The sequence below is a fragment of the Amblyomma maculatum genome, chromosome 6 (assembly GCF_055883805.1).
Source record: "Amblyomma maculatum isolate TAMU_Amacu chromosome 6, ASM5588380v1, whole genome shotgun sequence".
Taxonomy (NCBI): Eukaryota; Metazoa; Arthropoda; class Arachnida; order Ixodida; family Ixodidae; genus Amblyomma; species Amblyomma maculatum.
Window position 1 is genome coordinate 76,883,417 of NC_139349.1, and position 72,089 is coordinate 76,955,505.

Below are 72,089 nucleotides of genomic sequence, written 5' to 3' on the forward strand. Positions count from 1 at the left end.
ATGTGTGTGCGTGCGTGCGTGTGCGCGTATGCATATGCACTCGGTATCTCGTAGTATTTCGGAAGTACTCAGTATTTCTTTGTTGAAGCGCGCGGGAAGAAAATATTAAAAATGGTGTTGACGGCAGCTTAATAATGTTAATTGAATTTGCTGTTACAATATATATGTTGTAAAAGCAGTATTATGCATATATCCATTGGCGCCAAAAATTTGCAGGACATGAGAATTTTTTTTTTTTTTTCTGTAAAGTGCCGCATATATGTCACAGCATATATGCGGGTCGAACTTTTATCTGTTTGACACCAGCTACATTGGTCTTCGATTCCATGACGCGTCCTGAAAAGTTTCGCTCCCGTTAGTACAACGAACAGAGCTTGATGCGAAGGCATCGACAACATTCCATGACCATAAAGACTCAACAGAAACCTCTGGGGCTGCAGTGTCTGAGCCAGCAGTTCCTCCAGGGCCTTCAGAAATGCATAGAAAAACTGTGGAAGGTTGGGAAAAGTGCACTTCAATTTTTTATCATTGTCATAACGAGGAAGTTCTCGCCGAAACGAATTATTTTTTTACTATGCTTTCAGAAGGCTGGCCAGTTCTGTGCCAGAGAGTTCTGGCTTGCATGTACAAAGTTCACCAGTAAAGGAATGTTAATCTCTGAAGCCTCTCCCTAAACGAAGGCAACTGCACGACAAATAACCCCATTACAATCATTGACTTAGAAAGGCACAGTTTTGCCCTATCTCTCATTTCCCCAAATAATTCAGCAGTTTTTTTTTTTTACTGAAGGGTATAGGATGATGCCTCAGTAACCTGTGATTCATTGATAATGGTGCCTTGCAAAGTAACTCAGGGGACGAATTTAGACAGGCAAGGTAGAGCAATAGGGCTAAAATTTTATATGGAGGAAATGAAAGTAACACTTAACAGGCTAGGATAGCAAATAGGAGTTTACAATAGGTAGCAAGGACCTGGAAGTGGTTAGGAAATATGTCTTATAAGTACAGGTATAGCAACCGCCTGTCTCTTCGATGGCAGTCAAATAATTAGAAAAATAAAATTGACTTGGAGTACATTTGGCAGGTACTAGCTCTCAGATCATGAATGGCAGCTGCCCACTAGTATACCTCAAGAAGTAAATAGTATATGTGACAGCTGTATCTTTTCGGTACTGCTTATTGGGCAGCGATGAGAAGGCTAAAAAAAAGGTTTCAACAGAACTTTTAGACAATTCAGACAGTTTTGATATAGAAAACGATAGGTTTAACACTAAGAGACAGTAAGTGAGCAGAGAGAGTGGTCAGGAATAAACGGGAGCTATTAACATTCTGGTTGAAACCAAGAAGAAATGGACATGGCAGGGCATTTCATATTCAGGCAAGCTAGCCGATGGTTGCTATAAGGTAAACTGCACTGCATTTCAAGAGAAGGCAAACGTCACAGAGGGAGGCAGAAAGGTGGGCGGATGGGATCAGGAAGTTTGCGAGGACTTGGCGGGTGCAGCTGGCACAAGAAACGGTTAATTAGCTGATGTATACGGCAGAGGTCTTTGCCCTGCACACCTGATGGCAATGGTGTGCATTGAAAAGCACTCCATAATACTTCCCCCCCAAAATAAGAGTGTTTACCATGTTATGCCATTATTGGTATGCATACACCTGAGTCACACGCGCTGTATGCCATGTGCGAATTATCCTTTCTTTAGCTGGTTTTTACAGACAGTGCAGACTATATATATCTGGAAATTAGAGTATGTTTCTGGCGCATTTTTTATTGCATGCATAGTTCATCTCTGTCTTTAATTCCTGCATATGGCTTCATTTTTTTGTTCTCTGTAATGAAATTGTGTTCATTTCAATGTAAATAATGTACATAATAAATAAATAAACTTGAATTTTTATTGACTTCGAAGTCTTCCCTGCATATCATGCCTTCTTCGAGAAAATGAATGCATCGATTGCTTTTACTTGCATAGAAAAGTTGATGCATGGTGTGAAAGCTACAGGTACTGTATGTTCTGCTAAATTTATGAAGGGCATGGGGTTATGCTTTCAGTTCTGAGATTTTGTTTTTAATTATATCAAGCAGAAATTTTCACCATTTAGGGTATAGTTTATGGGAAAATCCTCAGTTGGTTCCAGCTAGAGCCAGTTAGGTCCAGTATAGCCTCACGAGCTTAACTAGCTGGTCAAGATTTTTGTCCTATTAAAAAAAATTGTATTGTTTAAATTAGAACGGTATGATCGAATGAGAGCAGGCATAATAAAACTGCAGCTTTGATGAATGCTACTGTGAGAGACATGGTAAACATTACTGTTATAATTAGCTTATTTTCTTTATTTCTTTTTCTTAACAGTTTAATTAATATTGTTAATAAGTGGAAGCAAACCCTTTTTCTTGCCCCAGGATATGTTATTGAAGACTGCATGAAACACCTGAGCTGCAGCTAGAAGAAAATGTGATGAGGACAGCATAAGAACGGACAAGGGGTATTAGGTATAGGACCATATACATATGCATAAAATGAAATAAAGTAAGATCCCGAGAGTAAAATGGATATATATATAGGTGCCAGCTGGTGAATTCAATGACAACCTCATCATGAAGGTTCTGAGCATGATCGAAGTAAGTGCCGACAAAACGCCATGCCAGCTAAAAATGTGCCATTTTATTAGCTGCATAGAATTAAGTTGCGCAATATGCAGCTATAGATCGGTAAGCCTATAATTTTGATGATCGGCGTAGCGATCCGCAAATGCGCGGTTCGAATGATCACAATTAAAGGTATCATTCAAGAACTATATCTTAAAGCTCACATCGAGTGCACATAGTAAGTTTGTATAATCATCACTCACATTTCTATTGCAGCAGCTATATTATAGTGTGAAACTGAACGAGATTCGCGCGATCTTTCGGCGAAGATTTGCAAAAAAAAAAATGTGAATAAAAAGTGAGTCTGCTTATGCTAGCATAAGGAATTTTAAGTTCCCGCTGCTGGCTAGCTACAACGAGTGCAGGGTACACAAGCGGCTGTTATGGCTCTAAAGTTGAAGCAGGCGACTTACCTCGGCGACGCTTTCCGCGCAGCCGCCGCGCCAGAGCAAAGCTTTTTTTTTTATGTGTTTTTTGCCGATGCCATGACGTCAACGGTCACGTGAAAAGCGGAGGCTCCGCCCCTAGACCGATTTGGTGTGAATGTAGCATCACCCTCCGCGATCACACACACCCCGTTGATCACTCCGCGATTCAGCAGGCCGCTTCTACGGGAGATCGAGCGGTAGTGCAATAGCAACCGACCACTCCTGCCTGTCTACTCGTATAGTAAAAGTAGCTGGGGGTCATGAATCCTTTATTACTGCTATCGCAAAATATATAACCTTTTCAAAAGCTAATATTTTAATTGTTTGTTCCTACTACTTTCGGCGGTGCTTTCAGCCAGAGCCGCGGGAATGAAATCTATTTTGACAACAATGGCACGAGTTCTGCAGAAGCTTCAGACAATTGCACGTGTGACTATCTGTTTTCAAATTTAACTGTCCTTTGTTTTCAGAAATAATTTATAACAGAATTTTCTCTTCTCACCAATTTTGGTTTCGTTATTCGGGAGATGGCTGTGACGTCACAATCATGTCTTGGTGCACGGCATAAAAAACAGCTGTATAATCGCTCAATTGTCACTTGTAACTATTCCTGTTCTTAAGGCGGGCTGGCTTTATCAATGTAGTACATTCCAATAACACAGCAATGATTATATCGCTGTATTTTCATCCCTCGCGTGACTTACACTTGACTGTGACGTCAGACATCACTCGGTTGTTGAAACCGAAACCCAAACAGGTGAGAAACGAAATTCGATTATAAATTATTCAGTCGTCGTAGGCGAATGTGACGTGGTGATCCGTGTACTAGTGTCCACAAAATAAAGCGGAGGGGGGAAAAGCGGTATCCTTCGTCCGGGCTGCTGACGAGGCGAAAACCAAAAGACCAAAAGTGTCAAGCTGAACATCCGGGTGACCCACACGCATCCAAGCTATGCACGCGCGCATCCGCTTGCAGGGCACGCCGCGAAACAAAATTTTGTTCGCTCTTGTGCTTCATTTAATTTTGAGGGCATTAGTACAGTAATGTCTTAGGCACCATTACAAATGATAAAAACACGAACCCCAAAATCAGGTGTCTACAGTCCTTTAAGCTTTATCTAAATTGCTCCTCTCTGGGCAGTAACAAGCCGGTTTCACTGCAGCTTTCACACTGCTTGCGCGGGGTGCACACGACTGTCCTGTGAGCAGTATGGCAGTGCCCAGGGAGCCCAAAATGCAAAGGTCTATACCACATGAAAATGTAGTTATATAAATGATCTTCGCAATATTTAAACTCGTTAAGGCTTTATACAGATGACTGTTTTTAACGCGATAGCGCACAGGCACTTGTTTTGCAGGAAGTCTGGCATTGACAGTCTTCACTGTGAGCGAAAAAATTGCCGACGATTACTTTACTTTCTAATGCGAAATTTGAGGGCAGCACATTAGGTGTTTCAGCTTTCCGATACATTGATAAAAGAATTCGAACAAGACGTGTGTACAATCACAGAGAAGTTTTTATTTTTCACACATATTCCTTCAAGAAACACTCCACTAGCAGTTTTTGACTGTCATGAAGGAAGCTTTGTGGATCGGGAGCCCGCGGGAGGCGGCGCGTGGGCCTATAGGAATATTGCACGGCAAAGAGATAGGAGCGACTGACTTATGCCGCTAGCAAGTCAAGTCAACGTGGCTCTGCGTTTCGGCTTGGGACGCATGCACCGTGATCCGCTGAAACCGATCCGGCGCTTCGGCAACCGGAGAGCACCGTCGCCGCCAAACAGGGAGGAGGGGGGGGGGGGGGGGGTACACGCAGCAACGACCGGTGGCGGGAAGAGCGCGCGCAGCAACCGGTAAACACGAGGGAGGGGGTACACGTTGCGGCCAGCGGTGGCGGGAGGGCGCGCTGCCCCAGCTGCTGAGCTGGTTACAAGGGACAACGCCTGTGACGCCGACGACGACGCGAAACGCAGGAACGGGCGCCAAAAAGCTGCGCTCTAAAATAACCACCATGTGCCTCTAATATATGGTAGTTAGTCGATGACGTGGCCACGGGCACTTATTGGTCGGTGGGTTTTGACATGATGAGACCATATGACACTGTCAAGTAGGTTGGAGCTGCCAACTGATAAGTCCTTTGAAATGGGAGGGCGGGGTGGAAATAAACCCCCCCAGGCCCCTTGGATCCAAAGTGAGGCAAGGTAAACACTTAAGCTGTGCGAATGTTTATGTGGCTTCGTTAAGGCAAGGCTTTAGGTCAGGTGGTCTTCTACCTCATGTGGTAGCTTATACAAAAGCATATATCAATATGTATGAAATAATAGAGGCCCAAATTAGTCAAGGGATTAGTGATTACGCAAGTAGCAAGGTTTATGCACATGAACGAGGATTCACAGACTGGATCGAGGCATGAACACTATCACATCATATTCTTAAAGACCCTTCATAACGACACTATTGCTCAATGGCACAAAAACCGGCACGTGTATAAATCCTATTAGAAAAAAACAGCACCGCAGAACCTGCAGAAGAGAAATGCCAAAGCCTGACCGTTGCTGCTGCTGTTGCGATATGAGAAGCCTCATTTGTTTCTTTTCATTTTATTTATGCATTGTTTTTATTTCACTAAACTCCTTCCAGCACATTTATACCATAGAAGGCGAAGAGTAGTGGTTACTGCATTTGGTTGGGACACGAAAGGATGGTCGTTCGAGTCCTGACATGGACATTGAAGCGAAAGCTTTACTAGCCTCCTCGAGCTATAGTCATTAGTATGGGCAATTTGACCTTCAAGTGGAGGAGTCCCAGGTGAAAATCATAACTGGTCTAACTGGGTTATGGAACTATTCACAGTGGGAGACAGATCAACTGTAACTGGATGAAAACCAATTTGCACCAACTGAAAATTATTCCATAAACCAGTTATGATTTTACCTAAGACGTGCGAGCCATGTGACAGACCACCTGACCCGTCACCACAGCTACGAAGTGCAGAGCAGGCGGTGCTCACCTAAATAAAAACGCGAAGCACTTGCTTGATATTCGCAGGCAGCTAGAGCAGCCACATCTCGGAACCAGTGCTTTGATTGTGCATGCAGATGCCAGGCTCTATCTGATGATCCTTAGAATACATAATGCCATATATGAGTTTGCATACATTATGCCACCTCGCAGTCTCTTGGCATGGATGAAGCGAGTCGGCTGGGACCGTCTACGCCATCAGGACGGTCTGCTAGATGACGGACTGAGCCTGATCATACGGCCGACGTTGCCAATCCCACTAGGACTACATCATCCAAACGTACCACATATTTAGCTACTACATCAAATAGTATTTGATGCTGTAAAACCAAACTGGGAATAAACAGTGCAAAACATAGGATTGTCTATAAGCGTCTTAACCTCGGTCAGCAACACAGCATGTTTAAGCATAACAGCTTTCACTTGCATAACCAGACTTTGCCGAGCAAAATTACAGCCCTTTTATCTTAACGATAGACAACGAATAAGGACACTTCCTGTACACAGCTCGTGCGACCCCAGAGCGTCTCATGAGGCAAGAAAGGCTTGCATATTTAATACAAATCTGACATTTAACCCTAAGATCAATAATTCTAAATGCTCTACATGTAACACCTCCTTTTAAGCTGTCATAATTATTCAGAATTTAGGTAATACCAAATCTTGATTTTGTTGCCTCTCAGCAGTCTGTAACAAAGCGTTCAGGACGTTTCTCTGACGTTAGAAGAACTGCCTATCTCAATTCATAAAATAGTATATCTAACATCTGCTCACCTGCAGTTGGTATTCCCCATCAAAAATACCTTGTTGCAATCCTAGTCTCTTTAATTAAAGTCAGAGCTGCTTGTTACACTTCTAGCAATTAGTCCCCTTGTTACTATGGCCACTATCTCATTGGGAAAAGTAAGTTGAACAAGAACACCAACCAAAACAAAGTTTCAGAACCTATTGCAGGCAAGTCGAAACTTGCCTTTTTAAGCCCTCGTTTACCCATCTGCATCCCCGTTTACTCATCCCCTCGTATCTTCTGAATATGTCAAGGCTCATGCAAAAGCCTGCTGCATACATGCGGCACAGTGTCCAGTCCAATGGTCCCCTCGATGTCAATCGTGGTCACTTGTCGGCCATCACGCTTCAATCTCTATTTGTTTGACATCCGCTTTGTGCCAGTTATGTTTTCAAGAAGTTCGGCTTCACCAAGCACTTCAAGCAGGTGATCTTGTATACCATGCCTAGAGCCTTTTCTTTCCGTTGATGGTCTTCCGGGAGAAGGAGGAGGCATCCGATGGTAGAAGTTGTGCGTGGTTTGCACCCCTTCTTTTCAGAGAATATGGGCTAAGGTATCACTGATGCCTTTACATAAGGAAGTTTATGTAAAGGCACCACAGTGAAATCTTGGACTTATAATTACAGTGAAGGAAAGTTTTGAAGGCTACCTGTTAAGAGTTGACAACTGCATATAATTAATATGTGCTGTTGTATATAAATGCAAACAAAAATTTGAATAGAATCTATGTCAAACAAAACTTGAATATTGGACCCTACATATGTATCAGACCTCTAGTTATAGTATACAGCTACTCTGCTGTGCTGCTTGTTGTCCCAGCATTTGAATGTATAAAAGTAACAGGAGATCCTAGTACAGTTATTGACTCTGGGACCTCCTTCTGTATATTGTTGTTTGTAACGAAATTGTGTAATGAATGAAATTCAATTGAATCCAATAATACACTATAATGTTTATTTGCAGCTTAACTGTTTTGCAAAAGGCTGCAAATGTGAACAGTATACAACACTAAGAACAAACAGAAACAAAACGAGAGTTGGTGCCAAACTTGTTGTCAAAAAGATCACATGCTCAAAGTACTGGTCCTTCTATTCCCTATGTTATCTATCACACTTCCACTTATGTACCTGAAAAAAAAAAGTGCAAATATGAGCAATACTGCACATATTGCACTCACTGCTGTATCACAACTGGAAAGGTCACTTGAGGCTCTAGTACGCCAGCTCAACATTGCAGCGATGAAGATGGGAGCACATGAAGGAGAAAAAGAAGAAAGCCCGCTCTCTGGTAGACCACAAATAATGCAGACTTGGTTCTTCACACTTTCAGGCTATTTGCATTGGACACCAAATGAACTTAAAAAAAAAAAAAAAAAAAAAAAACAGGGCAGGTCTCACAAAAAAGAATGAAACTGTGCCCCAACTTGTGAGAGGAGTTTTTTGCATATCATCACCGGGAGCGATACTCGGGTTGCCAGCATCCGCCTCAAAAATGCATCATCATGCTTCCACAAGCACCATACAGGACACAAAAGCTTAGCATCAGTTTGGGAGCTTTGCGCAGGCTTTAGCCACCAACAGTGTTGCAAAAGATGAAGTGACGAAGATCCCTGCTGGAATGGATGACATAAGCCACCAGTGTTTGCCTGCAAGAAATAAGTTACACATTACACAGGATAACATTCTGTGTGCATGTGAACACACGTACTGTCAGCCGCAAAAGTTTGCAGAATCTCCGGCGCGTGGCAGAGCGACGAAAAACTGCATTACTGCGTCATCTGCCACAATTGAGCCCGATGACGAGGCTAAAGAAAATTGTGTCCGAAACAGGCTTTGCGCACGCCTGTCCTTTTTTCACCATCAAGCATGGCTCGTTGCTTGCTTCCCTGTAACGTGCTTATCAAGTTCGCGGAATCAGCTGAGGCGCTGTGTGACATTCGCAGCCGGTCTACCTTGGAAGGTGCGATGAAAGGAGTTCGTCCTGTGCAACGATAGTGACAGGGCGATTCAGCTGCAGCAACGAGTGTCGAAAGCGGATCCTTGGGAAGAAAGTGCCAAGACATGCTTTATAGCGAAGGAAGCACAGGCATGCGCATAGGATGGTTCAGGCGTAGTTTCCGTTAGCTTCGTCATTTGGCACAATTGAGGCAGATGGCTCAACAATGCAGTTTTTTGTTGCTCCGCCACACGCTGGAGATCCCACAATCTTTTGCTGGTGACAGTACGTAGGTGTGAAAGAAAAAAAAAAACTAAGAAACTAGCATTTCATAAAGCCCCCACAAGGAGCGCGAATTCCAACAGTAACAAATTCAGGTCTGTTTAAAGCAAACAACTTTGGACAAACATCCCTCTTTGAAGAACAACTAGCAAACTACAAAACAGTAAAAAGCAATGCAAGGTTTGGTTTGTTTTATGCTATAAGATTTAACATCCCAAAGCGACTCAGGCTATAAGAAGGCTGCAGTCAGACTCCAGAAATTTCGACCACCCGAGGTCCTTGAACATGCACTGACATATCGCACAGTATATGGGTGCTTCCAATAACAGTGGCCGCCACAGCCGGGATTTGAACCCACGCATTCGGTTCCAGCAGTTGAGTGCCCTAACCATTGACAATGGTAGAACAAAAGCCAATGTAATGTCAAGAACCGAGATTTAAGCAGTTCCTTGAGAAACCTCTATGTTGCCCGCGACAAGGGTAACAAAGGGATGCAGACTGCAATGTCTGTTTGTGTACGTGTAAATGAGAAATGAACTAGCACTTTTTTCTTCCTCCAAAGTACTGAGTCAGAATGTGCGAAGGAGAATGGTGTCAAGTGGAATAGAAGCCTCTACAACAAGACTAATAGTTAAATTACCTAGAAATTAATGTGTCAACACGTGCTTACCGCTTTTCCTTCCAGTGCACCTGTAAACCTAAAAGCTATTGCCAGACTAGGCAATTGTAAATACAATTTTGCTGCAGAAAATAATTTCTTCAACCAAGCTCTCTATGTGCCATTTCATTCTATTCTAGAATTTCTAGAAACACATTATCTTTGTTTAGAATATCTCTCAAATGCAAGCGCTGACTGACGTTCAGTATGACTGAGCCATTCTAGAAGGAAAGCAAGTAAGCGCTTCATAATTTATGCACTGCCAAAGGATAAAACACTGATGCCCCGATTTTGAGCATTTGAAAATGGTGCTTTCAAACAGGCGTTCAACAATGAACTCCTTCACATGACAAACGAAACAAAACATTGAGCAACCAGAAGTCAACCTAAAGTTACAAATCGCAGTACAGAAGTAATATGACCACAGAACAAGTTCCTTATATTTTGCTATGATCTAGAGAAGTTTAATAAAAAAAAATGCTGACCACATCGACATGCTACCGAGTTCTACACAAATTATGCTCATAAATTCAAGAAATACAAACGGAACTGAACTGAAAAAAAAAAAATGTGTGAAGTCTAAACGTAACAGCCACACAAGCAGCTAAGATACCCTTGCAGGCCAGTGTTTGTGAATAGCTTCATGTTGCACAAGGTATTTTATTAAATAAGAACGCATCTACAGTACAACCTCACACTATGTTCCCGGTCCGCACACAAACTCCTCGGGAAAATCTCCGATAATTTTACACTCTTCTTCTCTTGGCTACTATGTTCCACGATAACACAACTTCCAGCTACATTTATCTTGACACATTAGGGTCGCATAAAATGGTTTGCGATCCACCACATATGTGATAACATGCGAGCGGGTTGAACCTGGGGGCACTCGCCTGCCACAGAAGCTTTCCTGCAGTGACCTAATGAGAAGGGACGAAGCATCAAAGAATACCAACCAGCTAAGAACATATGAGGGACTATTTCCATGCAAAAACGACGTGAAGAGGAGCAACGGAGCACCCCTGGATCGGATGAGCTACGAATTCCCTTCCTACTATGCACAATGCAAGTGTGAACTGAATTTTGCCAGAACTAAGTAGAAAGAGCTGTTCATACCTAAGGCAAAGAAATGATAATCAACGTTTTTGTGCAGTGAAAGTGAAAATAAATCTTTTCTGCACCTTATCCAATGGTTACAGCAAAGGGTGTTATTACTCCACTTTGGGGGTTCCCTAAACACATTGGACATTCAACAGCTACATTCTTCAAAATAAGGCTGTTTCGATAACAGTAAAATATTGATGATATGAATCCGATTAATACGAATTTTAGGATGACATAAATTCGTGAAATTCCCCCGACCGGGATGCATTGTGTGCAACGTACAGAATTATGGATGTTCCAAACACTCTCCTGCACCATTACAGATGATATGAATGAGTTAATCATGACCACAGACATGGACACTAGGTAATAAGGGAGTAATTACTCACAGACATCCATCCAAGCACAGCCTTACAGCTATAAAGGAAAGCTATACAGCTTTATCAGAAACTTTGTAGTTAAAGAAGAATGCGTCCTGATCTGGGGATCGAACCCGAGACCACTTCCTTTCCGGGACAGTCGCATACCGTCTGGGGCAGTAACTACTCCTTTATTACAAACCTACTCCACCTAGGGGGATTCCCCTAAATACTTGATCAACATAGACACTATGTGCTGTACGCACCGCAAGCAGTTCATGGTGAAGCGTGGCCCGCAAGTCGTCACCGTCCCAATCGAGTGTCAATCTCTACATGATGCGAGAAGTTTGCGGCAGGGCACATCCCGCAAATTGGCAACGTCGCGATAGCCAGTCATGCAATGCACTGACTGGCTGGCGGCGGTGCACGATAGGCACGCACTCCGCACATCGCAGACTCTGCAGTCGCTAGTGTTGCTGTGTGCACAGGGAGCAGTTTACAGCGGTCTGCGTCCCGCAAATCGACCATGTCACGACTGCCATTCGCACTGTGCACTGCGAGCAGTTGGAGCAGCACACACAACGGGCGCTCACGGTCTGCACCTCCAACTCCGCTGACTCCGCGATCGCTAGTGCGTTGTACACACGCACAGGGTACAGGTTTGCAGTGTTACGCGGCCCACGAATCGCAACTTCTACAGCGCCGTGAGTGGAGAGCTGTGTCTCTGTGACCTCAAACAGGTCTGCTTGAATGCCTTTGATAATGATTTTTGCTCGTTTTGATGATAGAAACTTTTCCGCAACTCCGCGAGATTAGCATCACCTACCATATAAGCCACATATATAGGTCGAGTGGGAAAATAAGTCGATCCCTTTACCTTGAAGTGAAAAAAAAAAAGAAGAGACAAATAAAGCAAGAAAAAGAAGTGGAGAAGCGCAAATATTTACAACATAGGCTGTGACCTTGCATCACCGGAGCTATGATCTCACTCCAAACTTCCAGCAGCATCGTTGGAAGACTACTGCTGCCAGTCGATACCTCCCATAGTTTGCCATCTAGTTCCATCAAGCATGTTGCTTAGGAAGCATTTCTTGAAAGGTTGAGTGGGAACAGCTGATCTTATCAACGCCACAGCAAACAGCCATGTTGCCGTTTGCTCCGACGAACACGAACATTTTCTGGAAAGCCAATGTAAATTGCTCCATATGCCGCTATTTATTGCTAAAGAGGCATTTTCACCTATTATAGTCGAGTGAAAGAGTGCATGTGAAGATAAATGCGCTTCGGACACAACTGCAGGATTTCGATACGGTTTTGGCTGTCCGTTCACGACCAGGCACATTACTTGTTGCCAGACTGTGCCTCAAATTCTGCTAAAGATTGCTATATAGACCAACACTGATTTGTGATGTAAGAAAGATGCTGTGGCATTGCTATCGCCAAGCTGGGCCGACTGGGAGTTAAAAGAAGGTTTAGCGCCCATAGGAATGCATGAAACCGAAAGATTTAAAAGCAGTTTTCAGATTTCATAGTGCGCCTATGATGACTTTTGGTGCAGAGTAACCACGAGCATGGTAGAACAGATTGTCAAAGTATGAAATATCATTACTGAAGTGGACTATTTTTAAAACACCGCGAAACATAGGGGGGTGCTAGTCGGAAGCACAACCCATAGAAACAATTACGAGGAATATTTATCAAAATAAGTTTCCATTTTCTGAGACCACCAATAAATGAGCACAATAGTTAAAAGTTGAAAAGTGTTTAAAAAAAAGGAAAATGTGACAAGCTATGCTATGTCATTTCAAAGTCAATCTATTGTTAAAATTCCTCGATATATGCATATTGGAAAGTTCGACATACCTACGAAAAGCTCTAAATCAGCTGGGTGCTTCTCACAATCCCGACAGCTTGTTGTGTTGTCAGACATGCCGCCGTGTACATTCATCTTAAATACTGCCGCTCAACTAATAAAAACTTCTAAGCTGAAGGCAGTCCCACTGGGCGGAATGTGTCATGTCAGAAAGGCCACATGACATGGTAGAGTTGGAAAAGAAGCTCTTTTCCTATCAAAGGGCAAGGTGAAAATCGAACTGAGGTCATTGCACCCTGAACCTGACCCACTACTCTTAGGCCGCCAAAACAAGTTGGTGCAACTTGGTTAGAAGGGGCATTTAAATCGATGTCAGGTGATGTTTTACATAAGGTTACCATGTACTAGGAGGCCATCCTTTCTGTCAAAGCATATCAGTGCACGTGCATGTGCGAGATTCAGGTTTAAGCAGGGATATTAGGACAAGCTCGTGCCACACCCATCATACTTTGTTGGACTGTACTTCGGCAGCACCGTAATACAGGACAACAGCAGCAGTTAAAAACTTTCTAGATTTCCGAGTTAACGAGGGTCAAATTAGCAAACTTTTATATAAAGACGGCATGCATGCTTTGTTCACCGGTGGAGCACAGCCATGCAACAGCTGACTGAGATTTCATTTAAGTAATAGACGCCCGGCAGATATGTGGCTGTAGTATGCGAGTGGGTTGGTTACGCAACAAATAAGGTATGATTTTTCACGATCGCAATCTGCGTCTCAAGCAGATTTCTGTATATTGAAGTATTTCGCAATCCCCTTTGAGTTCGATATATCCGGGTTCGACTGTATTTTTTTGCATTTCCACCAAAGGCAAGCCTCGGTACCTTTCCTGTCAAACCACTCTAAAAAAATTCACAGACAAAATGGCTAGTCTTGCGAGCTGCTTTTCGGCAATAAACGAAATTTGTTTCCACACAACCAGAAACTGAGCCATAGTAGTTCTCAGCCCACTCACTGTGTGTTGTCACTACATGGCATGTCACTTCAAATTGTTGCCACAGGTGATTAGCGCTTTACTCAGAGAGAACATCCGCACGCAGTTTTTCGAGAACTCATTAAGAGTAATGGCGCTACTTGCAATGCACGAGGAAAAAAAAGAAGAGGAGGCAAATATGAGTACCTTACAAGGAGGTAGTAGAGGCCACTGGAAATGAAGACAGCAGACATGAAGGGCATTGAAAATTGGCAAACCTTTCACTATGCTGCATAGCATGAGAACCCGACAACAGCTGTTGAGCCGTGCTACCTGGCCAACCCCTCGCCCCACCACACTGCGGCCCCTGTGATGTGGTTATGGTGCCTTGTCCACACCCAGCACGCTGCACTCCTGTAGTAAACTCTCATTACAAGAGACACTCAAGGGACACGAAATAGATGTCTCTTGTAATCAAGCTCTCTAGTAACCAAAAATTCTTACCAAGTCGTATAAACAGCAGTTTAGAGTCCCTTAACTAAATTCTGTTCCATATCAGTGTCCCTTTTCGTTGTAATATGTCAGGAACTGAGAAGGAGTACCTCCTCTTGATTGGGAAGTCAAAATGTCATTATTTCAGCCAATGTCATCACATTCCTGCGTGACTGAAACAACATGGACATTTTGACTTGTCAAGAGGAGGCACTCCTCCTCCGTTCCCGACATATTGCAACAAAACAGGTCACTGATATGTAACAGAATTAAAATAAGGAAATCTAAACTGCCACACATACGAGTTCGTATAAGTCAGCTGCGTTGCATGAGCCCACTTGGGTTATTTGCTCATTCTAAATAGTGAAGAAGCTACTTTAGGAACCTGCAAAAGTTGCCCTTAGTAAGAGAGCATCTCTTGTAAGCATGTCTTTTGTATGCTATGTTGTTAACATGGCAAACATAAGAAAATCAACCAAACTACTTTCATGTGTCTCTTATAATGAGATTGTACCTTCGCTCTGAGACATCGTAGTGGCCACACTAAGTTTCTTGCTCACCACCTTACGTTTAAATACTCCACTTCCTGCTGTGCTGCACTGCTATTTCTTTCTCCCTGACTTCTCTCTCTCCCTCCCTCCCCCTGCCACCCACCTATTATGCCCCTCGCTGTGAAACAATTCAGCCAAAATTGCAGATCTGGGAGTTCCTGCCATTATCGGCTATTGCGGTCACAACATGATGCCGCGCAGTCTAGGAGTAATGCGGTGAGACTTGCCTTGTTGCTTCTTCTTGGTCTCTTCAGGGTTCACTTCTTGCCAATGCTTTGATCGACTCACGGCGTCCTTCCACTTTGCAAAACGCTGCTCGCGTTCTGAAATGTGATATAGAAGGAAAAGACACACTGATCTTGAAGAATGCAACCACAGAGACTTTTTTCTGAACTGTAACCTGCACTATGATACAAATTCATCACATGACAAAGCCACTAGATGCATCCCCCTTCTCTGCGTGCTGTATATAACACAGTCGCCGATCGATTATTTGGACCTGACGGGGACCGCCGAAAAGACCGAATAAACAAGAGTCCGAGAAAACAGAACCAGAGAAAAAAAAAAAAACATTATTGTTATGCCCTTATTGAGGCTTCACAATTGGATGGACGAAATCATGAATACGCTGATGGATCCTCCTCCACTTGCGAGCAATGAGGTCTGCCTTAATCTCGGAGAGGGTCGTGCTGTCACTATAGGCAGCTGAAAGCGCTGTCACAGATTTCGCAAGGTCCACGTGCGACGACAGTGGAACAGGTGGTGCGTCGTCCTCAGACTCAGATTCGTTGTCAGGCGAGACAGCAGACACCTCACGAATTATCTCGTCATCGTCCAGTGAGTGCTGCCCTATCGGCATTTGAAAAGTTCTCAAAGGTGACTGCGTCTGGGATCACCATGCCGCCACTGCACAATTCTTGCAGCCCATGTAAGCCATCTGTGGGAAGCACGTCGGATGGGAGATCCTGCGCCACGGCATCCGCTTCACCACCTCCAACAAATCCAGCATGACGAAAGACGTTTCGGAGCGTGGCTGGCGTCACCGCCTTCCAGGTGTCAGCAAGCATGTTGATCGCCGACAGCAGAGTTACAGCATACTGCTTGCCGGTGTCGATGCACAGAACCACGCGGCTCAGCAAGCGTGCTCTGTACAGCACCTTCAAATTTTTAATCACACCCTGGTCCATGGGTTGAAGGACGCTCATTGTGTTAGGTGGCAGGAATTCTAACTGAATGGATTTCAGGTCATCAATGTGGCCATGTGTACCGCAATTGTCCACAAAGAGTAACACCTTGCAGGTTTGGGTCTTGAATTTCTGGTCCAGCTTGCGTACATAGGCAGCGAAAAGATGCTGCGTGATCCAGGCCTTCGAGTTAGCTTCATACCACACGGGTAATGTTTTGACCCCCTTGAAGCATTTCAGGCTTTTTGATTTCCCAATCACAAGAATCGGGAGCTTTTCATTTCCCGACATGTTGTTGCCAATCATCACTATGACCCTGTCTTTGCTATGCCTTCCGTCGTGGCAGGGGTCACCAGACACTCAAAGTATCTTCATCTTCTCAGGTAGCATCTTGTAAAAAAGGCCTGTTTCGGCACAGTTGAAGACATCATCAGGCGAAAATTGGCACAGCAGTGACTCCAGTCTGTCGGAGCGGTAATTGGTTACAAGAGTCTGGTCCACGGCAGCACTCTCGCAGCACACCTTCTTGAAAGTGAGGTCGTACCTCTTTTTAAAGTTACGGAGCCAGCCATTGCTGAAATTGAAGCCTTCGATGTTCATTCGCAGCGCGAGGGCCTCCGCCTTTTGTTTCAGAAGATTACCCGACACTGTGACTCGCTTGGCAACTGTCGCACACAGCCACATGTGGAGCCCTTCGAGTTTGGGGTGGATGCCCTCTCTTGAGTTTTTCTTTCTAGCACTAAGAAGCGATGATTCGTTCCAAATCTTCATTTTGTTCTTCATATAGTCCAACACAGTCTGCTTCGAAATGCCGAACTCCTGGGCAACTTCCGTCCTGCAGGTGGCCGTTCTGCCCTTGATTGATCACGGCAATCTTCGCCATTGTCATCGTTGCGTATTTGCCACGTTTCTTAGCTGCATTCTCTGGCGCTTATGTTGGCGCCATTCCTATATGCTTCGCTGGTCTCACTGATAAGCATACACAACATACAAGCATCACAAGTAGAATGAACACTGTACCGCACGCCGTCACGAAGAACAAAGGAAGAAGAGATGACCGGGCCAGCGGCTACTGGATTTGACCTGGATTTAGATAGGCGAGACCGAAACTAGACTAGCCAATGAGCCGAAACACACAAAAACGATGATGAGCGGACTCCGCCACTACCACCACCTCATGGGGCAGTAAGGAGGCTCATTCTAAAACCAAAGTGTGGGCAGCTGCTGTCAATCAAGTTGGCTCAAGGAGGGTCCGAAAAATCAAATGAGAGATTGCGAAGTGTCCAAAATGTCGGCATTTGTTATGCATTACGGCCTATGGGAAGAATGACGGTGCCGCGAAGTAGTCCGAAAAATCAAGCATGTCCGAATTTTTGAAGTCCGAAAAATCAGTCGGCGACTATATATATAAGGGAGGGGGGAGGAAGGGGTGTTTGTGGTGCAGAGGGGAAGCCTCAACTGTACTATATGACACGCAAACAGGATAGTTTCCACAAGAAAATGTCATAGAAATATTAGCTGGATGAAAAGAAATGCGTGCAAACTCCATCATTCAAGAGAAAATCAAGTTTGCTAACATTCAGTTGTTCTTGAAATGCAACCTCACTTTGCTGTTACTCCTTCAAAAGCCCCGTTCGCGCTCCATTTGATGCTCATTAAGCACACCTTGTTACAGCATTGGCCCATATTTTACAATGAACTAAATGCCAATTGCAAATTTCACACACCGTCCATCATGATAAGGCATTCAAAGGCTAGATTAAAGAAATTATACATGTCCCCGCTCCATACAACAGAACAAAAGAGGCTGACGGACAAACTTAATGGTGATGCAATTATGGTTTGTCGATGATTCAGAATGATACTCCACATGTGTGACTTTCACGACTGACCGTGCAAGGATGCTTACTGCCCTACTTTTCTGAAGTTCCAGTTCTGGTTCCATAGACTACATTTTTTTTCCCCTTCACAGTAAAGATATTTTTGATTAAAAATTGGTTAGTGAAGTGCATTTAGCCATGGGCGATGTACTTGTTACACAATGATATTGCTTCATGTGTGCAACCTAGGATTGAGAGGCAATTTTTTTTCCTTTTAGGAAAAGAAATGAATAAAACAGCATTTTTTATTAAATGGTCTTGCCACATTTCTCATTTATTGCCTCTTAATTGAAAAAATAAAGTGGAAGAGAATGCAGTGTTTAGGCAAGACCTTAGTTTTTGACATGAAACCAAACTCAGTTGTACAGTCGCCCAGTGATTTCTCGAACCCAGCGAAGCCTGGGGAATGGTCCGAATAATAGAACAGTTTGAAAAATCCATGAATATTTAAAATCACTTTTCTGTAACAGCTTTACAAATCTCAAACCACGTCGCTCCCCATGTTTGATTTATATATGTCGAAATAGGGCGCTATATCATAGTGCGACCTGCTACAGTGATCAGCTTGTGCGCTCTGCTCATGTGCACAAGCTAGATACGGTGGGCGCGGCAGCCAGTGCATGCATGAGGATTGGTATCAACGTAGCAGGCGCGTGCTCCGCCCGGATGCATGCAATGCGCTCAATGTGGTCACCGAAATGTGCAGTGGCACCCCGCAGAGGCGGCTTGTACTAAGCTATAATGACTACAACCCTCCAGTTAGAACATCTAGGCCAGTCACGTTTTCGTGATGCTCATGCCACTTCACGACAGATCTTGACGCAGCTGCGCAAGTCATCCTCAAGCCATGAATGAATGCACGCGCCTCAGTTTCCATGGTTAACAAGGACTACGAGATGGAACTCACGAAAAAAAAAGCAAGTGGAATGAGAGCCTTTGTGATTGCGCCGATTCCCCCGCCTTTTCCCACAAGCGGCGCGTCGAAGCAAGCCGCCGTGGACGCCAATGCTCACATTCCATTTTCAGTCCGATTGCACACTGTTTATAGGCTACCGCGATGACGACGAGCATTCCATTACTGCCACTGACCATGAATAAAGAGCCAAGCTAGTCCCTCCGAATGACTTTGCATCGCCTAGCTTTCACCCGCGTAAAAACAACGATGCCCACTCGTGTCTGCGTCATGCTGAAAACACTCGTCAAAATGCACACGTTCCTATGGGGCACGTGACTGTTCCTGAATAAGTCCGAATTATCACAGTCCGAAAATTTGTCGGCTAGTGCATTCGTAGCCGCGCTACATTCATGCTAAAGAGGTACACTCAGAAGTTATAAACAAGAAATCTAACAAATGAAAAAGAAATTTGCACAAAGAGATGATAAAAGATGGATGGAAGGCATACTATTGGAGTGTTCTTGTTTTTATGAAGTAACAAGACGTGCTTAGTAAGTGGCCAATTAATTACAAGAAAGCATCTTCAGGCTCATGTCATTAAGGAAGGACGCGGGTCTTAAACTGGTCGAAAATGGGCGAAAAATTGATTTTGAGAAAAACGCATTTTCGGAATGTTTGTACCTTTGAGCACTAGCCTTCAAAATATCAACACTGAATTCGGTCGGGAAATACGATAAAATCGACTTTTAAAACGCCACAGGAGCCTCGAAATGGCCAAAAAGGGGTGAAAATTGTTCGAACTTCCCGCGCGCGCCGCGGGTGAAGCAGCCGGCAGGTCGCCGCCATCTTGGGCTTGTTTTGAAGCTTGTTTCTTTGTGCGCATTTTGCGGCATCTCCAAATGGCGTCGCTCAAACAGAACGACCGCCGTCGCGGGTTTTCCGAAAGCCGTTTCCGGTCCGCTGATTGGCTGGAGCGCTCGCTCGCGAAGCGAGCCCCTCGTCTCGCGCTTCCCATTGGCCAGCGCGACTGACCTGCCATTTTTTTGTTTTTTGTTTTTAACATTCTTCGTTGCGGCTGCTGCTTCGCTCGTTTATGATGCGCTTTCGCGATCTTATCAGTCGTTCCCGCAGCCGGTGCTGGTCTTTAGACGTAGCTTGGTGGACGTAGCCGTATCAGGAGTGTATTGAAAACGGAAGCGCCTAGCGAGTGCGCGTCGAAGAACGAGTACGGCAGCGCGCTGCCAGGGTCGCGCGGCGTGTTCTCGACCTAGCTGCAGCACGTCCGGCGGCATATAATCGTTTGCGAGCGGTTCAGAGGCATCAAAGATAACATCGATAGATTTAACTGTTCAGCTGATACTCATGGTCCCCACTAACGCTACCACTTCGTTGATTTTTTATCGCGTCGCTTCAGACGACAGGCGAGACTGACATGCCGTCGCCCGCGTTCCTCTTCCGCGGACGGTTTCGGTTTTTTTTTTTTTTAGATTGCCGAAGTAATCGCGTCGCTGCGATCAAGGGGTGTGAAGGTTCGAGCTTTAGCTCCAGCAAGGGACCCCGCGTGCGGCCCTGCATGCGCTGTACAACAAAGTAGCAAAGTTTCATTCTGGAACATTAGCCAATCTATTAGGTCATTCTAGTATGCCGCTGTGTTCTAGCCTTAAACTTTGTGCAAGTTCATTAATATTGCAAGATCTTTTTATCGTAATTTTGAGTATTTGTTTGCCTTGAAGGGCACTGCCACAGGCATTTGAAGTGGTAAATTAAGCTTCTCACGCTGGTTCTAGTGGCGGTATATTTAGACTTTGTGGCAAGCTTTTACCAGTATTTGGGGAGGGTACTATTATATGTTTAGTATATAGCCTTTCTCATAAGAAACAAAGCCTGACAATTCCATTTATATTACCATAGCTGCAGTGTAGCAAAATTAAAGGTCTCAAAATGCAACTAAGTTTTTCTCAGTGCTTTTTCTGGACACTGCATGCACTCAGCCTTACTGTGCTTTTTCTCTACATTGTCACCGAGTGACAATGACAAATTTAGCATCACTGCAGTCATATTGAAAAGATCAGGGGGTGATCCAACACATCACTCTATCGAGATTTTTTTCAAATTGCCATTAAAATAATATTGCATGTCAAAATTTTTGCTGATTTCCTTATGGCATACGCTACCTTGGCCACGAGTACTGGTGATAGATTCAGTTTTAGTTGGCATATTCAAAATCCAGACAGTTTTGGAAATGGAAAGAGCATGACATTTTTAGTGAGAAATATCACAGTGAGGCTACTGATTGTTCAAGTTATAATATGTGGTCAAACTTCAAATGCCGTTTTCTCAGTTTCATATTTTTGGTCGATCTCTACAGTCTTACGCAGGGTTTTGATAACTTCTTTTTAGTTCACACAAATAACTTTGGTACCATTTTCTTCAGAGAGAAATGAAGTACTTGATGACATTTTTAATTTTTTAGTTTAGGCAATGGATAAATGTCAATTTGAGATTAGCTTAATGAGTTCGTTTCAAATAATGCAGCCTTTTACTCTCACCATAATATGTGAGGATAACGTGCCTTTTTGAGGAAAACGAAGGATGTCATCGGGTATGGGAAGACTTTGGCTATCAATCCATGTAATTAAAAGCAACAAAATGCAATGAGAAAGTTCATTAAAGCTGCGTAAGAAATTCACTAATTATGCTCTGGACTTTGTTAGATAACTTTTGATCTAAGACCACCAGCTCAATTATAATTACATTTATGAAATCAGGAGAGAAAACCACATCTGTGTGCAAAGTTTCGTGACATTCTAGCCATAACTAAAAAAGTTAGTTTTAAGACCCTCGTCCCCCCTTAACCTCTATCAATGCAATTAATGTGTCCTACGAATGTGACAGCAGTTCCAGAATGCACGATACAAACTGTGCAGTAAAAAAAGCCTAATCCAAAGCACCTGCAGGAAGTATTGATGGTTCGAAGATGTCGGTAGTAACCTTAGGAAACTTCCGGCTGTCCAGGCTCCACACGTTGATGCCATCGGCTGCCCCGGCTGCAATGGCCGCCCCCAGTGCAGTTGTTTCCGCCATTTGGGGCCGCACTGGGGCAGAGCATCAGAAAACACGTGAGGGAGGAGTTATCAGGAAATGAAAAACAGTAGCTGTCTCCTTCACAGCAGACACCTGAACTGCACCATAAGGAACAGGTTGAAGGAGGCAAAACATGCGAAAAAAAGAGAAAGGTCTTTTGCTGCAATACAGAGCCCTAGACTTCAATCATCCAGGGCCCATGCACTGGCACTACACAGCAGGCAATTGTTGTCCCTTTTTCTGCTCTGAAAATGCAGTTGTCGCAGCTGGAATCTAACTTTGCCATCTATGCTTGAAAAATAAACCATGACAGGCGACAAGTACTATGTATAAGCATAAAATGCTCTGCAGTCATTATCTAAGTGCCCTATGACATTATGAAGAAAACACAGACGTAAAAACTGAAAAGAAACAGATCCATGTTGCGCATGATGCCATCAGCATAGTTCTGTTTAAAGCTCCACCACTCAAGGCTAAACGAAATAACGCACTTAAATCAAATCCATTGTTTGGATAACCTTTGGCAGTTGAATTCTGAGAGCCTCGAAGTAAGTCACAAATAGTGTTTTTCCCCGGAATTTTCGTTTACATGTATTTTTCAAGCATAACTTGCCTTTTCAACTATTTTTAACCTGAATATCAATTATGCTGAGTTACAGCTATCAAGCTATATGTCCATGATGCATAACAAGCTGTTGGACTACTCAGTTAAAGCCAAAACAAATCAATAAAATTAAACCAAATTCTCTTTTCAAAATTTGGTCACCTTAAGGCTGTTTCACATGGCGTGACACGCACGAGGCAATATGACTGCTCAATGTCGCGTTCTTGGCATACCTCTGCATGCTACCAAAAACGTCCGGGCTCCCCGTGCGGCTGTTTCTACCTGCCAGTTCGTCACCCACTTACATCAGCGAGTCATGAGCTGGTCGCTCACACCTGTAGACTGGCTCACACACTAGTTCTTAACAAATTCCTTTACTTCATACCATTCCTTTCTTTCACTCAAACCAAGCTGGATATACTTGCCACAGCTCTCATGGCCATTATAGGGCTGCTCTTCGTCTTTCATAACTGCTGTCACTGATTCACTCTATGCCACCGGGCGCTCCCATCCTTTGCAGTCTTTTTTCCCTTTGCCGTGACAGAAAGGTGGCTCGCCTCTCTGGTACTGTTCAAGGGTGCTGTCCTCTCAGCCAGGCTACTATTCCCCCATTCAGCCTACTCCTTCCCCACCGGAGTCTATACTTCCTCGCCCAGCCAATATGTCATTGGTCCTGTATGCTGGCCGCGACATGCTGCTGCCTCTCATCGTGGTCTGCCCTTCAACACTCATGGAGTCGCGTACACGGATGCCTATTTAACTCCTCATGGCTCCGATAGCCTATCCTGTTTCACCCTCGTCACACACAATGCTATTCATTGCCATGTTCCACATAAGACAGTTGGCTAAGCCAGTACTTGCAACTGCCATCAAGGGCATTCGAAAATATACGAAAATGTAGCTGCAAAGTGTCACGTCTTGCCTGCTACGATGGTTAAGTGCCAGTTCCACTACTGTCATCAGCCCAAAGAGCATGTCATGCCCTGTCCCCTCACTCAGGCTAGTGCAACAACCCTCGTATCGCAGCGAACCCCTTTTTCTATCAAGCAAAACTAAATGCATTCTAACAGTAATTAATGACTTGCGCATTAATAACATGCAAACTGAATTCCGAAGCAGGCAAAAAAAAGCAAAGATAAACTAAGTGACCATTTGCCATACGCAATAACAATAATGAAGGGAAAGAAAGCAGTGGCAAACGTAGTTCACCTGAAGGAGGTTATATTAATAAACAAAACTAAAAATGAAGACTGTGTTCTGAAATAAACACTGTAGAAAGTCCGCCGAGTTTTCAAAAAATAAAAGGCAAAACGTCAAGCCCCTACACACTATTAGGAAGAAAATGCAGCCACCCTTACCAACTGGAATGCCAAGCAGATCAGCTTGAAGCTGCATCAGCAAGTCATTGACTGCCATGCCGCCATCAACCAGAAGCTGCTTTAGCCGAGTTCCACTGTCACGGTCCATTGATTCCAGAATATCTCGCACCTACAGATGATAAGGCACGGACTCAAACAGCTGACCCCTGATTTTTTCGATGTGGAAAGATGTACACTTAAAGAATAAAGACAAGGTCAAAAGTAATAGCAAAACTGCCCGAATCCACTACAGCAAGAAACTACCCATTGAAAACGGGAGGAAAATTTCTTAGCTGTTTTGAGTAGAGGTGTGCGAGTATCAGACTTTTGGTTACAAAGCGAATAGTAATATAGCAGGTTTCCTTAAAGAGAAACTCGAGGGGGGCAGAAAATGTCTCATCAAAGGTTCACCTTAACAGACATGGCCCCTCCCCCTACGATTATGGGGAACACTTAAGCTCTGCCTTTATGGGTACGATGCGATTGCGTAGGTTAGCAGCCCACATATAAAGCCATGCTTCAACCAAGCCGTATGAATGTGCCTGCGTGGCCTAGGGGTAACGTGAATGCAAGGGTCCCGGCAGGCTGATGCTGATATCACTCTCCCATATGAAAGGAGAGGCCTTAGCTGTCAGCTCCTGACAACGCAACATCAGGCAACCCTACATCCAGTTAGTGCTTGGACATGTCAGCTGCCAGCTACCACTTGCCAGCGCCATGCTCAAAATTGTTCGCTGACAAAGCCAACGCTGGATTTTCTGGCAAAGTGGATCTTTAACACTACTATCATGTTAAAATATGTGAGCATGCTACTATGTGTAAGAACGTATATGTTACATGAAAACAAATCACAAAATAGCCTTTCAGAGCGACAATAATTGCGAATATATACAACATTTATTGCGTTAGGCATAAAACAAGCTCATGTACCCAGCTGAAGAATGATATCTGACTAGTATTCTTTTTTCACTGCCTCCTCTTTTGCGCTATCCTACAGTGGTTGTTATTTTTGGTTTTATTTTCCAGATTCTCATTTCCTATTCTGCTCTAGGCAGAGCTTTTTAGTATTACCAATTGCGAAACTTTCCATACTGCCATGTATCAAAAATGGCGGTTTTGATTGGTCAAAATTTGGATGCATACAGATAGTGGAGGAGCCTACGGTCATGAAAATAAACTGTGCCTTAAATTTTCACGTTGTTGATAAATGCACAACAACCTGAATAACAAATCAGCTGAAAACGTGCATTAGTAGAATTTCTTAGGCGTAAGAGTCGTAGAGATAAATAAAAGGGATGTGGTGGTAAAACTTTAATCTCCAACAGATACAGGATAGGCATCAACCCATCCGCCTACACGACGGCCTGGAGTCCTTCGACCCGGGCGGCGTGTTCGGCCAGTCGGATTACACCTAGCTGAGTGTCAGGGTGTGAGCTCAACAGTAGAGTCTCCCAAATTTTTTCCGTTTGTGATTGTTCATTTATATTTTTTATTTCTGGACACGTCCATATCATATGTACCAGATTGGCCTTATCCTGACAAAGTTTGCACGAAGAATAAATAAATGAAGCGATTCTCCGAAGGCAATAACTGCAATATCAGACAGCATTTACTGGCCGTCAATAGATGGTGCCACATTTCATAAGCACCCAAAAGATGCATGCTAAAGTTAGTCATTTTTCGAAGTGGAGTTATGATCAAAACGCTCTGGCTCTAGGCACCTCGAAGGTGCCCAGAAGAGTAGATTGTCTCTGAAATCATTGGCAGAGTAGCTGTCACTCACTCTATGAGAAGGCACATTAAGTGCCTTTCTGTACCATGATAAGGCAAGTTGCAACGTGCCACGTTGGTTGAAAATGAAGTCCCGTAGTTTTTAAGTGCTAACTCAACAAGTGGGTGCGTTCCGCATAGGCAGTGACACGGTATGCGATGCATGCAAGATGCAGATATATGATGACAACAAAGATGCGATGGCACCATACCTTTTGCGCACTCATACGAAACACCCCCCCCCCCACAAAAGCTTGTGCCTAAAGGCAACCTCCCCGCAGTTTTCTGAGAGGTGCGTGAAGCAAATTTTGTGGAAGTGAGCTTTCTTGCCCAGAAGCACGTATTTTTCCCCCCCCCATTAATAGCACCGTGCGGACACCTCGCAAGTGCCATAGCATGTGGTTGCCATGGTTTGTGGTAGCTGTGAAATTTGCAAAATGCTAACTGAAGGACGCGTGAAACAGTTTGTCTAAGAAAATGTTTTTACACCGAGTCTTATTGGAAGCCAAGCAATGGTCTTAAGCCGGAACCGCATGGCGCGATTTTGGGCGCGATTGCCGCGCGGATGGTGGGACGCGTGCGTCATTCAGACGCGTTCCCACTAGTTCCCACTATGAAATCGCGCCGCCGCGTGGTTCTACGCTTCGTAGAAAAAAACGCCTCGCGTGGCGCGTCCACTGACGTCACGGCCGGCGTCCACCAATCAGCGTGCAGTCACGTGTCATTTTGGTTTTTTGGTTCGCCAAAAGATGGCTCTGCTCTCCGCGCATCTCGGCGGAACCTTTTCGGCGGAACCTTGTTTCCTCGGTCACGGCCGGTCTCGAGGGAGAGAGCGCTTCTCTTCTGCGCACTCTCTCCCTCAAGACCAGCCGTGCCTTGGTAGCCACGTGCTTCACGTATCGTGTTCGTTCGCGCGTAGTGTTTCGCACGCAATGTTGCTGTTCGAAATTAAGTTTGATAAATACACTTTGGAGGAAATGTCGCTGTATAATTACATGATGATTGTTTTTATTGTAGTTTCCTGTAATTTAAAGGGCATATTATATATGCGGTAACAGAGATAACTCATCTCGTTGGGAGTTATGTGGTCTGGAGTCTGGACACCCGGAAAACGCGGCGCGACACCGCCGCTCAATTTTTCTCGTGCGGGTGCTCGCGCGTCGGCGGCAACGCGGCCGTATGCCGCGCGGCACGTTTTTCGCGAGCGAAAAACGCTCCATACGGTTCCGGCTTTACGCTGTTCATTCTATCCAGGAACTCATCTTAACAGAGTTCTGCAAGTCTACTGTATATGAAGTCTCACAAATTTACCTATATTATTTATATTTATACATACTGCAGCCTCACGAGGAAGATATTGCAGGTGTGGTACATAAAGAAAATGACCTAAAATACCCAAAAATACAAGGAATTGCAGCACATGTTAAGCATATAAACCAAAATTGTGTTAGACAGCACACAAACAGCTATTAAATATTACCAATAGCAAGCATAAATTATTCTACTGGTAGCAAACGAACTGAGGCAGGCAATGAATCCTAAAGTTCAATGGTAAGCGAAAAAAAAAAAACTGTTTTTAAAGGTGCTGTTGCGAGAAAAGTAAGGTGAGAGATTAAGGTCGTGATAGCTTTTCGTTAGCATTGGTTTGGTACGTGTGATGTAGCAGTTGCTTGAGAGACGACAACGTCAGTGGAGGATGGAGTGCATAAATTTTACCGATTCCAAATGCGTGCGGGTGGCGAGTGTCGTTAGTTACAATGACCCAAGGACAGAAGTGCACGAAATGTCTTGGTGATATTTATGATAGTATGAGAAACAAATCAATTTCTTTTGAATGGCTTCAATCATTTATATATAACTTACTTTGTAGGGATTCTATACAGATGAAGCGTAGTCAAGGCTAAAGCAGATTAGTGATTTGTACATTAGTAACTTGATTTCCTTTGGAGCCTGAGTTAATATCCATCTAGGATTCCTAATTTTCAGAGGGCTTCATTACATATCAAATTAATGAGTTTGGACCCCGATAAGTTCTCTGTAAAAATGATTCCTAGGTACTTATAATTTGACATCCTTTGAAGGCGTACACCATTGTAACAGTAAGAAAAAGCAAAGGGGAGGAGCTGCAAGAAAATGTCACAATAACTATTTTGGAAAAGTTAATATTCATCAGCCAACTTTCACACCATGTGCAAAAGCTGGAGAAAGATCCTACAAAGCTAGAGTGATCACCTGAAGTGATAATGATGTCATAAAGTATGCAATTGTGAGCTTACATGCGGATTTTCCAAGTAATGTCACACGGAAGGTCCCTAATGTATAATAAAAATAACAAAGGTCCTAAGACCGAGCCTTGCGTTACACCAGACAACAAAGGACAAGCCGTGAACGCGCAGTTAGAAAAATTTGGAATCCAAGTGACTAGAGTCGAGTTCTTTAAAATGAGGTTTAATGTATACATTAATTAAGAATGATTTACGATGTCGAATGCTTTTGAAAAATCAATGAAAAGCACGTCAATATAGGTCCAGATTATAGGCAAGATCATGCACAAATTCAGACAATTGTGTTGATGTCCTAAAGCCTTGCCTAAAACCATGCAGAACATTAGATAAAATGTTATTTGACTCAAAAAAACTTTATAATATGTGCATGAATGATACGCACCAGCATTTTGCATGATGACGATGTCAGTGAAATTGGTCTGTAATTGTTCATTTGTAATGAAATTCGTTATGAAAGCCACCGGGGCCACTAAATTTTTTGCGTGTCAATATTCAGTATCAAGTTTAGGACACCCTTTAAGGAAATTACTATATTGTAATGGGCGCTGCCTGAACGTTTGGCTCAATACCCATTACAGTCTGGTGGAGTGCGCTGGGTATGCTTTCCCACGTTTACACGCTTCACGACGGATCTGACTCCGGTCCACCAGCGACTCAGTTGCCGCATCCGCGGACAGTCGCCTGAGGTTGGGCCCCTTTCCACCCCTACGAGGATCACACAGCCGCAACTCTCGAGCCACCTCGACATGGCCACTGATCCCAGGCTCTCAGATCCGATCCTTTGCCACCCGCCGCGAACACCACCATCTTTTCACGGCGACGTCTTCGAAGACGCTGAGGATTGGCTGGCGAACTTCGAGTGAGTGGCTCGGTACAACGGCTGGAGTGACGAGCGAAAGCTCAATAATGTTTACTTCGCCCTAGAAGAGTCTGCGCGTACGTGGTTCGAAAACCACGAGAGCGCCCTGAGCCTAGAAGACTGCCGAAGTCTGAGAGCAGTCTGAGCAGCGGTCTGAGCGCGGTTCCAGGCAACCAACTTCGTCGTCTACGCCAACCAGCAACCACTTCATCGTCTACACCAACTAGCCACTGATTGTCTCCGCTTCGTCGTCGACTATAGCTTGTATCAATATTGTCGAGCGAGGGTAAAACAGGGTTGAAATGAGGTAATGATATACAGTCAAACCTCGTTAAAACGAAGTCTCATTTTGCGCGGAAATTCGTTTGTTATATCCGATGTTCGCTGTAAAAGCACAGACAAATTCCAAAAAAAAAAAAAAAATTCTGTTCATAAATCCAAGTAAAGGCTACCCTAAAGGCTACCCTAAAATAGAAAGCACAGAGCTGAAAAAAAAGCATTTTTTTTCTTTAAAGCATGGTATAAGCACGCGAAACCTTACCTTTCATTTTGCACTGCCAAGCAAAAATGAGCACACAAATCGGGATTTAGGCCACGCAGAACTGATTTATTTAAAAAACGACATAATCTTCATTTGGCGGCACTTCACACTATTCGATAGAATACATTTCTCAACGAAATCAACACTGTGCAGCGCTTTCTCAATGTCAGCTGATTTGACCACAGGTAGGTTCTCAAGGTACCTTCTCAATTTCCTCGCCATATCGGCGGCCTCAGTGCTGCTGAGAGCTCGCTCTTCGCCTTCTTCTTCACTCTCATCGCTGCTCGTAGCATCATCTGTAGGAAGCAGCTGATCGACAATTTCTTGGTCGGTCAATTCGGGCGCCACAGCCAAGTTGTCATCAGCAGCAATAAAGTCCTCGAACGTAACAATCGGAACTGCCAGTTGACGACATGTCGTCTCGTCGAAATTGTCCGCTTCACCTTCAGAATCGTGGGCGTCGTTGGGCTCAGTCTCGCTGGTGGATGGGTTCTTCACGGCACCTGCAGAGTGCACGTTTTCTATCTTCTGCCTTGCACTCAGTATGGTTGACAGAGTGCTAGGCGCAACGCCGAAGTCTGCGGCAATCTCTTTCTTCTTGCGCCCACTGTCGACCGCCCTGAATATTTTTATCTTTGTTTCAAGAGAAACTGCTTTGCGTTTCGGCGCCGCCATGTTGCAAGACAACGGCACGACCTCGAAGAAAGTGAGCACATGCGCGGGTCGGCAAAAAGTAGGGTCAGGGGCATGCGGGCGGTGGTTCGATCACGTGCCGGTCACATGCCAGGCAGCCGTTGATGCTAGATTCATTTGCGGTCCCTAGATGGCGTGGCGTGCGAAAGCGCGGGTGATTCAAACACATTTTAGGTGGAGGCGATTGATAAAACCGAAATTTAGTGTTTTGAAAAATTTTTTTTTTTTTTGCTTCTTTGCGGATTTTGAGTCGTGTGAATATGAAATATGCTTCGTTATAACCAATTTAGTGTCAAATTTTCAGTTTTTCATTTCGTTATACAAATAGAACCCCCATAGAAATAAAGCACAGCCAACCAAACTTTGCTTTTACTTCGTTATATCCAATAATTCGCTGTATCCGTGTTCGTTATAACGAGGTTCGACTGTAATGATCGCAAGAGAAAGCAGACTGGAAGAACGTGTTCAAAGCATATGAAAATATTTTGGGCTTCTGAATTCGTTGTTTATATTAAACAAGTTTGATGGAGTGACCAAAACATCTTTGGATCATGGGTAAGCAAATTTTGTAGTTTGACTCGAAAGTAAAAATCTTTCACAGAACTGGTTAAGAAATGGAGTAATGTCTGGAGTAATGAAACACAAATCAGCGCATTACAAAGCCATCCATTACATTTTAGCCCTTTACTCTCACTGGAATTTTCCAGTACAAAGCATGTCATATGTACTAGCAGTTGTCGACACTGGATTCCAAGGAACACATTTTCAACACTTTTTGATGGTACTAACACACGTCACAAGTGACATTACTGAAGAAGTGACAGTGTGGCATACATCAAAGGAAGAAAAGGACATGTCAGTTACACTAAAACCTCATTATTTCAAGGTCAATGGAACCACCAGAAATGTTTAGACTAACTAGATTTTGTAATTAAAGTGAATTCAGAAATTAAAACAAGAAGAAATGGGCAAAGGCAAAAATTTCCCGAGTGACAACATGCTGCGCATATATCTGCATTCATCCTTCTGCCGCACTTTGTTTTGTAGTTTCCAGAGAGATGGCACTACTGTACGCACACAACTTAAAGCAACAAATTACGTGCACATCAACATGCCAGCCGAGATCAAAAGTAAAATGACACTCCACCATGCCTTCCGCACTCGAGTATGGCCTGAATTGCAGAAAATTTGAGCTGCTATGTATAGTTTTAGATTCTGTGGCATGCGCATGCTCCTTAGATAATTATCGAAAGTTTTTCTCGCACCATCTACTGAGAGCGTGACTGAGAGCATGACGACTAGCGTAAATGAGCTGGGCAAACAGAGAGTCATTCAAATTTCGTAATTTCCTATAGCATAACCAATTCACGTAAGAATTATATTCTCTGTTTAATAAGGTCCTGTTATGAGCAGATAGCGTCACAAGACGTTCGCTAACCGGCGCCTGCCCAAAGCTACCTTACAATCTGCAGATAGAATGGGAAAATTTTTGATGGTAGCCTTTCTGAAGAAAGGTAATCTTTTATGTGACAGTGCTGAAAATAATCAAGGTATTGGCTACCTTGCTCTCAAAGACATACCACACATTTACAATGCCATCAAGCATCGGCTGCATTGCGAGGTGCCACTTCACAGCTTTAAGGGGCCGTCACTTTGTCTCTTTGCGGCGAAATCTGAATCGGGCATTCCGACATAGCACCTTAAACCTTTCAATTATCCGGGCTAGTGCAGGCCACTACTTCAAACTACCCCTTCGAGCTTACTAAATATCGTCGGATTGCAGAAATTCTTCGAATTACCAGTGATTTCAAATTAACCAAATTCACATTACCAAAGCGTGAGTGCGTGCTGAAAACAACGATGGTCACAGATCAATGACTATAGGCCCCTTCTGGTCACAGCTAGTCTGTATATCAACAAGAATTATTGCAGTTACTGCAGTCCGATATCCTGAAATTTGATAAAGCAAGCAAAAGCATATATTGCAAGCAAATCATGGACTGTACCAAGCATGCAACGAAACTATGTGACAGCAAAATGCAAAAATAAAACGTTATCCAGGGTGCCGATATATATATTTGGCAACATCGTTGCCTCACCTGAAAGCAGACAGCCTCCAGGGTAGCCCTGGCAATGTGTGCTCGAGTCGTGAACTGGGTGAGGCCGCAAATGATGCCTCGGGCATCTGGCTCCCAGTATGGTGCATACAGGCCGGAGAAGGCTGGCACAAAATACACCCCGTGAGTGCTGCCAACGGTACGGGCAACTTTCTCTGAAATACGAGCAGCAAGCAAAAGAGTGACGCAGTGCAATACACTAAACTTCCGAAAGGTAAAAGCAACAAGGTTTTTTTTTGCAGCACGCAGCAAATGACACACCCTCACAAGTGCACTGTCAATGTGATTGGGACACACTGATTCCGCAAGGCAAGTGTTCAGTGGACAAGTTTTCATGCAGAAAATACACGGCAGAACAAAAATGATCATCAGCTTTCAAATGGAACAGCCTGGTTTTCCAAATGGTTGTCAAAATAAACAACTATAACAGCTAATGCAGTTTAAGGAATAATTTAGTTGAACTTAAACTGCATTCGCATCGCATTTTTTTTTCTTGCTGAAAAACGCAAACATTGCTTACAGGGCAGCAGAAGAGGTTTTCGAATTCAATGAGCTTAAAGGGGACAAATGTAAGGAACTTGCAGGTAAAGAATGCGAAATGCTTTTGCTCTAGTATATGAATTGTTGATGTAATTGCAAAATAAAGAGCTATAACCATGTCTAAAGTACACAGCAGTGAGCTGGGCCTATAACTATGATGTCATGTATAGCAGAGCTGCGTTTCAAGCGAAGAAGCAGATGCTCGAAGGGAGAAATTCGATGCCGCCAATCATATAGATCATGAAGAGTTGTTTTGTGCCATCGGATGATGCACGACAGCATGCACGTGAAGCCAGAAGGAATTTAAAATTCCAGTGACAATGACGTCATTATGACATTTCCATACTCTCTCAGTGCACTGAGAAGCCTAAACAATTGATCCGAGACTGCTATTACTTTAAATACTAGCGTGGAACTGCTTCACACACTTCCCCCACAAACTTCAACATCTGAATCATTGAATAACATCGAAATGGCAAAAAAGTCCTTCAGCTGAATCGGTTTTAAATTCAACTAAATTAAAGAAGTCGAATGCGTGAAGGCTAAGGTTAAATCATGCCAAGCCATTTAGCGCTAGCATTCAAATGGACGACATAAACGCTGAATAAAAGTATTTCAACATTAAGGCTTCTCTGCAGTACCAGTGACTAGCAGAGACACCAGTGATGATGTCATCTGTAGAGGTGATGCCTTTTCGATGCAAATACGTCCCCTCTGAGGAAGAATACCAATGCCAACGAATGTAAATGTTGCGAGGCATTGTTTGGCGCCATCGGGCGACTCACACAAAAGGACTGGCCGAAAGCTGTTCAAATTCGAAACGTCACCCATAACGACGGCATCTACTAGTTTCACTGCATTGCAGCAATACTTTGAGGAGAAGCATAAAGATTGTCACTATTTTAACAGTAGATTACGTCTTAACTTTAAAGGTAGCGCAAAACCACTTCGTCAGCTTAATCTACAATTTTGATATATTCTAATGCATGCATCTCAGGAAATTGTCAAAAAAGCACTTTAGCTTCCCTTTAAGATATATTTTACTAGGAGTGTGTGAATATCCGAAACCTCAAATACAAGTCGAATAAATCACTTGAATCGTATTTGTATTTCAAGAACTGATATTCGAAATTTTCTAAAATCGAAAATTACCGAATGAAATTTTTCGAGTTACCACAGTTTTCCTGCACTGCGTGCTTCACCGCAATGCTTGACAGCGTTGCTTCTGCAGTGAAGTATCCTCGAACCGCATGGGCCAATTTGGTGAAGAGGGACCTGCCCTTTTGTGAAAGGCGCCTTTCTGACCAAGTGCACAAAGCGAAGGCAGCTGACAAAACCTCGAAAGACATCTATCATGCGGATACCCGTTCGTTAGATAAAATAACCGAGATGCAAATAGTTTTTACCAGTTTTTCAGGCCCATTACGTAATTTCGAGCTTTTATTTAATACACGCATTTTTTCTAGTCCCTTGAAGGCTCAATGTAATGAGTTTATTATGTTGAGCAGTGATATGACAGCTCCACCTGGTTTCATGCAGGTTCTTTCTATACAAAAACCTGGTATGTGGGATCTGTAGAAAATTTATACTGAATTTTTCAGTAGGCTGCAGTAGTGAAAATCTAGTTTAACTTTGCAAATATACCATGTAAATTCTGCAATAAACAAAATGAACAGTACTTCCTATATTTTAATTTTCTATGGTTCTTTCTTTTTTTCTGAATTTGAAATTCAAAGGCATTTTTTTTCTCATATTCGTATTCGATTCAAAACTGAAAATTTCTCAATATTCGGACACCCTTACATTTTACGATTTCACATTACACTGCCAAGCCACACAAAGTAACCCTTTGAGATTCGGGCAGGTGAAGAAACTACAAAGGAGAAGCAAGACTTACCTATTTCCCCACTTCCATTGATAAGGCCTAAATTGTCCCTTAGCCAGCGAACAGCAGCCCCCGCAATAGCAACAGATCCCTGGGTAAGGCAAAGTGAAAGCACTCAAGACAAGTCTCCCAAAGAGCAATTCAAGATAATAAATACTATTTTTCAAAGTGGCACGGTATAATACAGTGAAACTAAGTTAGGAAATCACAGCTATTGCTATCTATTTAATTCATTTCATGCTACATATCTTAAAAAGTTGACAAAGCTAATGAAGTCCCAAGACATTCCTAAAGGTCTATACATGTTAGGGCAATGCTGTTTAATGGTACACATCCTAAGCGGGGCTACGGTGTGATTGGTATGGGCGATCAGGTGCACACATGCTCTGGTTCAAGAGAAATGCACTTCACCCCACGCTGGCCGCTACACCGGCTCAATGCTGAAATATATACAGTACAGCCAGCTATGTGCTTGTGTTTACTTGTGATCGCGAGCAAAACCATCTGTAATGCTACTGCTTTCGGCAGCTGCACAAGAATAAAACTGCACGTACGGCAAGCAAAAAAAGGTGAGGACGGCAAACTAGAGCATGTTGCTATCTCAATGAAAACAGTCATTTACTTTCAAGAGTAAACAACAATATAGACAGCATTTGGTGCTGATTTATAGTTGCTACGCAGAAGACAATAACCTATCAATCATTATGCACCACGCGTTCCTGAGCTGACTGTGCACTTCTAATATGTGATGAGCCAGAGCTTCTGCCTTTTGGAGCAGTGGGTACGAGAGCTGCAAGCAAGCAAGTTAAAAGCGATTGCCAGTTGAGCAGTGGAACAAGATAAGGGTGCCTTTATCGATATCTGTACATAACGACGAACACCGAAACTCTGCCGCGGCATAAACTCGACGTTTCTGCAGTCCCAGCTTCAGCTTTCCGTGGGATCTTCCAATATGTGGAATCTGTATTTCCAAACATTACGAGAACGACTTACCTAAACAGGGTGTAAAAAGCAAGAACCAGAGCAGGATCAACTTTAAAAAAAATTCAGGGACAAGCATGCATTGAATGCGATCCCCAGCGGCCCATGCATGGCTCACACAAGGTGCCCATCAGAAAGAATGTGCCTCAAAAGGGTTACTTATGCTGCTTATCTCTGTTGCTATTTCGCGTATTCACGTGCGTAGGCTTAGTTGCATGTAAAGCTTTCAAAGAGCTCCACGAATTTGCGCGACACCCACCAGGCTATATCGACTGGCAGCGCACAGAGACTTCATCTCCAATTTCTGCACGCCGTATAATGCCTGACATTGACTTATTTGTTGCCTTTTTCATATCATGGCAACCGTGAAAGCATTCTCAGTAACTTAAATTCTTTTTAATTCGTACATACCACAAATTAAAGCGGTGGATCCATACCGACTGCATGCATTCGGATGCAGATGCCAGGGATTTGTACTGCCCAGCAGACGCCTAGGGCACCATTTTCAGCACCATTTTCGTGGCACCCCACTGGCAGTGCAAGTCTCCCATAGGCTGAGCTATATGCTATTCATTAATGCCAGTCAGAGCAAGCGCACACTTTTCATTGCTACCAGATTGGCCTAGAAAGAAGAGCACACATGGAGAAGGTGCTCGTTGCTACTTGCTTCTTTCCATGGGTATTGGCAACCAATTGTTCTTACTTAGCATGGCGCACATGTTCGTTCACGACTTAACTTGCAGCCACATTGTGCTGTCTCATATCGTGATGTGAGATGACGCAGATGTAGTCTAATATTATCCCTCGCTATACATGACGTGGGTGGTGGAAAAGTTGTTTTCTAAGCAGTTTTGTTTTTTTTTCTTTGCAGGACAGTGATCTGTTTTGAAGTTCACAGATGTTTTTTTCAGACAGTGAGATTATCAGGACCATTTTGGCGTCCCACCAACTTTGGTTAATCTGCGTCACATGTTTTTAACCACCAACTGCATCTTTAAGACAACTGTGCATTCATTAGACGCGGCTTTACTTGGCTACAAAAATAGAAGCGTTGTGACCCAAGTTCGATTTCTAAAGAGACCATAATTTTCCAATTTTTATTCTAGAATCAGTTCGGTGGACACTTTCCGTACACGCCACTGATGAGGCGAGAAAGGCTTTCAACTTAAAATAGTCTTAAGCCATAGTTTTGATGGACAAGAGCTCTGAAGCGTTGCTGTGAAGCTCACTTCAGTTTCGTCGAAGTTGTTCACCTCAAAACAATAATGTTTCCTCCAGACCTTTCGTCCTTAAAAAAGAAGTAAGGTCTCACCTCCACCGCATACTGAACAGGCTGCTTGGGGCCCAGTTTGAAGGCGACAGTCGTAAGCAGACCGTGGGAAGACTGTACAATCTGTAAGCAAGTCTACAATGTCGTTACATACTTGCGTCCCAACTCACCGTGTGCAAAAAAACTTGTGCTTCGGAAGCAACGGCGTGGCAGAGAGAAGAAAGGGAGAGAGAGAGACAAGACCCACAAGTAGCACAGCAGCATTTGCAGCAAGGGAAGCGCGCGTGTCACAATAGCACGTCCAAGCCTGAAAGTGAAAAGCAGCTTGTAGCAATGAGAGCGAGAAGGGCACGTCAATGGGGGTTGCACTTACAGGAGCAGTACCCGTAATTCTACACCTCGCAAGAGCAACCGGAGCCGACCCAGATTCCGTGTTTCATCTTTGGCACCCGCTGCAATCATAAGAAATCTTCCATTCTGAGCTACTCCTGGTTTGAAACACCTTACTTTCACAAAAGACTGACTGGGAGAGCGCACGCAGTCACGCAGTCCACAGGCGTGGAGCCACCGATGTCTTTACGCATGTTCCCACTCGTTTATCTACGACCAGGGTTGCCCCCAAAAAATCAACTCTCCGCCTTGCATCCCTGGTGCTATCAGCTGTTCCCGCTATTGACATGCGAGACCTATTGGCACCAAAATCTCGTGAGCAGCTGCGTGGCTGCAATGGGTGCACGCAGTTTGTGACATATATTTTTCTCTGTATTTTATTTTTCGCTGCTTTTGAGCACAAACTATTCATGTGCCCTGTTCCAAAGGCAAAAGCAGCAGAGACTGCTATAGTGGCCACGTAGATGCAACATTGGCACTGAAACACGACGCACTGCATCATCTGCGGGCGCTTGTAGAGATCGTAGACTTTCCTTATATGTCATTTCGTGCTAGATCGTCATAAATCTTGTGATGTTCTGCTAAATTTTCAGCAATCCTGCACTAGCTAAGGGAGTTCGCTATATTGAGGTCAACATGCTCGTTGCAGAGTTCTATCTGAACTTCAACAGGGTCAGAATTGGGGAATTTAAACACTTAGTAATATAAAGCAATTCACCACATGTAGGTTTGTCAAACAGAGGTTGAACTGTATAAAGCAAGAAAGGCGAGCATGAATTTTATGCCATGTAGAATAATCGCACTGTAAGTGCACTATTTCAAATATTTCAAAATGAAATGTTCCAACTTTAGTCCTAATTACAAGGGTCTCACAGTATGTGCAGGGCCCCTTTAAAAGGACAGTCTAACTCAAGCTTTTGACAACTTTATTTTCCTAGCATCAATCGAAAGCTTCTTTTCAAAATTAACAAATACCCAGCTGTGTCGCAATCCACCATATTATATGAAAGACCAATGAATGTTACCTACTTTATTCATATTGTATGAGCATGTTTGAACGGCCTAATAGTAGCGTGTATGACTTGGGGTCCAAAAGCCCCTTGGGTTTGATTCCCATCTCAAAAGTGTTCCCAGGTGGCAGCTCCAGCCAATTCGACCAGTCTCGCAATGTAACAGAAATCATCGCCGACCAATCAGTTTCCGGCCATGTAACCAGTCGAATACCACCTTCCAGTGGCATTGGCAGTGATAGCGGCGTTGAGAGTGCAATGGAGAAAAAAATACTTGACCCCGGACCAGATCAAAATATCTGGTTCCAAACCCATAAAATTCAAATCTAGGCGCAGAATGACCAACTTGGGATTCAGGGGTCTTGGGAAGTTCAATTCCCATCTCAAAGTGCTGCCCAGGTTAGCAGCTAACGGCTTCAGACAGTCTAATAGTGGAAAAGTCAGAGCGGGGGCTTTTGTGCCAAACTTGCGAAGTGCTGAGCAATGTAAGTACGCATTACAGAGCCCCGGCTGGTCAAAGTTAGCCTGGAGCCTTTATTACGGCATCCCTCACACGCCATGTGCCATTTCGAAATGTCAAACCCCACAATTCACACTTTACTTGCATACTATCATTTCTCCAAGGAAACAGGAGAGTGAGATATCCATGGAATGCCGGCATGAAAAAAAATGAACAAAAAACAATCGAACTTCCAGTGAAATTTTCTCTCTGATTTTACTATTGTTCAGTCGTTCAGTCGTCTCCGACTCTTCGTGACAATATGGACCATGTCACGTCACGCTTTCCGGTCTCTCACTATCTTCCTAACATCACATAACTTCATCTGCAGTGCCTTGAGGATGCCATCTAACCATCGCGTTCGCTGCCTACCCCTTCTCCGGCGACCCTCAACCTTTCCCAACATCAAATCTTTCTCCAGCGACTCCTCTCTTCTCATCAGATGACCAAAGTAGCTGAGTTTTAACTTTAGAATTTGACCCTTCAATGAGCAGTCAGGGTTTATGGTCGACAATATCGACTGATTTGATCTTCTGGCAGTACAAGGAACTCTCAAGAGTCTTCGCCAGCACCACAATTCAAACGCGTCAATTCTTCGGCGGTCAGCCTTTTTCACAGTCCAACTCTCGCATCCATACATCACAACTGGAAAGACCATAGCACGAGTTATACGGATCTTGGTTGGCAGACTAATGTCTCTGCTCTTTACTAGGCGATCAAGGCTAACCATTGCTCTCTTTCCCAGAAGCAGGCGTCTCCTAATTTCGTGGCTGCAGTCTCCTTCCGAGGTAATCTTGGAGCCCAAGAAGAGAAAATCTGTCACAGCTTCCACTTTTCGTCCATTGATGCTCCAGGACTTGATAGGGCAAGAAGCCATGATCTTTGTCTTTTTAATGTTCAGTTTAAGCCCAAACGTCTCACTCTCTTCTTGTACGCGCATCAGAAGTCTCTTGAGTTCCACTTCACTTTCTGCCATTAAAGTGGTATCATCCGCATATCTAAGGTTGTTGATACGTTTTCCAGCAATCTTCACTCCAGCTGAAGACTCGTCCAGACCGGCCTTCCTCATGATGCACTATATAGGTTAAATAGGCAGGGCGACAGTATGCAGCCTTGCCTCACTCCTTTCTCAATCAGAAACCAATCAGTAAGACCATGCCGAGTTCTGACTGTGGCCTCTTGTACTTCATACAGGTTCCTGAGGAGACAGATGAGGTGAATTGGAACTCCCATCTCTTGGAGAGCTTGCCCTAATCTGCTGTGATCTACGCAGTCAAACGCTTTCGCATAATCAATAAAGCAGAAGTAGATGGGTTTCTGGAACTCTCTTGCTTTTTCCATGGTCCAGCGAAGGTTGGCAATTTGGTCTCTAGTTCCTCTGCGCTTGCAAAACCCAGCTTGCACGTCCGGAAGCTCCCGATCCACATACTGCTGCAGCCTACCTTGGAGGATTTTCAACATCACCTTGCTAGCATGCGAAATAAGCGCGATCGTGCGGTAGTTGGAACAATCTTTGGCACTGCCTTTCTTTAGAATGGGGATGTAAACTGACCTCCTCCAATCCTGTGGCCACTGCAGGGTTGTCCAAATCTTCTGACATAATGTATGCAGAATGTTAACAGCGTCATGGTTGAGGTTTTGAAGCAACTCAGTTGGAATGCCATCAATTCCGCTAGCTTTGTTCTTAGCAAGGCTGGCTAAGGCCCATTCAACTTCACTCTTTAGGATGCCCGGCTCGAGATCAGTAATCACAACCGTCTTATGTTGGGTTTGCACATTCGGGTCCTTCTTGTACAGTTCTTCTGTGTATTCCTGCCACCTCTTCTTTATCTCTGAGGCTTCAGTGAGGTCCTAGCTTCGTTTGTCCTTTATCACGCCCAGCTTAGCACAGAAGCTTCCTTTGATATCTTTGATTGTCTTATACAGAGCTCTTGTGTTCCTTAATTGGCTGTTGTCCTCAACTGCTTGGCACTGTATGTTCAGGAAGGCATTCTTATCTCTCCTTGCTATTTTCTGAAAATCCGCATTGAGAACCTTGTATCTTTCTCTTTCCCCCATAACTTTTGCCATCCTCCTTTCCTCAGCTATTTGCAAAGCCTCTTCAGATAACCAGTTTGCTTTCTTGCATTTCTTTTGCTTTGGAACTACTGATTTTACTGAATTTACTAGGCATAAGTAATGGCAGAATCAAAAAATATTCTAGGGACACTTAAGCTCCGTCTTTATGGGTATGATGCGAAGTGTTAATGGATCCTATTTGCCATCTCGTCTTAAGGATCCTCTATTTGAGTACATGCCCTTTGCTACTGAATTATTCACTAATCCGTAATTTGTGCCTCAATTATCCCACAAATACTTAGCAGCACACAGTCATAGCCTATCATATAATATGGAAGGCCACCCCACACACATGTAAAGCCATATGAATGTGCCTATATCGCCTGGGGTAGCTATGTCTAACTCGAAATCGGAGGGTCCTCGAAGGTTGGATTACGATCTCACCAACCCATCTCAAAGGTGAAGCTTGAGTTATCAGCATCTGCAAATCGATGTCATGTGGTCTCATGACATCACGCAACCCAACGACCAGTAAGTGCATAGTCACGTCACCAGCCAGAGTCATGCCCGTGATTTCCTGCTCACAATGCCGATGCCAGATTTTTCTGGAGAATGGGGTATTGAATACTACAGTTGAATCCCGGTACAACGAGCGACACTGCAACAAAATTTTCGCCACAACGAAGTTTTTGCATCCCCCGTGAAACCCCCATAGAACTTATTAAAATTTCCTCAAAAACGAAGTACTTTGCGAGCACACGTTCGCTTCTACGAATTTTTCTTTGCGAATTTTCGCGGGTAAGTGGCTCTTCCATCTTGTTTTTCTTCAGGAGGCGAGTGCTGGAGAGTGACTTTCTCGTTCCCACAGTATTTTTTTGCATCGCAGACTGCTGGGGGAGGAGGAGCGCACCGATACCGCACATCCTCCTTGCGCGCATCGCTCGTTTGCTTTCTTTTTTTTTTCTTCAGATGCCCACGTGATTTTTGAAGTGACGTCACGACCCGCTCATTGACTAACTCCATTCTCCATGTAAAGAAACGAGTTCGCCCTTGCCTTTGCTGGGCTTTTTTGATTGATGCAGCTTGCAGTCATGATGCTTGCAGTCACTGTGCTCGCGGTTTCCTGCCACGCAGGAAAGCCCGTCACAATTACAAGCGAGCGGTGTTGGCTGGCAAGCGTTCGCGGCCTAAAAGTGAAGAGGGGCTGCTCAAAAGCGCGTGTAAAATGCGCCAGCGCGTAAATATGACATCATCTGCTAGCATCTTCAGGGGCGGCGTCTGCTAGGAATCGAGCGCGTTTCAGACAGGCTGAGGACTGGTGGGCGGAGCTTCGTGCCCAGTTGGAGAAAAAAAAAGAAAAATGCGAGGCGCGCTGAAATGCACTGCAGGAAGAAGCCATCTCAGCATCAACATTTTTCTTCTTTGTGCATCCTTGGCGTTCGTGAGTGCATCGTACAGTGTGGTCTCGTCTCGTCTCTGCTAGTCGCTGCTAACTTTCTAGGATGTCACTGCCAGCGAAGAAGCAGAAGTTGCTTTCGCTAGAAGAAAAAGCGCGTATTATCACTGAAGCAGAAAGCGGGAAGAAGGCGAATATTGCCGCAGATTTTGGCATCGCGTCGAGTTTGTTGTCAATGATACTGAAGAGTAAAGAAAGCATCGGCAAGGCACTTGTGTCAGGTACTTCAGCTCAACAAAAGAAGGTGATGCAGCCAACATACGAGGAGCTATTGATAAGGCTGTCTACACCTGGTTCGTCCAAACGCGAGCCAAGAACATCCCGCATAGTGGAACAACTGTTAAGCAGAAGGCCCTCAATTATGCCTGTTTGCTAGGCCTGGATGAATTTAAGGCCAGCACAGGTTGGCTCGATCGCTTCAAAGCAAGGCACAACATCGTGGGAAAAGTTTTGTGCGGTGAAGCAAGTTCCGCGGACACGGAGCATCGGAATGGGTGGTACACAACGTGGCTGGTATTATGAGCAGCTACGTGTCGTCCGATATTTACAACACGGACGAGACGGGCCTCTTTTATGAGATGCTGCCAGCACGGATGCTAGATTTTAAAGGGCAGCGTTGCACAGGTGGCAAGCACAGCAAGAAAAGGGGAACTCTGTCTGCTGTGCACAAACATGGATGGATCGGACACGCATCCCCGATTTGTTATTGGCAAAAGTGCCAAACCGCGCTGCTTCAAGGGAAACAGAAGCCTTCCCATCAAGTACGTCACTGACAGGCGGTCGTAGATGACCCGTGCCATATTTGCAGACTGGCTTATGGCATTTGACTACGACATGTGCAGGCAGAACCGAAAGGTTTGTTTGCTCTTGGACAATTGTTCTGCCCACCGCATTGGCGACGTCAACCTGTCAAGCGTAGAAGTGCGATTTTTCCCACCAAACTGCACTTCGATCATTAAGCTGGAACAAAGCATCATCCGAAGCGTGAAGTGTGCTTATCGGGAGAAGCTGATTCAGCGGATTCCCTTGAAGCTCGAAACTGGCAGGGAGACAAAGGTGGACCTATGGCTCTTCAGATGATAGCTGCTGCGTGGAACGTGACCCGGTCCACATTGATCTAGAACTGCTTCCAGCATGCCGGGTTTGTTGACCAGGAGGCGACCAGCACAGCTGGAAATCCCTCCAGGATGCAGGAAACGTCCCTGGCGATATCGAGCTGGACAATTTCCTCAACGCTGATGCAGATGTGCTTGTCTACGAAAAGCTAAGTGATGAGGACATCATTAAAAGTGTTGGCGAGCCGGAAGAGCCACCATCCAACGCTGATGACGACTCTGCCCGGGATTCACCCGCCTTGGCAACCTCGTCGCAGGTGATGATGCCGTCAATGTTATTAGGAAGTTCCTGGGCTCTCACGATGACGACGTTGTGATGGCTCTCTTAACAGAATGTGAGAGTCGCATGACGCCGCTGCTGGCAGTGAAACGCAAGCAGACAAAGCTTACGAACTTCTGGAAATAATTTTTTCTTTTTTTGCTTAAGTTGTCTGTAAATTCCCGACAACGAAATTTTTCGTACGCCCCGCCGGTTTCATTGTAGCGGGATTCAACTATATCATGTTAAAAGGCGTATGTGGTGTGAAATGTAGGAAAACGGAGTAAACAGTAGAAACCTCAATACAAAATGCTTTGAAGGAGACTGGAAACAACTATGTGCAGAATCAGCTCCAACCCAAGAGCAACCCCAGAAGGTGGTGCAGTGGTAAGACGCCCGACTACTGTGCCGGAGTTCCCGGGTTCGAACCCGATCGCGGCGGCTGCGTTTCGATGGAGGCGAAACGAAGAGGCGTCGTGTGCTGTGCGATGTCAGCGCACGTTAAAGATCCCCAGGTGGTCGAAATTACTCCGTAGCCCTCCACTACGGCTCCTCTTTCTCTCTTTCCACTTTCATTCCCACCCTCCTCCCTTCCCTTACGGCGCGGTTCGGGTGTCCACAGAGCAAGTGTGACAGTTACTGCGCCTTTCCCTTCCTGTGAACCAATTTAAAGAAAGACATGAAAAATGGAAACAGCAATGCAGAGCAAAGCACTGCCATATACATGCACATGCAAGAAAGGAAAGAAAGAAAGAACAAGTTTAGCACACTCAGCTGTTTTGCATTCATGCCTGCCTTCCACCGTTTAGTTTCAAAGTTTTGTATATATATATATATATATATATATATCCGTCTGGCTATTACAAGTGCAAAGGCATCGAAATCAACAGCTCCCTCACTTCATCCTAGCGTAAAGGAAAAACAAAAACAAAATCACAAGAAGCCTTGCAATTTGGACAAATCTGAAGGCTCTTCAATTTGCTTGAATAAGCTTACTCATAGGAGTACTTTTGGCAAGCTGCTCTGTTGCACTGGTATATTATACATCATCATCATCACTTGGTCATAAATGATTGAGCCCTAAATGGCCCACATGCTCCCAGGACACAGCAGCAAAAGCTATGCACTGACAGAGCCAGAAGAGAACGAAGTTTTTAAATTCAACTAGATGGCCCTACAGTTAGAGACATGGCTATTAACACTGGCATGCACTGGTGGAAGAAAAATGAAATGCGCTCACCTCAAGGCCAGTGTTACACAGGAGGAAGCAGCCAGTGCCGTACCTGTACGGGGGGACAAATTAAAATTAAAAAAAAATCAGTTTAGGTGAAATAGGGCAGCTTGGCCTGCTTTTAAAACAAAATACGAACAGCGTGTGCATGGAAATTAAACTTAAAATATTGGTTATTCAGAATGGGTGCAACACCAACTGAGGACAATATCTAAAAAAAGAAAATAAAATGTGCAAACCTTTGAATACATTTAACCCCTGACATTATGCTAATCAAACAGAAAGAACATTCCCAGTTAGCAGAGCGGCAACCGTAGGTGTGAAAACTGTCTAAAAGGACACTTGCAAGACACTTTTCTATTCTCCTATCTCTGTCAGTATTGTGAGAAAAGGAGATGACATAAAACTGACGACAGACGTGAGTTTCTACCTGTCCTCTAATATCTTTGGCTTGGCTGGCAAAGAGAGCTGTTTAACACAACTAGTCATCGTGGAGAGCAAAACTCCTGAAAATATTTGCGAAATTGATAAGCACCAACCCAGCACAAACAAAGACAAGAAGGCGACATGGACAATTGATTCTTTAGTTAATGAAACACATACAATATGCAGGTGTGACATGGTATTGCTAACCAAAGGCAGTAAACCGTCAAAGGGCCATAAAGGCAACAAAATCGTGTGGGGACAGAGGAAACGACTAAAAAGAAAATAACCTAGACAAAAGCGTGGCAGTGCTAGCCAGAAGGAGTAAGCTTCACGTAGTGTAGAGGGTCCTAAAAGTGACAAAACGTGTACGAGGTGAAAAAAAAGACGAAAACAATAACTTAGATGAAAAATGTGATCAGTGACATGAGGTGTAAAGAGCCAGAAGTCACAAAAAAAAGATTGTGCTGTTTTTTTTTTCACCTCATACATGTATTTTATCGCTTTTAGGGCATTCTATACCATGTGAAACTTATTGCCTTTGGATAGCACTGCCATCAGTTCAGTTCAGGCGTTCAGTCGTGTCCGACTCTTCGTGACCCTATGGACCATGTCACGCCACGCTTTCCGGTCTCTCACTATCTTCTTAACATCACATAGCTTCATCTGCAATGCCTCGAGAATGCCATCTAACCATCGCGTTCGCTGCCTACCCCTTCTCCGGCGACCCTCAACCTTTCCCAACATCAAATCTTTCTCCAGCGACTCCTCTCTTCTCATCAGATGACCAAAGTAGCTGAGCTTTAACTTTAGAATTTGACCCTCCAATGAGCAGTCAGGGTTTATGGTCGACAATATCGACTGATTTGATCTTCTGGCAGTCCAAGGAACTCTTAAGAGTCTTCGCCAGCACCACAATTCAAACGCGTCAATTCTTCGGCGGTCAGCCTTTTTCACAGTCCAACTCTCGCATCCATACATCACAACTGGAAAGACCATAGCACGGGTTATACGGATCTTGGTTGGCAGACTAATGTCTCTGCTCTTTACTAGGCGGTCAAGGCTAACCATTGCTCTCTTTCCCAGAAGCAGGCGTCTCCTAATTTCATGACTGCAGTCTCCTTCCGAGGTAATCTTGGCGCCCAAGAACAGAAAATCTTTCACAGCTTCCACTTCTTGTCCATTGATGCTCCAGGACTTGATAGGGCAAGACGCCATGATCTTCGTCTTTTTAATGTTCAGTTTATGCCCAAACTTCTCACTCTCTTCTTGTACGCGCATCAGAAGTCTCTTGAGTTTCACTTCACTTTCTGCCATTAAAGTGGCATCATCCGCATATCTAAGGTTGTTGATACGTTTTCCAGCAAAGATAAAGATAAAGCACTGCCATGCTTTTATCTAAGTTATCTTGAGTCGTTTCATCTGTTTTCACATAATTTTATTATGTTTATGGCCTTCAAGCCATGTGACATTGATTGCCTCCAGTTAGCAATGCCATGCCGTACCTCTATATCCCACATCCTTTATTCAACAATGAATCAGTTGTCAGTAAGCGCCTGTCAATGTCATTTGTCTTTGTTTGTGTTGCCGCTTCTGTATTTCTCAAACATGCACCAACTAGCCCAGAAAAAAGTTCTACTGAACTCCCGGAAATCATCATTCTATTATCAAATCTTGGCATTTATCACTTGTCTTTAAACAAACTGCCACTTCAACAGACCTTCACCAAAAAAGTGTGTTTCATCTATTCCTCTGCATTTAATTACTCCTTGGCTTTAAATACAAGAACTACTGGTACCATAGAGCAGCCAGGTCAAGTGACTCAACCTACCATTGGTGTTTCACCTTTGGGTTTCTCAATGCCAATGCTGCTTCCTTATCTTGCTTTGTGCATGAAGTGCCAAGGCAGCACTTATCTGTTTATGCATGCCAGGATAGCACTTATCTGTTTTTCACAAACACATCCGTGTCTGTGGTTAAGCGTATCGCAGCAGTGGAAGGATTCATGCTTCCTATATCAGTTTTACAAGAAAGAGCTCTCACCAAAACCAAGCAATCGTACCTAGAAAGAGCAGCCATACATAGCCATAACCTAACATCACACTGCCACTAATAGAGAACCCTGCACCCTAGCTTGGCCTTATTACCTGTTCTCAAGGACATAGGGTTGATCGAGATACTTTAAAACTCATCTGTATGTGATCATGTGCTTGTGAACGTGTGCGACAATAATGATTTTTTTTTTTTTTTTTCATTCTAGAGCAGACATCTCCTGTTGCCATTAAAATATCTGTCTCTCTCTGCACCCTAGCTACAGAGCCCTGCATACACTGCCCAAAATTCTAGAATTAAATAGCTTTCAGTCACCCCGCTGAAAGCTAAAGCTACAGTATGCTTATGCTCTATTTGCATTAAATTTCGGGAAAGAAGAAGACAGATACTTTGAACAGTGTGCAAAAAAAAAAAAAAACAGGTATCCAACACTCTTTTTTGAAGGTAGAAATAATTTCACTTACGTGCACTTCGCTTGACCAATGTCAAAACATAATTGACCTACAAGAGCAGCACTTTGATCTCCAAGGCACTAGGAAAAAAAAAAAGAAAAACAATGCCACATGAACATTTTGATTCAGTACATTAAGCATTTTATTTCCCACTTGCCCTTTCTAGGCATACACGAGGCAAGTGAAAAGAAAACAAGTTACCGAAAAAATGTTTTTCGTATAATCAGAAAAAAAAAAATAAAGTTCCGAAAAGCTTGCCTATTAAAGGAGCTACGTATTGCACGTAAGAAGCAAACTAGCTAAGATTTTGAAAAAGCTCTTCAAACAAATTATTCTCACTTTGTTGCATTTCAAACGCCCTTGCAGGATGAATAAATATTGCACAGTGGCAGATGCCTCCCACCCATGTGCACATATGCTTCAGTACAACCGCAACACAATGCCAGACTCGCACAAGTCAAAGTGATACCTACCCCCGATATAGGGACGCCCAGAAGTGGACCCTCACACATTTTGCCATATATTTCTGAAGAACTGCATATCTTCGGTAGTATTGACATGGGCACTCCAAAGAACCTAAGAGAGACATTGCGCATGTTAAAGACAACAATAACAGAGTCCTGATGAGGAGCAAGAACAAACACAGAGAGAAGAAAAAAAACCTACCTACTTCTGAAATGATTCAGACTTGGTAAACAGAAACTCTCCTTTCACCTATGGTAGTTTGACAGACAGATCATGCAATATGTAACGAAGTGTACACAATCCCGCTACACGTTCATGCCCAAGTTAAGCTACAGCACAGACAGTTGTATACTCATGCCACCTTGCCCTTGCCATATGTAAAGTCCCAACCATAAGGAACGAGTACAGGAATGCTGGGTGAACTTGCTGCGTTAGTGAGCTGATGTTGGCTGAACTAGAGCAGAATTAGCTATGTCCTCACATCACCCTCCACAGCAGAGTTGTCACTTATGATGCTCTTTGGTGCTGCACTGGACAACCAAAGAACATCATAACTGCACTGGTGTTGCACTGGTGGCTGTAGAAGTGTAGACGCAGCAAAAGAAAAATCTGCACTACAATACTTCAAACCTTTTCGTGTCATGACAAACGCTGATTCATTATGGTGAGTTGTACTGAAACAGCTGGTTAAAGCCTCAGCTCACCACTGACCGACATTTATCGCTCAGAAAGCTGGCGATAAGTGCACCTGTTTCCTTTGTAACTGAAGGACGTAAGCTGATTTTTAAATATCTTAAAGGCAGCTCTAAAATATCGAATGTGCTGTATGTAGCATTTGGTTCAAGTTCTCTTCGTGATGGGGTGCGGGTGTCCTGTCTCAAGGTTTTGCTTCGCTGCTTTTTGGTTGCAGTTTGTTGTACACGAGGTTAAAAGCAAAGTTTACCTGCTTACCGGAAGTATAAAAAATTGTGAAAATGCAAAAAAGCTGCGCTTCCTTTTGCCAATGGCCAAATGCAGCATGAAATAACATGGACAAAAACAATGCGCCAAATATGACAGGCATGTTGGTTGATGCTTTTTAAAGCTGCTTTCTGACGCCAATACGAGCCTGCTAGATTGGACATAACTTTTGTTCCTTTGAACAAAACGGTGATGTGTAGAACTTTGCTCAGAAATTGGCACAGATATTGTTTGAAACGAAGATAACCAAAGCAACTTCAGAGAAAAGATATGGAAGTCAAGTTATTGAAACCAAAGAAAGTGTAGTATACTCAGGGACAACTTTCTGCAACTATGTATGAGCCAAAGCAATAGAACTGAAACGCATTAGCTCACTGCGCAACAGATTAGTCATTTTAAACACTTTGCGCGATGTGCTCTGGGGTATTATACCATTCCGGAAATATTCTCGACATTATTACATCAAGACCATACTGCAGTACAAGCCAGTACAGTGTTAGTGCTGTGCGTTTTAAGATGAGTACGCTACACCGTACAGATGCAATGGCTGCGCCATCTGTTGGGAATCCCACAAAGCGTACGTCGGCTGCTTCTGCTGCGTCTACCCGCTGGTCTCTGTACGCTTTCGCAATGCGCGTATTTCAACAATGTACGTAGCGTGAGATATTCATTAACCACCACTTTATGTCCGCCTAGGCCTTGAGTGGTCTAAAGGAACACACTTCTGCACCACTCCACCTCTAGAAAACCATTATTTCATTTAAAAGCAGAACTGAAAGCAAAACCATAACAGAGGCCAGATAAGCCAGAACTACTTGGTGTACTAACACTGTGACGAAAGCTCCGCCTCCATTGGCTTAGCTGCATAGCCACAGAAGGTTGCTACCAAGTATAGTAAGTATTGTGTAAGGTGAGAACACCAGTGTTTTGGCTGAAACCCAGAGGAAGCATGCATGCAATGTCATCTCTCTTCTACCAACATATATACTTAACGACCATCAGCACTGTAATCTCTCACTGAGCACAGCCCTCTGGTGTTCTCACATTCAGAAGCAGTCCACTACAGGAAGCTGACAAATAAACAGCGCATCGTGCATTCCATATGCTACTCTGTTCTGCATCTTTCAGTTGTTTGTACGAACAGAAAGCATAGGGGAATGTTTTTTACCTGATATATAAAAACCTATTAGAAAGTAGAAGTAAACACAACTGCATGCAGTTGGTAGGCTTCCAAATCCACCGCCTATGCATGTTGTGTACGATGCCCTGCCCATGAACCTACAATGGAGAACTGTCCAACCTTCCGTTTTCAAAAGTAGTATGTTTGCAACGTAACCTCAAGAGTGTTCCCTTATTCCACCCCTGACCATCGCAGCAGATTTGGAAAATCCAGTAGTTCCATAAGTGCCACGTGGAATATAATTGGTTGGTGAGGGCTGCATTTATGCGATAAGCCCCTTGTGCTATCAAAGGCACATAGACTGCCAGAACCAAGCCCTCACTATACTGCTGTGCAGAATATCTGCTGTAAAGAAAAGAAGGCCTTTTTGTACGCACTCCATGAATAGTTAGTGCGCATAATGGTGCGCTTACGACTGCGTGCAAGATGAGCTACGAAGTGGATGTGTTTGAAAGCATCATAACACTGCTATGCAATGGCTAGCAAATGCACTGGCCATAAAGTAGCTCTGTACCGCCAAATTAAAAAACAGCTAGCATTAATCAAACGCACCTGCATAGGAAGTGGTCCCACTGAAGTGTTTCGATGTCCATGAGCATAGTGCGGCTGGCATTTGTCACGTCGGTGATGTGAACCCCACCCTTCGTCCCTCCTGTGAAGTTCTAAGAGTAGAAGAAAAAAAGAGGAAATTAATGATGGTGAACATATTCAAACTTACAACGGAATATTTTGGCCTAACAGTGTAGAGCAAGTTACTGAACCTTCATCATAATCCAGCAGCCATAATAAATCAGTAAGCACAACAAACATGCAGTTTATTTTAACGTTCCTTTATCCCTATGAACCTGAAAATTTCATTGGAAAAAAGAAGTTTAACCCTTTGACTGTCGAATATTCAAAAAAAAAAAAAAGCTCACCCCCAGTGTCAATTTTTTTAAAATGCTATACGTTTAGCTCAGTACCCGTACAGCAAAAACGCCGTGGGCGGAATGTGGCCGTGGTACCCGTACGAAAAAAACAGTCAAAGGGTTAAAATATATGCACGGAAGCAATTTTATATTAGGTTGGGGACTCTGAAACTATGTTAGCAAATATTCACTTCATGCAAGGTAAAAAGGTTGTTTAAAATGGCAACTCCAGGACTCTTTCTCAAGTTTGGAAGATGCCCCTATGCTACGCATAGCTAGCGCAACTTTCTTTGCATGACATCAAAGTATTTAGATAGCACTGACGCGAGAGAATGATAGTTATAACAACAGAATATACTAGCTGTTTTCACTTTCAGTGCACTGTACACATAAACACATAGAAGCACGTTGCACGCATCATACAAAGCTTCAAGAAATCATCTGCATAATAGCGCAGCAGTATTTGATGAGCACGGTAACATATAGACTAATCTAGGAACCTCATAGAGAAGAAACATTGGAAAGATTTTTCCTGCAGTTTTTTTTAACAACGATGGAAAAGAAAATGTTTTAAAAGCACCACATGAAAAAGCCCTTCGTTTAGTAGCTGACATTAATTATTCGATACCACTGGCTGAAGCCATTTCCAGATGTGCTGCCCTAACAGGAAAGAGCAGAGAGCAAGAAATGGTACAGAATGCAAGCTTCTTCTACAGAGGAATATTAGGAATTTTATTTTGTTTGCAGTGTGATATACTGGTTTTCAATACCTAGCAAATGGGTGCCATGAGAAAATATTAACGGAAGCCATTTTTTTTTTGCTTCACAACTCACATATATGAGCCACGAGTCCACTGTGCCAAACATACAGCGGCCTTCTCGCACCGCAGCTGCCACTTCAGGAACATTGTCCAAGAGCCATCTGAGCTTGACTGCACTGAAGTACGTGCTCAGTGGTAGCCCACACTTTTTCTGCACAAGAGCAAATGTTACAAGCGCAATTTTAGGTACAGCAGTGAAGAAAAATTGACGAAAAAAGAAAGCATCACGACCGCAGTATTGCAATTCAATCAAAATGTCATCACAAGCATACTGTTGCCATACTTTTCACTCCTAAACAAGCACTAGATAAAGACCGTTCAATTAGCACAGATTTCAAGTCGGCAAAAATCGTATTTCAGAGCACGGCTAATGTTGACGTTTGTCCAGTACCACAATATGCATTTAGTACCTGAAAACTGGATTTCAAATTCCCTTGCCACTTTATTGAACCCTGTGATGTTTCCTATAAAGCTAAACGCTATGAAGCTTATCAATGCTATGTGTTCAGTTCAAGCAATTTTTGTGGTTGAAATGTGGTGAACTACTGATACAGGCCAACTTCCATTCGCCCTCAGTGTATCTTTAGATCTGTCCTTTAAATTTATCAGTCAGGGAGAAAAAGGGAAAATAAAAGCAATCAAAACGACAGAACTAAAAACCACTGAAGAAAATTATCCTTAAACAAGGCCAATCTGAGTAACGGAGTTTGGTTGCAAGGATGAGGCAAGGCAGGGAAATAAATTAGCAAACATTTAGAGTGTCAATCTACTTGCTTAGCTTCAGCACAGGCTTTTTGGCTTTCTAATTATTTGGTTTCTACATCTTAGTTCCCCATGTCTCGCAGTTGTAAAAATCTCCCCAAAACTTTATAAGGCTTTTGCAATATCAGGTATGTTCAAGTAAGCGTGAAGACATTAAAGGTGAAAAGAAAAAGCAACTTTGCAGAGTATGGGAGCCCTTAAAACCAGTAGCTCCTCTGGTACAAAGAAAAGAGGCCTCAATGCAAAAAAGGGAAACATCCATACTGCCCTGCTCCCATGAGTCTGTAACGGCCCTGTGGTCTTAGACAACATAAATAACTATTCCCTAGCAAGGTAGAACAAGAGGAAGAAGATGGTTTACACGGTATGAAGGAGTATTGAACAAGGGTAAAGGGGGTATGCCTCAGTTCACAGGTCGAGCCAACGCTTCGACAAGTGGACTTGTCTCCGTCTGGGCGAAGACAAGTCTACTTGTCGAAACGTTGGCTCGACCTGCGAACTGAGGCATACCCCCTTTACCCTTGTTCAGTGCTCTTTCATTCCCTAGCAAGTGAGATAGGTGCTAGGAAATATTGTCTCAAGTGGAAAACATCATCCAATTTGCTAAACTACTTTTCCTGCATATCTTCTTTGGAAAAACATATTAAATTGCTGTTAAGTCTCCTGCTTACCTTGAGGTAGTTCTTATCATGACCTGGAATTTTATTCAGTAAAGTTTCAACTGTTCCCATTGTTCTGTTGTCCAACCACACTGTATTAAGAAAGCGAAAAATGAATGTTAAAGAAGGCCTTCAGACAGACTGCAGCTGCCATGTTTGCTGCTTACAAAGAAAGGAAGGAATTACCCCCTTTTATAAGACTAACTTGAAAGAAAAAGATCACTAAAGCACTTCGAGAGAGCACTCAGTATAGTTACAGTTACACTGCTTTGGACGAGCTTAATAAGAGAGCAACTCGTTGAAATGAAAAGAATAAAATATAAAATAAGAAAACATATGCAAAATGCATGCATGCGCATCTGTAAGCAGTAGTCTGAAATAAGAAACAAGAGCACTGTTTTGACCAAGGTAATGGCGTGCAATACTATAAATGCACCCATTTTTCACATTTGCTACAAAACAAATGCTTGTGTGTGACCATATCACAATACCATCCCCATCATCATCCTAACTACATCCACTGCAGGGCAAAGGACTCTCCCATACCCCATTAACCAACATACGACAGGATACAATTTTGCACTTACCAACAGCATTGTAGAGGGGTTGCCCAGTATTTTTGTCCCAAACAATTGTTGTCTCCCTTTGGTTAGCAACTCCAAGGGCTGAAAAAAAGGAGCATGCGCCCAACTCTGAGCTGTTGATGAAAATGCACTTCCATCTGCTATGAACACCCAGTTTTTCATAAAGAAATAGGGGGAAAAAAAAAAAAAACCATATACTACTGCAGGAAGGCCTATTTGCCTTCATAATGTTACATAATTAACCATATCCTTCATGCATTTATAGTTTTCTTTGTTTTCTTTTTTTTAAGGTTACATTAGGAAAACAAAATTTTATAGTGCTTCCTGTATTTGCCTAGTCTCATCACACATGCCATATGGAACAGAAATGCACCAGCGTAAAAAGACTTCTAGAAATTAAGACTGCACCCTACTCTCTGCCTTCTGGTGAAGGCAACCAAATTCAAATTGGAGGCCATTGTCTTAACCATGATGCAAACTATATTTCCCTTCAGCCATTAATCTAGTAACACATTCACAGGCTACTGCAACTATCTGCATTTATATTGTGGAGTTCAGCAGTCCTTTTTGCAGCCTTTCCAAAACATATACTATAGAATGATATTCCTGTAGCAATATCAGTGATAATCATTTTACAAAGAAGGTAGCACTGATCACTTGTTGTATATAATCAAATAGTATAATCCAGCAATTTCTATTTTTGCTTGCTTAGCATCCGACCTACATAGTTCGTAGAAATGGCAATGATCGAAAGATGATGACAATGATCAATTCTGCAAGATGGCATGGCAGACATTAAAGTTTTCTTTTTTATTTGACCAACCCCAATATAAATGTATGAATTTATATAAGACATAATAAAGTGAAACTGAAAGAGAAAACTTTGATGCTAATTAATACAAGAGTCCAAGCAAATTCCAAATAATTCAATGCAAATGCTTCGTATATAAATGAATGCCTGCTAGATGCAATAATGAAGCTCATCAGGCTTTAGGAAACAAGTCACTAATAATTATGCTTTAGGGCCAAACAATCCTCAGCTGCAAGAAGACAATTTCAGGAAATGTTACAGAACCAGGATTGACGGCAGTTTGAAAGCAAAAAAATTTCAGTTTTTAATGAATTTCGATGTCCTAGCATAGTAATTTCAAGGAATTCAGGTGACAATAGAAAATAAAGCCTTCAACAACATTCTCCCGAATTTTTATTGAAGAGGAAAAAGGAAAACAAATTAAAACAGCACATTTGAGTCCCATTGCATTTTGTCAACCCTTGTTCAGTACTTCGATACAGGAGATCACACCTGTTGCTAGTAATAAACTGAATTCAGTTAAAGGCTGCTCAAGGGGTACATTAAGAAATCTACTCAAGTTTTTCTGCTGTTTCATGGTCAATAGTTTGAAGCTCCAGCATCCTCTCTTTTGCAGTCTTACAAAGGGTGTTTGATTTCCCAATATATGTGACACCATTTGTAACCTCAGCTTTTTTGCCACAGCTGTCAGCAAATGCCATCAAGTTTCATGTATCTTATGTTCCTCCAGGTACGCTTGGTAACGGTGCCATGTGGCTGAAAAATATTTCCACAGCTCCTTCATAACTGCAACCTTAAGGGCTCTGCCAGCCTTCTTTACAGCATCGCACACAATTCTCTTAGATATGTGAGAAATTTCTTTCACATTTACGATGGAGATCTGGCAATTAACGCTAAATACTCTTTCAACAGCATCTTGCTCATGGCAAAAGAAGAAATTTTAACAGTACTCTCCAGAAGTTTGAGCAAGAAGAATGGAACTTTAAAAGATTACAGAAAACATCTCCAAACTGATGGAATGCTTCTCAAATAAGCCTTCAAATAATAAGAGAGAGGCTCAGTGGGCTAAGCGAGCAAGCAGCCAGAAGTATTGATACTGTAAGCACTGAGTTTCATTCACACTTCATCTTCTCTCCGAAGAGATGACCGATGATGATGAATATGTACAGATGAAGATGACGTCCAAGCACAGAGCTTAAAATACCAATAAGATTGGTTTGACTTTCAGCTTTGCAATGAATGAGGCCAGATGTTGAGTCAAAGCTGCTAAGCACAGCCAAGCGTAAAATACAAATTTCAGAGTACCTCCATATTTTCAAGGGTTTTCAAGGTTTTGGATATAGGGTTTTAAATATCAAGAGTTTTCATGGGTTTCAATGATTGCCACAAACCCTGGAAAACTTTTTGACAATGTTTGGGCTTGCTGAGAGGAAGAAAATGTAATATGAAGTTCCAAGTATTTCCTACCAGATGATTTGGTTTTGATCTTATAGGGTTTAACGTCCCAAACCAACTAAGGCTGTCAGGGAAACTGCAGCAGAAGGCTCCGAAACTTTAGATCCCCTGGGGTTCTTCACCATGCATTAATGCTAGACTGTACATGGATGCCTCGCTTTCCACCCCCATCGAAGTGGCCGCCGCAGCCGGGATTGAACCCAAGTCCATGAGTTCAATAGTCAACTGTCCTAACCAGTGACCCACCGCGGTGGACTTCACCCCAGAAGAGTAGAACACGAGGCTGAGGGCAATCTTGCTGGTGGCTACCTGGTAGCACTAGCGACAGAACCCAGCACCTCTCAAATGTGAGGCAGATGGTCGCTCTCACCACTTTCAAAATCACTAATAGATTTGATTCTGGCCCTGAAAGCAAACTCTGTTTATCGTCAAAGCAACTACTGCCAATTCCTGCCTGTTTTCAATGCATTCTCTCAAATCCTGATTTCTTTTATCACAGTCCTAAACAAAGCAAGAAATATTTCGAGACACTTAGGACCACTTAAGTGTACAAAGGTGAAAGCTTGCTCGTGCATTGCTGGGGCCCCATCTCACATATTATAAAAAAAGCCCACCTGTACAGACATTATAATACTCCCTTCTCTTCTAAGCTGTTCACTGTTTTAGAGTTAAATCCATTGAAAACCATACTTTCTGATAAATTATCCTAAATGAAATGTAATCCATGAACCTTGAAGGAACTCTGAAAGTCCTTTAAGTAATTTACAAAAAGCTGTTCATACATTTTGACCCCTTTCAAAAATAACTGACAAGGCCAAGAATCAAACCTGTGGTCACAAGTTAGGCAGCTGAATACATGCTAGATTACCCTGAAGCCTCACATCTAAACTTTTCCGTATTCATTCTACGAATGCATAATCTTATCCAAGTTGACACTGCATGCACATGGAGCACTGCTAGCACTGTATGCGATAACACAGCAGGTCGCTGATGGTGCAATGACAGGTTCAAAAGCTTTTCCATGCTCTCCAGGCTGGTTTCTCAAACTAGAGGTCAGCCAGTTCTTTTATCGTATCTCAAGAAAGAAAGCACGGACTTCGTCCGAACTGAAAAGATCGCAACAAGTACCCAAGATTAGCTCATATTCCCAACTTAAGTCAACAGGCAGGGCCATGAACTATGCTGCTGCAATTGCACATGGAAAAAAAAAAAAGGCAGAAAGCTAAACACTGAAGTATATCTGTGCTCGCATTACAACTGCCTCAGCTAGTGGGTAGTGCCTTGCATGACTGTAAGACCTACTTTGCACAATGGCAAACTTGCACTATTTTAGATGAGCGTTAGCAAACTCAATTGAAAATGGCCTCTTTTTTTTTTTTTTGACCGAATCAATCAACAGCAAGATGATTGCAAAGAAGAATAAAGAACTTTAAAGGTCAGCTGAATTATTTTCATGCACGATTAGAAAGAGAAGCATAATAGTAATGTTAGAAAGATTCACTCCTCCAAGACAGTGAGAAAATAAAATCTAGACCACAGTGGGATTAATTGCATAATGAAATTTATAGCCCAGCAGGGAGCATGGTAAGACGTGTCCATTCAACAAGTGTCCGAGCAGAAGTTCATTTCTTTATAGCAGATGGGTCGTGTTAAATGAAGATTACGAGCAGACGACTCACCTATTATATCACGAGGATCAATCTCGAGGGCCTTCAGCTTATCGACAGTTTTTTCTATGCACTCGTGAACTGACTTGACGATTTCATATGGGTCCTCTTCCACCCACCTAAAGGTAATTCAGACAATGCAAATTTCGGTGAACTCCGATGGAAAGTCGCTAGCATACAAGAGGTTATAAATTAAAAATGGTGTTCAGCATACCCATCATTCGGAAGAACGTGCTGTATTTCTGTTTGATGGTAGGCAATAAGTTCGGACGTCGTGCTTGCGAAAACCTAAAGTACAGAAAAGCGTCAATGGTTTATTTGCGCACGTGCGTACATAATAATAATAATAATAATAATAATAATAATAATAATAATAATAATAATAATAATAATAATAATAATAATAATAAAATCCATAAAGAAAGGTTTATGGTGAACAAAACAGTGGACAAAAAAAAAGGAACATTTTTAGCGTTTCTTTTTTCTCTGGCTGCATCCCAAAACGGTCAACTTTTCATAAGACGATGCTGGGCAATACGAGGAGAACGGCTTTTTCTTGTTTACTTCCTCGTCATTCGAGAGGTCGTACACGAACAATTTCTGCGCGCGAATAAATGCGTGAACCAAAAAAAGGAAAAGCGTTCTTTTGTAGTACAACAAAGGTGCGCGCAAGTGTGGTGAATACAACCACGCAATGAATGGGAGGAGCAATAACAGCTGTGCGTAAACGAAACACGAGTTGATTTGGATGAACCATGAACGAGGGGGCACGCTTCTGAAGCAGCGAATAGGCACGAATATTTCTCCGGTACAACACCTATGCTTGAATAAAATTTAAACTCACCAAAAACCTAGTGCTGCTTGTCCCTTGGTCAATGGCACCTACAAGCGGACCGTGTTTGCCGCGCACGATATTTGGCTTGGACTCCATCGAGAACTGCACCAATGAGCCTTCCAAGCTCGACGGCCTGTGACTTCACGACGAGTCAAGTTCACGTTGAAGTAAACAGCCGACGTAGTACGGGTGGCGCCGGCACATGCCCAGCTGGGGTAACACACCTACAACGTAGGGGAGCGATTACAACTACTACAGCAACGGGAACAAACCACACACCGCCGGCGAAAGCATGCTGAAAGCCATTGAGGAAGCAGCATGGGCCAAAGGGTGGTAGCTATAAGCGCTCTAAGCACTGACAGCAGCGCACAGCCTAGATCCAATCTGCGCACTCTCGCCGTTAGAGCTGAATTCAGCGCTGCAAGCGATATTACGACACGGTCGCCGGCATGGTCGCCGGTGTCTTCGGCTGACGGCGCTCGTGGAATTTTATTCGCACTCAAACTCTGCCACACGTTTGAATGATCGCCACTCATGCAATGTTGTGCTAGTTGTGCAGTGTCGAACGTGTGACAGCGCACGAGGGGGCAGAAAACTCCACGAGGGGGGCGTCAGCTGAAGTATTGGTCGGGTAAGGGATGAAAAACTGCAGTTGTTTCCTCACTCGTAGTGATTCCTGCTCTTAAGACACGCTGGCTTTAACACTAACACTGTAGTGAATTTAAAAAAAACGAATAATTAAGCAATTCAGGCTTTAAATCCTTCCTGACTGTTGAAACCAAAACCGTAACAAGTGAGAAAAAATTGATTGTAGAGGTGTCCACAAAAGTACTTGTGACAGCTACTGCGCCTATTTTTTCTTTCCAGTGAACCAATTATTATTATTTTCGGTAGCACGTGGTTGCAGGTACGTTGGGGGGGAACCGTGAAAATCGTTGATGAAAATAATGCTCTAGAAGATTGGACAATGCAGTCTTTGTATTAACTGTATGGGACAATGTGACGACAGCACAACGTTATTGGAACAAACCAAGGAACAAACAGTTTCGCAGCTCCGGCCAGAGAGGTGTCCCCGGTGGCGGTTGTGTGAACTATCGGCGCTGCAGTTGACTGGTTGACTCTTGCTCCTTGCCGGGCGCGTCGCCTGCTACACGCGGCGCGGAAGCATGGAGCGGCCGGCATAAATGTAGCAATTACGTGCTGCCATTGCACTCTACACGGCTACAGTGAAGTTATGACTACATTATGACAGTTTTGGCTTCGAAGGCATGCATTACATCAGTGAACGTGTTTGTGTGATGCGAAATTTAATGCCGTGAAACAAGTGCGACAGCGTTGTCGACTTGCTCGCCAGAACCAGCGTTCTAGTAACGTTCTGCTCTTCGGCTTCAATTCTTTTTATTACGCGATATCGTGACGCGCAAGTCATTTCGTATTAGATTATGACGTAGCCGTTCATTGCGCAGCGTTCAGCGTGCTGTTATCCAATTTTTCGCTTCTTATTAGCGTCCACCTTCTTTTTCAGTTTCAGTCCAATTTGTGACAAGGATTCAAGCCGCCGACATGTGTGCCTCCAATTCTATGCCGTTCACTGTAAACGTAGGGTGTGCGCCGAGAAGATTCTGCGTCTTTAGCCTAAAATCAAAAACAAATAGGCGTACGCTTTGCCAACTACGTGCCAGACTCTAGATGCCTAAAATTGGCGGAATGAAGAGACGGCGTTAAAGGCGCTATCGCGTCCTCTCTTAAGACGAAGCTTACTGCTATATTTTTTTTTTAACACCAAACCTCTTCATGCTGGCCTGCATGCTTTGCACCGTGGGCAACGCCTATTGAAACGAATTGGAAGTCCTTCATTTGTTCGTATTGTTCGACAGGCTCCTTCGAGATTAAAACGTGGGCACAAGCTCTGCATATAAGAAATAACTTACTTCGAAGTGAACGATTTCTGTTCTGCATTTAGAAAAGGAACTATATTCGTGTACTCTCGTGATAGTTCGTGTAGCAAGGCTCTTTATTTTCTTGCTGGTACATATTTCGAACGCAAAAGGCCTTATATACCGAAGAGAAAGCACCCTAATCGCGCTGCCCCGTGTGTTTCGACAGCAATGACAGTAGAGAATATGCAAGATTCCAAGAGCCTATCAGTGTACATAGCGCAAATCGGACAGCTGAGCTGCACAAACGAATTTTGATTTGGATATTTTGAGTGCGTCGCAGTACCAGCAATTCGCAGGAAATTTGAGTATTTTCGCGACGAGGAAATAGACGAGCCATGAGGGCGAGGAATTTTGCTTGTTGAGAAGACTTTTGTCATTGAGCGGTTAATTGTCACGGCAACGATATGTTGCGCATAAAGTTCTCATATCATACGAATTCAGCGTTGATTATAGCTCTTCTGTAGCATGTCAATGAAGCGAAATTGGGTACGGGGCTTCCAACTCGGAGCTAATGCGAAGAGAGGAGACGTCATAATAACTGCAGAGAAATTCTACAATCAAGATGATCACAAAAATTAAAACCTCTTCAAAATCACTGAGCATGCGGCTTAGAAAACGTAGCGAACTGCGGCAGCTGACAGGAAAAAGAAAAAAAGATAATGAATGAATAAACTCTTTATTTGATTGAAGGAATGACTCTCGGACGCTGTTAGGGTAATTAGTGTTGTTGACATAATGCCGGCGAAATGCCGTTCCCGTGAGAATTTTTAGCAGCTAGGATTCAGTGGTTTAGCCTAGAGGTGCGCATGTGATTGTGCAACGCGCTGTATACTTCCTTTGAGGCACTCATTTCAGTCAGTAACCCTCGTAAGTCGAGAAATGCTACTTCAATCAATTTTAAGCTTGCGACGGTAAAAACTGAAAAATAACAGAGCCAACAAGGGACCTATAATGGCAAAACAGTGGCATAAATTGGCGGGAATATTGGCCCTAGCTTGGCATTTGGGGAGACACTACTTTTTCGAAACGCCAATAAAATGAGTTAGCCACTTGCACGTGTGGCTAACTCTTTAAGAGCCGGAGCTTGCTCCGTTTTCTTAATGACAATAATATACAAAACTTACTTTAAGTTGAAGACAGTCCCATTTTATGTCACATGGTAAGTTTCGGAATAAAAAAGAAATCTTGTTGCATAGTTGCCTACATTCATGAAGCCAGCCGCATATTTCGCACGTGCGCTACGTGTGATTTCGATGCCAATTGTTTCGCTTCTTATACCCAATAAAACGCCACGCAATGCCGTTGAGCCGATCGTCTTGCATAAAAGTTAAGTCTGGTTAGTTTGGGTTCTTCAGTCGTGTTGAAGTAATTCATTACAGTGAAGAATTTTTGTGACGTTTTCGATTTACCGGCACCGGAAAAGCATACTAAATTCACTGGAAAACGTGGCGTTCTCTTAAAAATATTCGCGTGTTTGTGATCAGAAATCAGGCAAAGAACAACTGCAATGCGGTGCCTAGCACCGTTTCGACAAAGAATGCATGTCTTGATTAGCCGCTTGACTCATTTCTCATTCTCTACGGGTCGCGCTTGCGCATGACCGTTACCTTTGAATTCATGGAATATAATTAAAAGTCATTTAGCGATAACTTTTAAAGTCTTGTTGCGCTGGTCATGTGTTTTATGCGTCAGTCGCATATAACTACAGATGTCGAAAACTTCAAACACTATGTACGCTTCGACCCAAAATTTTATATATGAAACTTATCATGCATAATGCACTTATTTCCCCGTAAGAAGAGAATGTTAAAGGATCAGCGGAAAGCCACGGTCCAATACTGCCACCTTGTAGAAATGGCATAGCCGATACTAGCGACCCGTTCCTCAGCTGCGGCCATCAAGGGCTCTGTCATGGAGTGGCATATCTATATGAGCATAACAGTGCACATCCAGACCCTCTGTTAGAAGTCTAATGAAATGGCAGCGCCAACATGGCGGAAACAGTGCGCATCCAGGTCCCTTGTTGGAAATGCAATGAAGTGGCAGTGCCTATATATGGGGGAAACAGTAAACAGCCAGTTCCTTTTTTGGAAGTGTAATGTAGCAGCTCTGCTAATATGGAGCAAACATGGAAAAACTAGGGCCTTCTTAGGCAGTGTAACGGAGTGGTACCGCCAACACTGGTAGCTCATAGGAATGAGAGAGCCATCATTGCCGCTCTCGGGCAATGACATCGCCAATACTGGCGAAACGGTGGAGACGCAGGTTCTTGTAGGGCTGGGACTTGCTCAACTAGCTCAACTCACAGTTCTTTTGCATGTTCCCAGTATAGGCCCGTCGTCTTGTGCTGCTTGGGTCACATTGCTGCTTATTTTTATTGCCAACAATATGCAAATGAATGCGCTAATTACATACATGCTACTTGGCCAACCTTGTGCCGAGCATTGGGTGTCGACTATTTCCCTACCATTTGCCGATATCTGGGTGGCTCAAAGTACTTGACCAGCTTCGTGGCTAGCCAATCACGGTTCTGCTTTGGGCCATGTTCGACTGCTGAGTGTTGGGTGCAGAACAATCCCCTACCATTTGCCAGTAAGTCTTTAGCCAAGTACTGACCAGCGTAATTGGCAGCAAATCAGGGCCCACCTTCTGGCCTGCATTGATTGGCTGAGAATACCGGCTACGGAGCTCTGCCCAGTCGTTTACCGAAGATGACCGAATTTTAGTTGGGTGCTTCCATTAAAAACTAAATGGGACAGTTAAGCTCTGCCGTTAAAATAGAAGACACCAAATTTGGTGCCTTTTTCCTTTTTGTTATTGATGCGTAAGACATTCCTCTCTATATATATATATATATATATGAATGAAAGAAGCCAACAATCCGCGAGGCCGAAGAAAGTGTCGGGGATGGTACTTTTATGTCTTTTTTTATGTTTACTGGGATAATCACATAAATTATTAATGTAATCTGATTAGGGGAAAGATAAATAGACACAAAGTAGAAGAAAAAAAGTAGAATAAAAAACAACGTGCCGATGGTGGGAACCGAACCCACGACCTCCGAATATCGCGTCCGGTGCTCTTCCAACTGAGCGACATCGGCCGCTGTCCCCCCTGCTACTTTCTTGGGTATTTATGTTGTCTGTATACGAACCTTGAGAGTGTTCACCAGCGCCACCCTCAACCATAGCGGCGGACGTGGAACGTCCTTTGTTACCGCCAGCGCCACGTAGAACGTGATCAAGAGCAAGGGTGCAAGCTGTGCTAGAACCCTCTTACGCTACCTATGGCTTCAAGACTGCCAGAACCGAGACCCCTGTAAGCTACAAGCAGATCAATTAAGGGGAAATGATGGTGCTCGTTATAATAAATGAATGAAAGAAGCCAACAATCGGCGAGGCCGAGGAAAGCATCGGGGATGGTACTTTTATGTCTTTTTTTAATGTTTACTTGGATAATCACAGAAATTATTAATGTAATCTGATTAGGGGAAAGATAAATAAACACAAAGTAGAAGATAAAACAACGTGCCGATGGTGGGAACCGAACCCACGACCTCCGAATATCGCGTCCGGTGCTCTTCCAACTGAGCTACATCGGCCGCTGTCCCCCTGCTACTTTCTTGGGTATTTATGTTGTCTGTATACGAACCTTGAGAGTGTTCACCTGCGCCACCCTCAACCATAGCGGCGGACGTGGAACGTCTTTTGTTACCGCCAGCGCCACGTAGAACGGGATCAAGAGCAAGGGTGAAAGCTGTGCTAGAACCCTCTTACGCTACCTATGGCTTCAAGACTGCCAGAACCGAGACCCCCGTAAGCTACAAGCAGATCAATTAAGGGGAAATGAGGGTGCTCGTTATAATAAATGAATGAAAGAAGCCAACAATCGGCGAGGCCGAGGAAAGCATCGGGGATGGTACTTTTATGTCTTTTTTTAATGTTTACTTGGATAATCACAGAAATTATTAATGTAATCTGATTAGGGGAAAGATAAATAAACACAAAGTAGAAGATAAAACAACGTGCCGATGGTGGGAACCGAACCCACGACCTCCGAATATCGCGTCCGGTGCTCTTCCAACTGAGCTACATCGGCCGCTGTCCCCCTGCTACTTTCTTGGGTATTTATGTTGTCTGTATACGAACCTTGAGAGTGTTCACCTGCGCCACCCTCAACCATAGCGGCGGACGTGGAACGTCTTTTGTTACCGCCAGCGCCACGTAGAACGGGATCAAGAGCAAGGGTGAAAGCTGTGCTAGAACCCTCTTACGCTACCTATGGCTTCAAGACTGCCAGAACCGAGACCCCCGTAAGCTACAAGCAGATCAATTAAGGGGAAATGAGGGTGCTCGTTATAATACATGAATGAAAGAAGCCAACAATCGGCGAGGCCGAGGAAAGCGTCGGGGATGGTACTTTTATGTCTTTTTTTAATGTTTACTTGGATAATCACAGAAATTATTAATGTAACCTGATTAGGGGAAAGATAAACACAAAGTAGAAATAAACACAAAAGAAGATTCATATATATATATATATATATATATATATATGAATCACCACTCGGTTTTTGCGTAAGGCTGCCGAATAATTTTAATTTAATTTTCTTTTTTCGCCAGTTTCAGTTTCGGTTTCAGCAGCCGAGACATGGCTTCGACGTCACAATCAAGTCTTGGTCACGCGAGGCATGAATAAACAGCGATACAATCCCTGAATTTTTACTTTTTGTAATTCATGTCCTTGAGGCAGGCTGATTTTAGTATTGCGGTGGATCAATACGACACAGGAACGTTTGTATGAAATTGTATCATTGTTTTTTTCATCCCTCACGTAACCAAGACTTGACTTTGACGTTACAGCCATCGCTGGACTGCTTAAACCGAAACAGAAACTGGTGAGAAAAGATCCCGCACTTAAAGATCCCCAGGTGGTCGAAATCACTCCATAGCCCTCCACTACGGCTCCTCTTTCTCTCTATCCACTTTCACTCCCACCTTCCTCCCTTCGCTCACGGCGCGGTTCAGGTGTCCACAGAAACAAGTGTGACAGATACTGCGCCTTTCCCTTTCTGTGAACCAATTATTATTAATGCGAAAGCAATACTTCGCTATGTTCACAGATTTCTGTCCGCAGACAGTGTCCACAGCAGTTGCGGGCAATTGAGAAGCGGTAGAGGTTAATTAGTGGTGTCAATCGATAGAGGCTGACGTAATGTAGCTACACAAAAAATAATTAGGCCAATAAGTTAATTAGGTATATAGTTAGAATAACTGGAATCGCAGGAAAAGAAAGGCGCAGTGTCTGCCACACTTGTTCTGTGGACACTTGAACCGCGGTTAAGGGAAGGACGATGGGAGTAAAAGCGGAAAGAGTGAAAGGAGTGCCGTAGTGGATATGATGTCAAGGATGTGACGTCACGCTGTCACGAAATCGGCGCACATATTCATCAAGTCGGCACGGCGCGAGGCCCGCACGGCGTCGCGTGGAAGGCATGGAGAGAAAAGCCCCCTTCCCCGCGCGGGAGAGCGCGTAGCTTTGTACGCGTTGCCGTCACCCTCTTTCCCATTGCCTGGGGAGGACGGTGGTTCATCGGCCAGGAATGTGCCAGGCCTTTCGAGAACTTACTATGGGACCTGGCCAATGACGACGCGCGGCTCAACGGGAGGAGAAGAGGGAGCTATAACCAGCGAAGCTATGTGTGTGTGCGCGCTAGCTTTGGCGCGTGTTAACAAACAGACGCGGCGCGCCCTATTTAAAGCGACCGCGCCGCTTGTTGAGTCAGTCAGTCAGTCAGTTCGTCAAGTGTTTTGCGACGTGCTCGCCTGTGTTTCGACTGGACTCCCGGGGATCACCCGCTGCTGGCGAGCCCACGGACTTTTAAGGGAGCGGCGCTCGTCTCGTATGGCGGCCACATCGTGACTCTTGAGGCGTCGGACTGCAACAGTGCCCGGTGAACAATTTGGTGTTTGTTTATGTCTCTCTCGTGTTTGATCTGTTGTAAAGCCTGTGTTATTGAATTATTCTGTAGTCGCATGCTTAGCGTTTGTATTCTGTGAACCTCTCGTCTGTGTATTTCAAGTGATCTTGTGTATTCCTCTGCATCGTCTCTTGCTGTACATAAATTGTGTTTTGTTTGTTACTTCTGACTCCGATCCTTACTCTGGTTTGAACCGGCGACAGCTGGGCACCAAACGGCCAGCCCCTTCTGTCACTACTAGGTAGCTGACTTCCGGCTGAGCTTGCCACGCAGGTCGAGGGCATCTCCTTAGCGACTGGAACAGCTATCCCCACTCACTCTAAGGGTGCCTGGGAGTGTGCGCACCGTTAAGGGCGCATCGTTAATAATACCCCCTTAATTATTAACGGGTGACAATTATTGTGGCGTCCGCGACAGGACGTTTGGTGCACTCAAGCTCAGAGGACGGAGAAAGAGTTGGAAGAGTTTACGAAGAGGTCGTAAACAGTGTAACAGCAGAGCGATAGCGTGAGGTACCGCGCTGAAGCGGTTGTGTAAGGTCCATTGATAGTGCTATGTGTTAGCTTTAGGCAGTTCAGATTGAAGATGAATCTCAAGGAGATTATTGCGTTGGGCTTAGAGAAAGGTCTAAAAGGAGCTGAACTGCGGGAATGGGTGGACCGAAAAGAAAGAGAGGTTCGAGAAGAGGCTGAGAAAGAAAGAGAGAGGCAAAGAGAAGAACGAGAGAAAGAATGGCTCAGGAAGCAAGCAGAGGCAAAGAGACAAGAAGAAGAAAGAGAAAAAGAATGGCTCAGGAAGCAGGCAGAAAAGGAAAAAATTCTTAAAAGAGAGAGATATCCTTCTCAAAAAGCTGGCTGAAGTTCGGCGTTTGAAAGGTATTACCGAGCCTCCGGAGGTTACCTTTCCTTATATTAGAAAGTACAGTGAACCAAGCGATACATTGACAGCCACAGGTACTGTAGAAACTGGCTCCAGCAGCCAGAATGAGGTTGTGGACCAGCGTGTTCCTGCAACAGAAACTTCAGATGACCGAACTGAAGTTCAGAATTCTCAGAAAAAAGAGATTGTGCCCTCCGAGACGACAGGTTGCAGAGAAGCTGCAACGGCAGATGTCGAGCCAGAAACCTCGGTGTTTTCAAAGCCTGAAGATGAAGAAGGGCAGGATTGTAGCTCCTCATTAAATGACACCATGGCTGAGTGCATGAGTGACTGGGATGAGGAGATTTCAAATTGCAGTGAGCACGAAAGCTGGGATAAAGGTGACAGTACAGATCCTAATCTTGAGGATTCAGGAAGGGAAGAAAGCGAAGACTGTACTGCAATGAAAGGATTCAAGAAACATTTTAAGGAAACTTTTAAGAAACGGGATGTAACTGAAAGTGAGGAGAATGAGCCTCCAGTTGCAACTGAGCTCTGCTTCAAGAAGGTACGACTGAAGATCGTAAAGAAAAGAAAGAAAATTGGGATTGAGGGAGAACAAAGTTCTCAAAAGGACGTTCCTTTCAGACAACCATGTTCTGATTATGCGGGTAAAACTGGATCAAACGTTCCTCGGCCAAAGGTGCGAATAAAAGTGGAAACAAAAAGAAACGAATCCAAACCTGCCAAGTCAGACAAAGTCGACAGGGAAATGTCCTATAAGAAAGGAAGGAAGAAGCGGCCGAACGCCTGGACGTGCAAGCGCATGCGGAGCCGCCCAGACCGAGAAAGAATGAGACGGCCTGCTCGAAGCGCTGCTAGGCAAGGTAGCGTTAGATCTGGCCTAACTTCCGATCGGGAAGCAGAACTCAGGAGTAAAGACCGGAGCGAGAACAACTCGCAATGGAAAAGGCTCTATAGTAAACGGAAAAAGAGCCGAACTCGCGGGAGGAAGAAACGGCAGTGTCTAATAAAAAGGAGAATTCGCTTTCCTGAAAGTTGGAGAGGAACTGATACGTTCCAAGAAGGTGCATCCCGAGTGTGGAAATATAGGCGAAAGCATGCCCTGGGTTTGTGCGCTTCACATTTGAATAGCTGTGCGTTTCTGAGTTGTTGATTCCTATGTATATCCGAGAACAGTGTGTTGCTAAGTTTGTGAATTTCATGGCCTTGATGTGTGAATTTTGCAATGTGTTATTGCAGTTTGTGAAATTTGTGCAAGGTGTGTGATGTGGACATTTGCCCCATATAATTGTGAGCGCATGCATGTGCGCGCGATGTTCGTGGTTGTTGTGAATATTGTGGGACAATATTCTTTAAGGGAGGGGCAGTGTCACGAAATCGGCGCACATATTCATCAAGTCGGCACGGCGCGAGGCCCGCACGGCGTCGCGTGGAAGGCATGGAGAGAAAAGCCCCCTTCCCCGCGCGGGAGAGCGCGTAGCTTTGTACGCGTTGCCGTCACCCATTGCCTGGGGAGGACGGTGGTTCATCGGCCAGGAATGTGCCAGGCCTTTCGAGAACTTACTATGGGACCTGGCCAATGACGACGCGCGGCTCAACGGGAGGAGAAGAGGGAGCTATAACCAGCGAAGCTATGTGTGTGTGCGCGCTAGCTTTGGCGCGTGTTAACAAACAGACGCGGCGCGCCCTATTTAAAGCGACCGCGCCGCTTGTTGAGTCAGTCAGTCAGTCAGTTCGTCAAGTGTTTTGCGACGTGCTCGCCTGTGTTTCGACTGGACTCCCGGGGATCACCCGCTGCTGGCGAGCCCACGGACTTTTAAGGGAGCGGCGCTCGTCTCGTATGGCGGCCACATCGTGACTCTTGAGGCGTCGGACTGCAACAGTGCCCGGTGAACAATTTGGTGTTTGTTTATGTCTCTCTCGTGTTTGATCTGTTGTAAAGCCTGTGTTATTGAATCATTCTGTAGTCGCATGCTTAGCGTTTGTATTCTGTGAACCTCTCGTCTGTGTATTTCAAGTGATCTTGTGTATTCCTCTGCATCGTCTCTTGCTGTACATAAATTGTGTTTTGTTTGTTACTTCTGACTCCGATCCTTACTCTGGTTTGAACCGGCGACAGCTGGGCACCAAACGGCCAGCCCCTTCTGTCACTACTAGGTAGCTGAATTCCGGCTGAGCTTGCCACGCAGGTCGAGGGCATCTCCTTAGCGACTGGAACAGCTATCCCCACTCACTCTAAGGGTGCCTGGGAGTGTGCGCCCATTAGGGCGTATCGTTAATAATACCTCATAATTATTAACGGGTGACACACGCATCCCGAAGTAGAGCAAAAAAAGGCATAGGAAGGAATTGGCGCGCAATTTGAAAGTACAAATACTAAAATGGGCAAACAAGAAGTGAATTAAGAAACTAGAAAGCAACCAACAGCAGTATCCGTGCTTTCGCATTACTCCAATGCAGATTCTGCCGTGCCCTTTAATTTGTTTTATTAATGCGAGAGCATTACTTCGCTATGTTCACAGATTTCTGTCCGCAGGCCGTGTCCGCAGAACGTGTCCTAAAAATAGTGCCCGCAGCATTGAGAAGTGGTAAAGGTTAATGAGTTGTGTCAATCGATAAAGGGTGACGTAATGTTGTGACCGAAAAAAATAGGCCAATAAGTTAATTAGGTAATTAGAATAACGTGTTCACAGGAAAGGAAAGGCGCAGTACCTGCCACTTGTTCTGTGGACACCTGAACCGCGCGTAAGGGAAGGGGGGAAGGTGGGAGTGAAGCGGAAAGAGAGAAAGTCAAGGATGTGACGTCATGAAACCGGAAGTAGAGCCGAAAAAAAAAGGCACAGGAAGGGATTGGTGCTCAATTTGAAAGTATCAAAGACTAAAACGGGTAAACAAGAACTCAATTAATGTGATGTAGTGGTTGTGACGTCATGCAACCGGAAATGGGGCCGAAAAAAGGGCATAGGAAGGGATTGGCGCGCAATTTGAAAGTACCAAAGTTTAAATGGGCAAACAAGAAGTGAATTAAGCAACTAGAAGCAACCAGAAGCAACCAACAGCAGCATCCGTGCTTTCGCATTACTCCAATACAGATTATGCAGTGCTCTTCAATTTTTCTTCCTACAGCCACAACAACAAGCCTTTCGGCCGAACGAGCTGTATAATCCATCGCTTAACATGAACAATTAAAACCCGAAATGTATTCATAGCGCGCGCTGAAGTAGGGAAGCTATCATAATATTTATCGAAAAAAAGCACACTAAGTGCGCATCGCCTTTGCAAGTACGCTATGGCTTGGTGTGGTTTATGGGTTAACGTCCCAAGGCGACTCAGACTATAAGACTCACCGTAGGCGAGGACTGGAAAATTCAACCACCTGGAATTCTTTAACGCGCTCTGACATCACACAGTACACAGGCGCATTACTTTTCACCCCATAGAAAAGCCTAATTGGGGTATTGAGAGAGAGAGAATTGGTTCACTGGAAGGGAAAGGCGCTGTAACTGTCTCTCTCGTTTTCTGTGGACACCTGAACCGCGCCGTGAGGGAAGGAAGGAAGGTGGGAGTTAAAGTAGAAAGAGAGGAAGAGGAGCCGTAGTGGAGGGCTACGGAGTAATTTCGACCACCTGGAGATCTTAACGTGCGCTGACATCGCACAGCACACGGACGCCACTTCGTTTCGCCTCCATCGAAACGCAGCCGCCGAGGTCGGGTTCGAACCCGGCAATTCCGGACAGTAGTCGGGCGTCTTACCACTGTGCCACCCCGGCGGGGCAATTGGGGTATTGAAGCGATAGCTTCACTACGCGAGGTGGGTGGCTGATCCTGGCCCTGATGGGGCCGGGACAGATGCGTCAACGCCGCCGAATTTTCTGTTGTAGGCCGTCATTGCACCCGCCATAGCTTCAGTGGTGGACGACGGCTGTTGTTGCGGCGCGCGTCTTTCTCTCCCTCTTCTTTTTATTTCTTCTCTATTTTCTCTTCTGTCCGCACGAGGTCTACTGTGCCGGAGTACCCGGGTTCGAACCCGACCTCGGCGGCTGCGTTTCGATGGAGGCGAAACGAAGAGGCGTCGTGTGCTGTGCGATGTCAGCGCACGTTAAAGATCCCCAGGTGGTCGAAATTACTGCGCAGCCCTCCACTACGGCCCCTTTTTCTTTCTTTACACTTTCGCTCCCACCTTCATCCCTTCCCTTACGGCGCAGTTGAGGTGTCCACAGAAAACAAGTGAGA

At 44.0% G+C, this 72,089-nt stretch overlaps 1 protein-coding gene across 3 annotated transcripts; it reads right to left on the reverse strand.

Moving 5' to 3' along the window:
- Positions 1–7,819: 7,819 nt before the first annotated feature.
- On the reverse strand, positions 7,820–59,407 carry Gk1 (Glycerol kinase 1). Of its 3 annotated transcripts, none has more exons than XR_014708069.1 (17): positions 59,064–59,407; positions 58,434–58,507; positions 58,232–58,338; positions 54,290–54,367; positions 53,715–53,794; positions 52,295–52,432; positions 51,105–51,214; positions 48,421–48,523; positions 47,960–48,027; positions 45,030–45,072; positions 37,045–37,137; positions 34,764–34,842; positions 32,309–32,481; positions 24,062–24,191; positions 22,007–22,110; positions 15,284–15,379; positions 7,820–8,533 (listed from the first exon to the last, which is right to left on the reverse strand). XR_014708069.1 is itself a non-coding variant. In XM_084606962.1 (17 exons), the coding sequence occupies exons 1-17, from the start codon at positions 59,148–59,150 to the stop codon at positions 8,430–8,432; spliced, it is 1,707 nt and encodes a 568-aa protein (XP_084463088.1). In that variant the 5' UTR covers positions 59,151–59,407; the 3' UTR covers positions 7,820–8,429. The 3 variants fall into 3 exon arrangements, 2 of the variants coding, with proteins under 2 accessions (XP_084463088.1, XP_084463089.1); XM_084606962.1 differs by having other exon boundaries at positions 21,967–22,110; XM_084606963.1 differs by having other exon boundaries at positions 21,967–22,110; positions 37,045–37,125; positions 59,064–59,406.
- Positions 59,408–72,089: the final 12,682 nt, after the last annotated feature.

Bases quoted from the DNA above. Each gene is read 5' to 3' on its own strand.
- Gk1 (XM_084606962.1), bottom strand. From the start codon at position 59,150: ATGGAGTCCAAGCCAAATATCGTGCGCGGCAAACACGGTCCGCTTGTA. The intron at 48,028-48,420 runs GTAGGTATCACT...TTTTTTTCCTAG, and splicing joins TGGGCGTCCCTATATCGGGG to TGCCTTGGAGATCAAAGTGC. The intron at 15,380-21,966 runs GTGCTTTGGATT...ATCACATTTCAG, and splicing joins ACCATCAATACTTCCTGCAG to AACGCGAGCAGCGTTTTGCA.